The sequence below is a fragment of the Lutjanus erythropterus genome, chromosome 5 (genome assembly GCF_056507025.1).
Source record: "Lutjanus erythropterus isolate fLutEry1 chromosome 5, fLutEry1.hap2, whole genome shotgun sequence".
In the NCBI taxonomy this organism is placed as follows: Eukaryota; Metazoa; Chordata; class Actinopteri; order Lutjaniformes; family Lutjanidae; genus Lutjanus; species Lutjanus erythropterus.
The window spans coordinates 6,183,173-6,252,468 of NC_139321.1; the positions used below are offsets into that span (position 1 = coordinate 6,183,173).

Consider the following 69,296-nt stretch of genomic DNA (forward strand, 5'->3'; position numbering starts at 1 on the left):
CAAACCCTAATAAATTCACCACTTTAAAAATGAGAAATGTGTCAAAGACAAACAACATTTATGAGCAGATCAGCTCAGATAACTGTAATAAGCAGATAACAGTCCTGGATCAGGGCGAGAGAGCAGCAGCTTGTATTTCCGTCTGTAGCCCATTTGGTAATTTGAATTCTTATTGTACATTCAATTCTTGACATTTAGATAGTTAGATTTGTAGACAAGATATCGCACTATTGCCATCTGCTTCAGTTTCAGCTCACTTCTCCTAATCTTCATTCCCAAATGTTAAACTCAAACCAGTCATCTTCTCAGTCGTGTTCTGGCTTGTGTACAGGAAGTGCAGATCAGGTCAGTGCTGCTGTATACATATACAACATTTTTGCACTAAATCACCAAGCACAGGAACCTGTGCTGTACTCAGGGTCACAGAGAAAAATGCTTCATAAAGAGATTAATGTAGCTTCCATACTGTCTCCTGTAGAGACAAACACAGTAGAACCATGTAGCTATTATTCCTTGTTTATTTTGTTGTACCATGCTGTATCTAATAACCTTGTTTATGTGACCTTTTCTGGAAACACTGCTGAGCAGCGACGCTGTTGATTTTTGTCTGACTCCTCACTGTGCACTCTGTAAGAAACAGGGCGAAGAGTATGATTTTCCTAAAAGCCTTCATGAGACTATAGTCCACATTATCGATCCGTAAGTCATGTGGGAAATGCACAAAACATTCTTTCAACACAGACCTCTATATTTATTTTTATTATTTCACAGTGCATGTAGATCAGATATACAGGCTTCGCTTTGCAACTGCATGCTTAGTCGAGGCGAGGCCCGGAGGATGGTATTTATCAGTACAAGGCTGATCATTATTTCTGACTGAACGGAGGGGATGGCTAATGCTTTCAAGTTTCTGAGCCAAGTTCAATGCACAAAGTGCTTCCAGTGTGGATCATTGATACACACAATTAACCACATACCAGCAGCTTTGTCAGTTTCCTCCTCTAATCTCACAATAATGTTTTCTATCAACGACATCGATCACACGTTGTTTCTCTGAGGGCGTTTTTAATTTAGGACACCATGAAAGAGGTTTTTATCTCTTTAATGGTCACACTTTGCCTTTGAGCCTGTTATAACACAGAAAAAGACGTTTATGAGACATCTTTAGTGCAAAGAATAGAAGGAAGGAACAGCTTTGACATAAGCCTAGCGGCCTATGCTCTCTTTATTTTCCTGCTTTCATGTTGTTGTCATACTGTCTCTGCAGTGACAGAGTGACCAATTCACATTCAAGTGTATTTAATTTAACAATTATTGTTGACTCGGTCAGTGATTGATTATTATTGATTCATTCAGTTAATAGAAATAAATGGTTTTATACTTGACCTTTCCTAAGTCCTTCCTGCGCCTTTTTTCTCAGTGCTTCAACTGTGCTGAAGGATTGATCCCTAAAAACCTTTAAATGAATTAGTATATTAGCACTTTCAGTTCTTTTTCGTGAATAGAGTTTTTATTTGCCTGAACTTAGATCACAAGCTTGAAAGATTTTAACAATTTGTTCTGCAACATAACACGTCACATGAATTTTTAAGTTGTTGCATGTCTTTAAAAAAAAGGCTATTGCTAACAAGTGGCTAAATAACACGACAAAGGTTCTCAGGGACATTAAACAACATCATGCTGAACTCTAGTCAATTTGTGGAACCGTGTTGTGGTGTTCATTTGTCCAGATTATCTTGGTAAAAAAATGTGTCAGTATTATAAACTTTTATTAGCCACAGAGCGTTTAAAATTTCTCCTTTCCTGTGCTTAGATATGCTATGTGCTAGGCTTTTGAAGATGTCCTGTAATTTTTGAAGATGTCCTGTAAAAGCAACATAATATATGGTCACATCTTAAGTTAGCAAAATGATAGCTAACTAGGCAGTTTAGCTAATGATTACCTAGCTAGTTGCCTAGCGCAGTGGTTCCCAAACTTTTTCATGTCAGGACCCTTTAGATCCACCTTAGAGTTTTAAAACCACTGACCTAGTGTTTTGCTAACATGACCTAACTTAAAGGGATCGTTCAACCAAAACTGAAAATTCAGCCATTATCTACTCACCTTCATGCCGATTGAGGGTTTATTTTTTTAGTTTTCAATTGTTAAAAACAAACAACAGAATAAAAACATAAAATCCCTCTGTGCTGCGTGTCTGGTGTAATCCAAGTCTTTTAAAGCCCCAACATATCAAGTTGACTAAAGAATGTTATTTACACCATGTTTTTAGCCTGAATCTTCACTGTAGATGCTTAGCTTGGCGCCACGTTCATGTGCACATGCACACTGTCTGACCTGGGTGTGCGTGTTGTGACAGTGTGCAAACATGTCAGGGCTGCAGGAGACTTGGAAATGCCACATGAGCAGTTTTCAGTTATTTTTTTTACATTTGAAAACAGGTTGCCATTCATTTCCATTGTTTGGGAGAGTCTGCAACACTGTTTTCCTTTGAAACTCCAGCAGTGTTGAGCAGGCTAACAAAATAAATCCAACCTTCAGTTGGCATGAGGGTGAGTAGATAATGACTGGATTTTCATTTATAGGTGAACTATCCCTTTAAGATGTGACTGTTATATATGCTTTTTATGATGCTTTCACAAGCCCCCCGCAACATCTTTTAACCATCTCAAAAATGTGATTTTCTTTGCAACATAGTCGAGCCTAGCATGTGGCATATCTAAGTGCAGGAAACAGGACAGGAGAAAGCTGACCGAGGTTATGGGTGGGGGTGGGGGCTAAGAAAGGTCAATATGTGTTAGCTTGTGTGTTACTGTTGTGCTCCTCTGTCATGTTGTCTGCTTGGATCTGTCTGTTTCCATCCATCACTGTGCACAGGCAACCAAACTAGTTTCACGTCAGAGGATTGATTGAGTTTTCTAATCTAATCAAACGAGTACATCCAAAAAGAAGAACAAAGGTAAGAGGCTGAGGAAAAGCAAAGCAGAAAATTGGAGATTGTAGGTTAGCAAAGTACATCAGAGCCATGTTGTTCTCCCGAGCGCCAAAAAATCATCTTAGTACCACATGCTACGTTTTTAAGAGGGCTCTGTATGACACTGTTGAGTGATTTTTTTTACAAACCTTTATGAGCTGGAACAGCATCTGCACCCAGGAGACAAAGTGATACAAAGCCAGCTGACTAAAGAACTCCCTGCACCTTTTAGTGTAGTGAAAGATAGATTTAATGGAAGAACAGCATTTTCCAAATCAGTGACAAAGCAATGAAAAGAAAACCAAACAGACCAAATGGACCAAAGAAAACATAAAACTTTATCTGCTGGAAAAAATGTCTTTTGTAAAGAAGAAAAAATAATTTGAACCTTAGTTAATGGTTAATGCAAAAGTGTTTACGACCTACAGTCAGTGATGGAAGTGCAGGAGAAGGATGTTTAACATATTCAGGGTTGGTGACTTGCAAAGTATTATCTCCCAGATCGACCAAAGATAAGCGCCACTCTGTTCTGCAGAGGCAGACCTAAAATATTGCTGCAGAGGACTTGTTTTCCCAGCAAGACAAAAGGCTAAACAAGCATCAGAGTGATCCATTAGCTCTATTTGAAGTCCAAAGAGCAACAACAAGTGTTCAGTCACTTTCCGTCTGCAGTCACAAGACCTCAACCCCAATGAACATCTTTGGGAATGTTTGAGAAGGAAAAACAGTCAGGCATCACAAGACAGTCTCTGGGATGCTCTAAAAGAGAGCTGGAATGTGGGCTTTCAACCTCTGAAGAATTGGTAGAAAAACAGTGTGAGGTCTGATAGTGATACTGCAAGCTTTAACAATCCAGCATGGCTGTGGCAGAGGAGAAAACTGATTAATGACCAACTGTATGTAAAGCTCTTTTTGTGATATTGGACTGTGTAACGAAAGCTGACTTGTGTTCTTATGTAATCTGTGGTTTAAGGCCGTGTCCGCACTGGTGGAGAGCCTGAAAGCATCTCTTTCTGTCCTTGTTGGCCTATGTCCGCATCAAACTGCTGATTTACATGCTTTAATATCAAGCATTTTAAAAATACTCACCACAATGAATTCAACATCTCTCACTGCAGTCTGGATGGGAAAAACAGGGAAAAACAACTCCTTTTTGAAAACATGGTTGCATGTTAACATTTGCAGACGTGGAGGGTAGTTTTGTGTCGCAGCAACAGGTCTGTCTGTCATTTTTTATTGCATAATATAATGTTTAGTCTGGTACACCTACGTGCTTATGAAGCAGTGATTTGACTGAGGAGCTCAATGCAGCAGCTCAGGAATTACCGATGGCCCTGGTGAGGCAGCACTATGTCACCACTTTACAGCTCAGCGGTTGTGTAACAACAAAACCATAAAGATGTGTTAAAGGGAAACAGCTGTAGTGTCTGTTTGGCTCTGCTGAACACAAAGAAATAGGCGATGACAGAGAGCTGGAGCTGACATAACGCATATTGTGTCTTGAATTGTTTGTCAAAATTGTCTATTGATTTGAACTCCACTTCATACCAGGTGATGGCTGCAAGGTACAATTCTGTTGTTTGGCGACCGAAAGAGGCGGAAGCGGGAGACGTCTCATCATTTCTCTGTTTTTTATGCCTCTGTGCCCGTTGTCCATCTGTCTGTGCACCTAAATATCTCAACAATGCATTGACATAATTTCTTCAAACTTGGCACAAATGACCACTTGGACTCAAGGATGAAGTGATTAGACTTTGATGGTCAAAGGTCAAAAATCAACATCACTTTGACTTTATGTCCATCTCATTCGTGTGAACATGATATCTCAAAAACAGCACGAGGGAAATTCCTTGCATCACAAAGGTCCCCTTCAACTCAGAGATGAACTGATTATAATTTGCTGGTCAAAGATCAAAGTCACTGTGATCTCACTGTGGACATAACTCAAGAATCCAAATGATAGTTATGGCAAAATTTCATGCAAATGTCTGTTAGTTACTTGAAATTTGTCATGACTTCATTTTTTCCTGAGTCATTACACTTGCATGTAGAAACAAGATATACTGTCGGCCGTTCGAGGCCATTTTAACATTTTTATAGCAGCAGTGTAACATTAATACTGTATGTCTAACCCTCGGTTTCTATTACACTACTAAAAATACTTTTTTCATTGCAGTTTGATTGTAGAAGAAATTATAGGTTTTATGCTTACTTGTCATTAAACAAAGCAGAATTAATAATAAAGAGCTGTAAAGGAGATGTTGCATTTTTCATTCCTGTTATTGGCCTGCAGCAGGCACAGTGTCAGGATTTTAATTACAAAAGTTAACACTGTTTCCAACTGGTGATCTCACTTTAACAAAAATGACTGGTATCATGCTGTGGAGGGAGACTAACATGTCGAGTGGATTATGACACTTTTTAAAAAACAACTATTTCAATGCTGAGGTAGCTTGTTATTTCACTGTGTGTTCACAGTTTGTATTTACTGCAACTGGCACATGCGGGGTATCTTGTCATCTATATTTTTGCTGTGGATCAAGTAGATCAATACATCAATTCATTAATAAATTTATTTACTTTAATGCGTTTTCGTTTGGCTGGATTACTCTTTAAATTGATTGCAGGGAGAGGGAGAAACAAAGCGATCAGAATAGTGGGTGAGCTATAATGACTTTTAACAGGCGAGAGAGTGAAGTGCGCTGCACTGTTCATTCATGAACTTATCTGTCTCTGCTGTGAAGGTGATCAAGTCAGGCAGGAATATTTAGCTCTAACTCACGTATCGTCTACATTTTATAGAAGTTCTAGTTTCAGTAATTGGGAAATGCATTTGCAGGATTGAAATATAGCACTGATAAGCTTTCCTCAGTGCACCAGTCATCATTTTCTGCTGAACAATTGCAATATTGTGACGTGCATGAGCGAGCGTAACATGTCTGGGGCGACGAATAATGGCCCATGATTGGTCCAGACCTTACATGTGATAACAGCTGAATAAATGTTGTCTTTTTGTCATGTAATAAAATGCTGATTTTAATAATTAAAAATAAAAGTTAAAAAAAAAAAAATGCTCTCCCAGTCATTTAAGGTGGGCCAGGTGTACAAGTGGGTGGGTCCAGGCCTGTTAGGCCCACCCACAACGCCACACCTGGCCTGCAGAGTTACACATCAGGCTGTAGACCAGGCCATTTCATGACAGTAGAGTCAATCAATTTAGAGGCAGACACCTGGACGATATAACCAACATGCACCAGGACACACAAAAGTACTCGCTGCAGCGTAACAAGTTCCTGGAAGTCTTTAATGTCAGAAAACTTGTAATATAATATAGAAGAAACGTTCACTACATATATTTTATGGGTCTGAACAGACATGGATGTAAACTGAAACTTGACTGATTGGTGGAGACATACGACTGCAAGGTGGTAATTCTAGTTTAAATATGAAAAGTAAACTTGTAAACAGTATGAAAATGTTAGGATGGCATTTGAGATGTAAAGAGCATTGACTGATACATAGTGACTTCATGCAATAACCTGATTTTCTGTGTGCATACAAATAAACATAGTAGCCAGCTGGTCTTGACAACACCAGCAATGATTGTTTTCAGTGGCTCAGTCTTCAATCAATCACAGCTTGCCTCCGTGTGTTATTAGTCTGTTGGGTCATTACACTTCAGCGGCGTGTGGTGCTTAAGGGCATTACATCCGTGCTCTAAAGGCCTCCAAGTGTCCTCATGTTTAATTTGTGTTTGAGTGGAAACAGTTGTTGAAGATCAGCATTAAGTCACACCAGGGCAGCTGTCCTTTCCACCTACAGATCATTTTAAATTTGCAGCTGCGGCCACAGACGCTCAGTGAAAAGATAAAGCTGGTGTCTCTCCATCCCTCACTACTTTCTGATTTACATGCCAATGCAATCAGACCTTAGCCTATTGTTTCCTATTGAAGACTTAACTGTTTAAAAATAGGTCGCAAATTTATAGCTTTACTTTTCACAAAAAAGGCTCAGATATTTGCAAAAACAGCTCGGTGCTGTGATTCTAGCAAATATTACTCAAACAGAAGTGACTGGGTCATTTTTAACATGATAGTCACTGAGTTTTATTTATGTATTAAGACCCTTATTGGACTTTAACCCCCTTTATTACTGTGATGCTGTCTTTAAATACAGGCTCTTATCAAACACACTCAAACAAACTCTGCAGGTCGTTGCTGAGTTTGGGAAATCCATGCAAACCAATCCAAGGCTTCCCTCATTTTATTCATCAGGGAATTTAAATTAACTATATCATATTTTACCTCCAGATGTTGCTGTTTTAGCTGATTCATTTTCTTTAAAATTTAATGGCCAACTTAACATCTGGCCAAGGCACAACAGTTGAAAAGTAGCCTTTTGGCAAACACTGGCACATTTACAGTGATGTTGATCAATGTTCATCATCGCTGTGAATAAATAACTAATGGTAAAAATTATGTTGTTCTTATTTATTCTTAAGATTTTATGATGACTTTTATTGCTTTTACTTTTTATTGCCACTTTATCTTAAGTTTCTCATTGGTGTTTTGTTTGGTGCATGGGTTTTTATTTATTTCTTACCCAGCTACACTGTAAATGAGGTCTCTCCCTTAATGTATTTCCAAATTAAAATAAAAGCTGAATGAACTGAAAGTGAGTGACAAATTCTGGCTGTGGATTCATACACATTTGGTGCTGCAGTGAGTATTTATAGCAGCAGGATGGCATGTGTGGGATTGACTCAAAATAAACTACAAAGTCTATTTTTATTGCACTACAGGAACATGTCGCTGGTGTGGCTCATTGACGTGTTTTTAATAGTTTTTTGGACAACAGTGGAGCAGTGAAAACATCAGACAGTTCTCGCTATTAGGATCAGTTCGCTGTTGGTCTTTTTGTGAGATTTGTTGGCAACAAGAAGAAGTGTAGAATATAGCCAGCATTATCTTTTAATTAAGTTTGTTAACAAAACTCATTCTATAACGATTATTATAGCCAGTGAGTCATCTTTGGCAACAGAGTGTGACACCATAGAAATAGCAGCGTTGCGAGGGAGTGTGTGCGATATTTGGATGAATTTTGGGTGTGGAAGAGCAGCTCTCCAAAATTTAATGGAGGCCACCCTACTTCTGCTTCCACAGGGTAATATTTTCCAGTGTAATATCAGTGTCATTGCGACAGCACGGTGCTACCACAGCATTTTAGTGTTAACAAGTGAAGTTTTTATAGTCAGCGTCGGTTCACCAGCCATAACTCTCCACCTGAGCACCTGAGATGTGCCGTAAAACCAGCCCACTTACTTTACATGCAGTGATCTTCTTTAATGTTTCAGCAGCAGAGTGGAGAATTTGTCAGATCTGCATCTTTTATAATCTCATGATGATAGCTCTTCCTGTAATGCGGGGGGTGAAAAAAGTATAGCTTTTTTTTTCTATGGGCCTGAGACTTGAGTGTAAAGACTCCATAATTTGATTTATGTTGTCTCCAGCGGGACTCGCAGGGATCTGCTTCACTGAGATAGGAAAGAGAAGTCAGACCAAAGAGGAGGTGAGGAGAAAAAAACATGTGATTTATGTGTTTGCTCAGATTATAAAAGGACTGCTGTCCAGCCTTTTATTGAATCAGGACTGGAATGTGTTTTTGGAGCAGAACAGGTGCTGCTTGTACCAGTGAAGACGACATGTTCAACCTTTAATAATGAACTGTCATGACACAAGCTATAAGATCTCACTGTGAACAGAGAGGTGAAACGCACCTTTAAAAGGTTGATAGAAGTCAATTCTAACACACAAAGTACACAAGTACGCCTGTTTTCTTTCCCAGTTGCTATTTTCTTACATTTGTTCATGTGTTTGTTGTTATGATTTAATGTGGAGATTCCAAATAAGTTCAACCAGAAACACCGAAAATCAGATTTGACCATTAATCTTAATTATTTTACATGTGTTTAGCTTTTCTGACTGGTGATTGTCCTCAATTTGCCATTTATATCAGAAATTATGTTCTGGCAAGACATAAAAAAAAGAGTTTGACATTTTGGGATATGCACTAATTCACTTTTCGTGCTGAGAGTTAGAGAAGATTGATAACACTTTCATGGTCGTACAGCTGCAGCTAGGAGCCAGTTAGCTTAGCTGCAAAGACTTGAAACAGCTGGAAACAGGCTCTGTCCAAAGTTGAACAAATCCGTCTGGGTTAACATTAAAGTCCAGATGAAACGGTCTTTCATCTGAAGTATCTAGCCACCTTATTGTGACACATATCCACATGAAACATGACAGGCAGGCAGGATATAATGTTGGGAGCAATTTGATTTGAACATTGAAAAGTGGGCCTGTAGAGATCTGATGTACCATACTGCTGCTGCAAGCTAGAAAGCCGATGAATCTTCTCTGGGGTGCTAAAAGTTGAACATTAATTGATGGGTGGATGTCGTGATATTATTGGTTGAATTCGTTTGGGTCAAGACTACGTAAGCACAAGTCATATTTTGTTTTTGTTAAATATGCACAATATGGCCAGGAGTGTGATCTAAAAGAGTTTTCATTTCACCTCAACTTCCCTAAACAAACACAAAGTGGTGTTTTTACCTGATGCTAGTGCTCTAACTAGCCTCTTTCTGAGCAAATACAGCACTGGTTTAGCGACTTCCTAGAGTCTCTGCTCGTCGCCTGGCAACCTCATGGTGATGGCAAGACTACCAGTAAAATAAATACTGTGAATTGGTGAGCTTTGGAGATGCTGAGGGGAATATTTTTAAACTTTTCACTCTTTATGCTAAGCTAAGCTAACCGACAGCTCCCCGTTAGCTCCACGTTTACCAGACACACATTAGAGTAATAGTTCTTCTTTCTTCATCTGATTTCAAAGAGAATCCAACCTGCTAAGATACATTAAGAATAACTATACCGAAATAACCAGTCTTTTGCAGAATGGTCTCGTTAACTTATGTAGGTCATACAGAGACACCAGTATTAAACTGAGACTGTTTTTTAACCAGTTTAAAACTCCTTGTGGCAGCTTTAACTGCTTTAGTTACCGTGCTGATCTGTTTTGCTCATTGAGCTGTGTAGTTTACTGTTTTAAATTATATTTGTTTCAATGGGAATAAATCAACAGAATTATTACCTACTTGCAGAATTAAGTTTATTGTTATTTTATTATCACTTACAGCACTTAAGCTATTATTTTAATTATACACGTGCATGTCTAAATTTTAAGTGGCTGTTTGCATGTTCTCTTGCATGACGGTTAATAAGTTCCTACCTGCCTTTGTTTAGGAAGGACAGATATGAATGTAACAGCAGAGTGACGGCTGTGAACCCAGAGATAGTGAAGTTGGGTCTTGCCGCTTTAATGTTAATTAAAGGACCAGTGTGTAGGATTTAGTGATGTGAGCTTGCAGACTGCAAACACCTCGTCTCACTCTCCCCTTCCTAGCGTGTAGGAGAACCTACGCTGGTCACGAAACTCATGAAAAGCATAAAAGGCCTCATGGAAGATGACCCTTGCCCTCTGTAGATACAAACGTCTCATTTTCAAGTGACAAAAAACACAATAATTCTTCATTTCAGGTGATTATACAATAAATGAAAACAACAAATCCCCATAAATCTTACACACTGGTCCTTTAAAAGAAGAATAAACAAAAGTATTAAAAGTAATCCCTGTAATTCAGGGATGTTCAGTATTTATATGTGCGTGTGTTTTCCACATTGGCATCACTTATATGCTGTGTCAGCCTCGTCCAGTCTGAAGAGTAAGGATTGTCAAGGGTTTATTCAGGGCAATTTCATTAAACAGGGGAAAAAATGTGACGATACAGTTTGTGCTACCATGTTAATTTTGTTCAACTGTGTCCATAACTTTTAAATCAGGTTACACAGTCGATCCATAATTTCCAAGGCACTTTGGCCTCATGACAGGAAAAAAAAATCTATCATTGATAAATCTGCTGTGACGACACATTGATAGGCTACTTCAGAGGAAATTTAATACGGTTTTATGAAGTTTCTCTGCAGTCTGAATCTGCAGTCACTAACATGAGGACCAAACAGGAACCGTGGTCGAGGCTCGGGTCTCCTCCGGGGTCACTAAAGTGGATGATTGTTTGTTGTTTGTTTGGAACCGTTTCTGCTGTCAACCCTTCTGCTTCCAAGAGGTCACAGTAGTCACAGTTATGTCTCACAACATCTCACGGACCTCAGGCTAGTAGACTCCCACCGCACCATAAATGACAGTACATCTTATTTTCATGCAGTCCCTTCTACTGCTTCACTTGGCATCCTCCGGCAGCCCGCCACGGCCATAAATAACTTAAGAGCTTATGAAAAACACTGTAAAAAGCAAAGTCAAGTGTTTTTGTTTGATGTGGGTGAAGGCAATCGAACATAAATCTCGAATATTACCGCTGCGCCAATCAATGATTAAACGCCTGAATTGCATCCAGGTATTCTTTATGGTTGTTAAAATATGAAACAAGAGCACTGATGAATTAAATAAAAATGAAAGTAGTCTCTGAACAACAGTTTGTGTGACAAAGCCTAAATTACTGACTATCAAAGTACAGGCTGCCGTTTCCCAATTGACACAATTTGGGAAACAACTGAAAATGTACAAGTATACAGCACAATATCTGTCTGAATCTTTACAAACAATTATAACTCATATACTGGTTAATTATAAGTTATGGCATGTGAGTTTTAACATAGATTACAACAACCGCATACGCTTTAAAGGATTTCATTAGCCAGTGGATACAGTAACCATCACTGTGACATCAAAAAATGGTGACAGCCACCGAACAATACCAAACACTGAAAAGGGCTAAATATCAAAGTCAGGGCTGGATTAAACCACTGAGGCAAAAATAAGCTGTGACGCTACTCACAAGCTTGTCCCAAAGTTAGCTTGTGATGATACGATTACTCAACTTTATTTCTGAATATGCTCATTGAATATGATTGTATAATGTGTTTTGTGGCTCTGGAGAAAAACAGGACTCCCTAAAAACTTGATATTCCAACCAGATGGATGTGGTTTTGCAGGAAAGAGCTGTGCACGCTTCTGCAAGCTCCATCACTGTCTCTACCCGAACACACATACAATACGAGATCTATTTTTTATGCATGTCAAGTATGAAGACTTAGACAATAGACTATTCATGTTTTCCAAGAATTTGCATATTTGGTTTCACACCTGTGTGTGAGAAATTGATAAGTAAGTCAGCCTGTTTGGGCTGCAAGATACTGATTTACACTGATATCAGAATACAGACTGTAGATTTTTTGTTGTTAGACATAATTTAGTCCATCTAAATGTCAATATATTTTAGCACTATTTAGTTGTACATATTTTCAGAATAACATTGTGATGTTCAATTTCAGAATTTATTAACAGTCAGGTAAAAGTCATTTAAATATCTGCAGGGAAGTCTAGTCACAGTTGCAGCTGTGCCAGCAGCGCAAGGAGTAAACATCTAAGTGTGTCTATGTAAATCAATGATCACAATTTAAAATAATCTGTTTGAAGTTACAATTCAGCTTGAGGTCTCTTCTATGTTTAATCTTTGGTTTAAGGCAGAGATTAGGTTAATAAGCAACTTTTTAGTTTAGTGTTGTTCAGAAAGTGACAAGGTGACGCAGGGCATTAGGCCCCGCCCACAGGTGAAGCTTTTAGGGAGTCCTCTGAGAAAAAAAAAACCTGATGATGTTATGGTTGTGTCATCATGGGGGTGATCTGGGCTTGGGCTTGACCAGAAGAATAGAAGTTTGAAAGGCATTTACTAAACATGCAGAGTCTAAAAAATGCCACTGTAGTTTTATGTGAAATGTAGGATCCAGGGTTTTTGAGCTTGACCAATACTAAGGATTATAGTCAGGATATTTCAACCACTGCTGCATCAACTTTTGACCATTCTTTTGTCTGTTGTGAGTCTTTTGAATCACTGGAGTACCCATTAAAACCCAAGCCCATTTCAAATACAGGATCAGCCTCAAGATCAGATAAAAATGCAGGAGCCATCTGCACCAGTTCAGTTTGTTCTGGGCATTAGTGGTAAAAAAAATACCAAAGAATTTTGTTTTTAAAAAATTATCATGAATTAATTATTACATAGTGAATCTGTACAGCCTCAGGGCCCGTTTGCCCATTTTGCCCAGCAGGTAATCCAGCCTTGATCAGAGTAAAACAATGCCTCTGATCTCTGCACACAGCACAGTGTGAACCATACATCATGACAGCGTGCTGCACCTTTGCTTGAACATATGGAGAAGTGATTTGTGCACAGAACACACAGTACATCACATTTAGTGCTCCAGTGCCATTGTAAACATACTTAATAACTCTGATGACAAAAGATAATGCAAATATAATTGTCCTGTACATTGTGTCTCATTTTTCATTATGCAAATGTACAATCAGGCAAATTACATGATATGGATGCGACAGCATCACCTGTCCTTCATGCTGTCTTTGTTGCCTCTGCAGTATCACTGTAAATGTCAGTCCATTACGGAAAAAGCTCCTGTCACAAAAGATACACGTCAAAGCCTAAACATAAAAGCAGCTCCTGAGCAGTTTGAGTGAATACAGATTGGTTTGGCATTGAAAATACAACAGTCACAATGTGAGGGACATTGTACAGCGAATATAAGAGAACACCACCACAGACGTCTGCAAATTAAGACAACCAACACCATCTAAATCAATATGTAATATCAATATATATTATCAACTTTATTAACTCAGTTTCACCACCCAGGAAACAAACCTGTCAATATTTAACTGTTGATTGCTGTGTTCATGCTTTTACAAGCTTTCTGCTCATTGACCCCCACATGACAACAGGTGGTGAGTTTCTAAAATTATACTAACTGTCGCTCAGGAGGCTTAAAGACTTTGATAAATAAACAACAAAAGAGAGGGGATTATAAAACCAATCCATAGATATTGTAATACATCCACAGAGATCAACTGCCTCACCGTGAACCCATCCTGACGCTCTGAAAGCGTCTTTATTTTGGTGAGACATTGGCTGCCAATCAGCCACTGGTGTTTTACAGCAATTAGAGTCTAAAACAGAAACAGGCTGTTCTGCCGAGACTGGAAACAGCAAAATAACAGCCTTTGAATCCGTGATAATGACAATCAGGCATTATTTCTGTTTAAATACAGTATTTATGACAAAAATGTGTCATTATCAGGTACGGCGTGTCTCTGCTCTGTAGCTATTAGACAGCATTCATGAGATACAGTACTTTGACTGGCAGCAGTCAGCAGTATGTAGTTATGTTAGTGACAGACTTTTAACAGACCGACTGAGCTGTCAGAACCCTTAAAACATGTGAAACTGACACATTTGCTTTAGTTTGGATCAACTGTGAAATGTTTCTGATGTACTGATGTTTAAAAATAAAACTTCACCTACCAAACAATGACTTACTTATAACTGGGACAGTTGAAACATTTTATAAGTTGCAATGTAGAACTTAATAAACAGTTAATAAATAATTTACTGATGATTTATTTATCAGTTATGAGCCATTAATAAGAACAAACCACCTCTGACTAGTTTAAAGGACAATCAAATGTACAAAGATAGATTTGACTATTAAACCCCCTAATTAATAACTTGTTTTATCATTAATAACTGCAGACTTATTGGCGAATTAGGGAGTGAGAAAGAAACCCTTTGTTCCCAGTAATGGCTTACAACTTAAGTATAAGGCAATAGAACATTTTATTTTTATTCATCATTAATAAATCCATTGGTTGGAGTTTAAGACCTTAACACAGTTCCTTATTCTAAACTACCCCAAAAAACTGTGAAGTGGAATTAAACTTTATCACAAGTCCTCTGGAAGCTGACTAAAAAATAAGACAGCATCACATTTCCTACTTATATATGCTACCGTTGTCCGTGGCGTTGGATGTAGCCGGTGGTTGATTGAGGTTGAAGAAAGTTTTCGGTCCAAAAGAAAAACAAAGCTACATCTGAGTCGCTCCATAGTGTCCCTTCTCATCTGTGCATCTTTGACAGTCAGTGTTGATATTCCCTCTAGTTTTGGCTCAGAGACCGTTTCTCTCGCCTCTTTAGCCTGCTCACCTCCCTCTGAGCAGTAGATCTTTGTCTTTTTCCTTCGATTTTCTGTTGAAAACCTTTCTTTTGTCTTGTTGTTCGGTGCAAAGGGACGGTGCATAAGCACAGACAGAGGTAGAGACATAAAAAACCACAGATATAGATGGAGGAAAGAGGTTTACAAGCAACATGTACCAAAATGTGCACATTCAAACGTGACAAAACCTGACAAAACAAAGAAATATAGTAAATAAAATAAAAAAAATAAATATGATGATGATGGTAATGACAACACAACAGCATGTCAGTTATTGTTGCCAGGTGTGGTTACGTGTGTGACAGTGTGCGTATTTATATCAAACGAGAAGACACAAAGATAGATGAAGGGGAAGACTGAGCAAATGAAGTTTAAGGTGAAAAAGACAAAAGAAAAAAATAAATGTTTTAAAGCAACACAGGACGTGGTTCCCCAGGGTGTCTAAACTGATTTGCAAGATTTGTACTAGTTTCACTCTAATATCCTGGGATTGGCTACTACTACTGTACTGTGACTGGCTAGTACTTGTTGCCTTGACAACACATTCTTTTGATTGCCAGAAAGCCTTTCTACAGTTGTGACCAGAAGCTATGATCTTTTCTTAAATCTACACAAGTAGTTTTTGTTCCCACACCTAACCAAACTGTGACTGAAAACTGAAAATAGTAAATCAATTCTGTCTAGAAAAGTGACACTAAGCACTACTTTTCTAAATCAAAGGCACATCTGTGTTCACAAATCTAGGGTTCCCTTCTAGATACAACTGCCTCCTGGCACCATCCACCAGGCTCTACTCTATGTGATTACCTGCTTACGGCTGCACCTACACATTTGGAAGGGTGCTGACGTTTTGCAGATACCTATAACACCTTTCAGAATCTGCCAACAGGACAGGGAGGTATTTTTACGTGTATTTTTTTAATCCAGGAGACCCGGTCCTTGTCCTCACACTACCCTGCAAACACCTCACGAGACTCCCAAAACCCCTCCCCGTGGAATCCACGTCCGGGCTGAATGAAGTTCCTGAAACTTCATTAACCTTAGCTGGTAGGGGGAGAGAATAACTCTGGGGGGAAAAAATAATTATTAAATAAAAGGATACAACGATAAAATAGGCAATTTTGTCACTAAATGAGGACAGGAGAAAATAGGATGGGTGAATAAAAATATGAAGAAGCAGGCGTGAAAGCAGAAATTCTGTGAGGAAAGGAATGAACAAATGAAAGAGTGAGCATGTGGGTGTGTGGTACCTACAACTAAGGTGTATTGGCCAAGTTGTAGGAGGAGGAAGAAGATCATTGTCATCTCATCATAATAAAAATAACAAAAATAACAATAAAAAAAAAAAACAGGTGGCAGTGCTGGACAGATAATCACATGATATAATATATTAATAATAATTACAATTACATGGAATAATATGTAATTATCAGTATCACAACAAGCGCAGATCATCAGATGAAGGTAAATATATGAAATGGAGGTTGATCCTGCGAGGATAAGTGAAGGTTTAAGGGGAAAAGCAGCGAGTCCTGTAGGGCAGACAGTTGGACGGAGACACGGACTTCATCAGCAAAGGGAGGTGGTTGTTATGTGTTGGGTATGATTATATGTGACTATGAGTGAGTGAGTAAATGAGTATTGCACCATATATGTTGAAAACCTTTCACGCCTCCTGCATTTTACTTTTTTTTTCAGTCACGGCTGATCAAGCTTCACACAGTTTTTTTTTGTGTGGGTCAATATCCAAATTATTTATTTTAAAAAGCTACTTCCTGTTGAGGCCAGCAGCAGAACATTTACATGTTTATGTACAAAAAGACACTTCTGAGATCAGATGACAGTACAACGGTAGTTGGGATCATTGGTGGTGCTGGAGCCATCCGTTTTCACCACCGTGATCTTGGACGAGTGCTGGGAGCTGTGCAGCACGTTCCTGTGGCAGAGGCGCTCGCGGTAATTCTGGGCGAAGATGAGGAGCATGAGCGGGTTGATGCAGCTGTGCGAGTAGCTGAGGCAGATGCTGATGTTGTAAGCGTAGACGAAGGCGACAGTGGGGGTGTTGTTGGTCAGGTTGATCACCTGGATGACGTGGTAGGGCGACCAGCAGATCAGGAACAGCGCGATGACCATCAGGACCATCTTGGTGGCTCTTTTAGCCCAGACGGACTGCTTGCGTTTGACACGGCGGATGGAGCTGAAGACGTGGTAGAGGGTGAGGGAGTAGAAGGTGCTGATGATGATGAGAGGGATGATGAAGCCCAGGATGGACTGGTAGAGAGTGTACCAGTACATGTCCTCGGGCCCGTCCAGGTACATCATGCACACCTCCAGGTGCTGTCTGCGGACCACCTTGGCGTACATCATGACTGGGACGGTGAGAAGGAAGCTGCCCAGCCACACCAGCATGTTGATGATGACGGTCCACTGGATGGTCCTCTTCTCTGAGGTGGGGTGGACAATAGCGATGTACCTAGGAGGAAGAAGTCACTGGTTTAGAGACAGACTGCGATCTGAGACACAAATGATAACTGGTGTTCAAAACTCCTACATCAGCTTACATGAGTATTTTTCACCAGTAGCCTGTTGTTTCCTCTGGACAAGTTTCAGCCGTGAGGCATTTTGCCCCCCATTATTTTTGCTTGCTAAGATTTTGTTGATTTGGTCTTCTTTCCTTGATTTTTTGTGCTTCTACTATGGAGAGTTTCTTTTTTTGTCTGTTTTTGTGATAAGAAGTTTGCACAGAGTTATTTATTTTGAAAATTGACCACAGTCTCTGCTGTTTCTGTGTCTGGAGTCTGTTTTTGATGGCATCCATCAAGAACAGACTCCAGCATCATCTGCCCGTAATTCACAGCGTGATTTATTTCAGCCAAACCAGAGTTGCTGTTTGTTGGAACAATGGAGAGATGAACCCCCATTTTTTTTTATGTTTCTGTCGAGTTTGAATGAGACTGTCAACATGCTAAAGTTACAGTTTTACAAAGGAAGTCTGGTGTGTTTGAACAGAGCAATAAAGTATCTGTTTCTGGTTAAACAAAGCGCATCTTACTCTTTAACAAAAGGTCCCTCTCCGTAGCAATCCATCCCCTAATGTTGTCAGAATAATAATCTGAGCCTGTCAGAGCCAAACAAGCAAGCGTCATCTGCCCTATGCGCTCTGCTGAGGTGCACGTCACCTGCAATGCGTTTCTATCACTGTTCTCGGCTTCCATCACAGTTTGTTTTGTGGTTTGTGGTTTGTGGACTTGTGATGTTCACAGCCTGACATGTCGTTGCATTGCTGAGTACAAAGATGCAGCTAAAGAAACAAGAGCTGAAACTTTTCGTTGACCAGCAATCATTGAAATATTATCCCCGTGTATTGGAAGCTTCAATCTGTTTTTTTTCTGTTTTTGTTGAGCACAGAGAAAGAAACAACAGCTGAACTGGAAGTATCTCAGTCCACTGAGGAGTCTCCGACTGATTATTCAAACCCTCGACTGTTAAAATCTGCGTTAGGGAACACCTCTCCTTTGCCAAGATAATCCATCCACTTGACAGGTGTGGCATAAACAAATGAAAGGTCACTCTAAAATGTGCAGTTTTATCTTGAAAAAATATATTAGTCACTGAACCACTTTTTTTTTTCCCAGGAGGGCAAAGTCCCATCCTGCTCTGCCTCTGACCTGCTTGTACTCGCTTCCTTCATTAGATGGGTTGGTTAGGTTTAGGCATGAGGAGTGATTGGTTAGGGTTAGAATAAGAGTATCAGGTTAAGCCAATCAGAGGCAGAGTAAGGCCACTGATATGCCACACCTGTCAGGTGGACAACATGCTGGCTGTAGCATTGTTGTTAGACAAGCCAGTATTTTAACTTTATATTTTTCCTTAATCTCTGATGACGTATCACAGTCATCTTACAAGTTAGTACAGTCAATATATTACATATTTGTCCTTTAAGTAAGAGTGAAAATACCCCCTGAAAAATGTCCTGATGACAGTAACATGAGTAGTTATAATTTGTTACTTCCACCTCTGAGTGCAACTTTGCTGAAGTGCATAAGAACATTAGTTTTGCTTTGAGAGGTCATTTTCATCCTTGACAGGCTCGGAGAATCAAATCAGGTGGGGCGGTGGGTGGGGGGTGATGAAACCAAGTACCATGTCAGATATACACTCTCAATATAATACGTGCTCAGTAAAGTGATGAATGCAGTGACAAATTAGTATAAGTTAGACAGGGTGACTTAGCAGCAGAAAATGAACACATTTCCATTTGGATTTTGCATTTGATTGTGTTTCAATTTGAGAAGCTGCTCGGCCCGTTTAGGCAAAATTGACCTCCGTCTATGGGACATTTGCGGGAAATAAGTGACCACTTTGTCAGTACTTAACACCAAGTGTCACTTAAATGGAGCAAATTACACATTTCCAGTTGCTGTCCAGATGTCACTCCGTGGTCGTGCCCGGTGAGGTTCAACAGGCATGCCATTCTACTATGGCAAAATTCCTGCGATTTTCCCCAAGATATCTTGCTACATTGCAATTATCTTAGACTATAAATCAATGGTCTAGCACTCTAGCTGGTTTCCTCTGTTGAACTTAAATAAATATACTTTTAGTGTGACGGTTGAATCAATAAGTGCAGATCGATGCCCTGTTTCTGGCCTACCGACATGTTTACTGATGTGACGCCTCGGATCAGGCAAGAGAGATACGGACATGATCAAAAAACTTCAGACTTCAGACTGCCAGAAACACCAGCACGCTGAGTGTTTTATGGCCTGTATGCAGTGGTTACATCACTTAAAGTTTACACAAGGAAATACTCAGTTGCAATAAAAGGCATAAACTTTATCAACCATGTAAATTTAGATTATTGATCTTGCTAGAGGGAAGGAAAAACCGCATTAGAACAAAGAGACTTCCTTTGACAGCTTCTGCGCTTAAAGTTTCTCTCTCTAATGTTTAAATGTTTCATGTGACCCTGCCTGTGTGAACCTTATATTTAGTTCACCAAATGTTCTGTACTTGTGTGTAATTCTGCTGTCTGTGATTTGGAAACAGGAACACGTTGAGATCTGCAAAAAAATGGCATGATATTGAATTACACAGCGTCCTGAGATGAAGTGAAACAAGCAGACTGAACTTTTTTCAATGTTGAAGACAACAACTCTGTCTTTGTTGGCACCGCCAGAGGAATACCGGCAGTAGACGAGACTTAGTAGTTTGGGATGTGTCTAATAGCTGATAAGAGTAAATAGATTGAGTTGTAGATGACTGGAGATACATACTTCTAACAGATATAACCTAATAATGATATTAAAAGTAAATTTTTCGAGTGTGATTACACTGTGTGCCCAAATTCAGATAAACAACTACAAAGAAATGTGATTTTGATTATGCTGAACGAGCGCTGAGGGGTATCATTGGAGCTGTCTAAACACAATAGTTTCATTGAATTAGAATGACAAATAACATGTTTAATCATGCTTCTTTTAAGCACTTAAATTGTGCCTCTTTTTGTGTTTTTCCTCACCTATTGAGGTGTCACACAAGCTGGCTTTTTGTGTTCTTGTTTGAAACATGTTATCATTAATTTCTCTCCCTCTAACATGAGTGTACACCCTGTAATTACTTGTTTTGAAGGTTCTGATTCAAAGTGCTGTTTGATCTTTTTTTTTCAATATTTACTGCAGCGAGCTTCTGTAACTTTTAAATATATATATATATATATATATATAAATTTGAAAGGACAGAGTTGAATTGTCGTGATATCAAGGCTACATATTCCAGACAGCACTGATTAAATAAAAACTGACAAAAGCAAAACCAATAACTTGCAAGTTGATGATATTTTACAGTACAGGTGGTGCTGCTCCTGTGAACATAATTAGCTGGTCTGGTGGCACTACAGAAACGCAGTATGTATATTAAACCAAAGATGTCTGACAATTATATATCTGAGAGCAACTCCTGCTCCGGTGATTACCTTCAAATGGAGATGTTTATTGGTTTGACACTGGGCATAGAGACTAATTTAAATGTCATCAGTGTGTTCAGATCATAAACACGACATACACATCATTTATGCAGGGAACATTGTGTCTTCATGGGCTGTTGCACAGATGATCACCCACCACTCCTTTGGTGTATTTTTAGATGCAGTGTTGAGTGATTACTTCTTTTAAACTGATGGCCCCTGAACTGACTCTGGGAAACACTTTTAGCATTATTCTCAGACACATTAGCATTATTCAATTATGCATTGATAAATATTCTGTTTGAGTGTGGTACTGTGGTGTTTTAAAGGCATAATATATGCAACTTTCCTGCATAATATTGTATAGACTCATATAAACATTGCCCCTTTCAATCATCACTTTATGACTCACTAGAAGTGTGTTGTTCATCAGCAGAGACCTTCCCCTTATTATTTTGTTTTTCTCAGGACGCTTTACCAACACAGAACATCAGTATCTGATGACTCAACAATCATCTGTCTTTATGGTGCATTTATGAACAGCTCGAACAAATCCTACTGATTCTACCTTTTTGCTCAGGGGCCTTTAGATCAGGGACCCCCTTATCTTAAAGAGAGATGGAGGGGGCACCTCCAGCTATGTTACACTGCACTGAATATTTTTGGGTCATTTCAGCCGCTGGGTTAGGAGCGGAGCTTGGCTAATGTTAGCTTCACCCGCTGCACTTTCAGCTGTGTTTTTTGTTGTGATGGATCTGTCAGTGTCTTTTGCTTGTGAAGTTACAAAACCATCCATTGTGGCTGAAAACACTTAATAATACAGCTAAGTGGCCAATATGTTTGAATAATACTTAACTGACGAGTACACTGTTATGGATAGGTGTGGCACAGTGATTTTGATATGATCGCTAGCTCACATGATCGCTGACTAATCTTTGCTGTGTTGGATTCATGTTAACATGTATTTTCAGACACATCTTAATTTTAATTTAAAACTTAATAAAGGCTCCCTTCAGTAACTCGGACTTACTTTTCACCCCCAAAAGAATAAGAAAACAATCACAAGAACTGGCTTCAAATCTGAGACATGGACACTGGTTGTGTAGTAACGGATAACATGTAATCAAGATTACATCAAATTATAATACTGTAACTCTAATTAAATTATAGTTACTTTACAAGGACTACTTGTTTACATGTTTGATTAGATCTTTAAAAATATGACATTCTAATATCATGAAACTTTTTATTTGTAACTGATTGAGATATAACCGACAATTGCACTATTCACATCGGGAAAGCTGCAATTTTTCGATTAAAGAAAAATGTGTGACAAAACAGGTTTATAATGAAGTACTGTCTGCTGCAGAGATCCCCCCTCCCCATGTGAATCTTCTTTCCCAAGATGAAGGAAAACATGTTTGTTGTACAGACCCCAACAAGTATCACAGCTTCATGATTTAATTTTTTTTTTCAGTGAAAATGAAAATTGTGATCATTTCCCCTTATGTTAAGCAATATTTGTCAAAATAGCCGCAAAATGTTTTTTTTTTTCTTTGCTCTGTTGTGCAGACCTACTTCTTTCATAGTAAACTATGTTCTATTATTACATATTAGACAACTGCTCCACAAAAAAGAACTATGTGCAAAAATTGCACTATATTTGCATTTAAAATGTTTTGGGATGTTTAAAAAGAAAATAAAAGAGTATTGTGGAAGTGCGCATTATTTTTTTCTAATTAACTGAATACATTTCAAAGTTTAGTGGCCAGTAAGCATTTATAACTTACCTGTCAATGCACAACACAGTAACAATTCCCACTGTGGTGAACTGGTTGCTGACGTCCACCACCACCACCGCCTTACACATAAAGTTTCCGAACACCCACTGTCTGTCTCTGACCAGCTGGTGGATGTTGAAGGGCATCACCAGCAGGAACAGCATGTCGGCTATCGCCAAGTTCAACACGTAGATGTCTGACACCATCTTCTTCTTGCACGCTTTCACCGCGTAGATGACCAGTCCGTTGGCTATAACTCCCACCGAGCACAGGATGCCGTAGATCGAAGGGAAAATGTGCATGAAAGTGGTGATGTCGATGTGGCTGTAAGACGGAGGGGTTGAGTTCAGACATGACGGGTCTGTCGAGTTCTCCGTTTGGTTGTTTTTGCAGAAAATGTCAGTATCATTCATCTTCAGATCCTCTTAATAAAAGTCGCTTGGGTGTAATTAAGGCGCGCACTGGGCGCTCTCCAGCCGCCGTCCTGCTCTCCAAACTTGGCCAGCAAACTCTCTCCGAGCGCGTCTCCTCTGCTGCTGGAGCGTGGATTCCTGTGACAACGATGATGTGATTTGAGGCAGGAAAACGCAGAATCTAATCAAGTCTATCTACATGAGCAATCGAGGTCCCTGCTGGCACATGTTTATCTCTGGAAGCAAACTATGATCTGGCCATTTACCGCGCGCATCCGCTGTGCCAAACGCAGCGTGCGCCTCCGGGGACACTAGTTCCCTCCCTTCAAACATCATTCGCTCTGTCGTGCAATTACACGAGCAAATGAAAAGAGCGAAACTGAACCCGAATGCCAGAAATCTTGGCCTGCCTTACAGCTGGGTTAGACATTTAAATTAAGGAGGAATCTCTTTAGTGATGCATTCGAGGCATCCGCATACATTCACTCTCTGCTACATGTTTATGGTGTAGGGGAGACCTGGGATGGTAGTAACACTTTTGGTTTGAGCATCATTAACTCAGTGATTGTTCTAGACTCATTACATTACAAGACTGATGCAATTAAAAGTAACTTGTTAAATTTAAAGTGATTCCTACTGAGAAAAATAACTAATTAAAGTACTTTTGTGTTACCAAAAATGAAAAATACTTTGGTTATATTGTCCTGATGATGAAAACAATACACGTGCGCTTGCACAGCCTACAGTATGTCTGGTTTCACCATGCAGCAAATGAACCAGTAAGTGTCTCAAACCATGTGTCTCAAAGTGCACAGGCTTTTTGAAATCATGCACACTCACCCTGCCAGTGTCCTCTCCCATCTGCTATTTTCTTACACAGGATAAGTTTTTCAAAACACGAGTTGGATAGTTGGTTCCTCTGACTTCTGAAGCTAAAAAGCTTCTCTGCAGGCACACAAGTGTGGGTGGTGCTGGAGCACTGGCTTAAAAGAAAGTTTTGATCATGTGGAATTTGTTATACATACATCTGAAGACCTGATACTTGGTGATTTCAGTGTCCGCTGAGACCACAGGCTGTGTCTGTCCTCTCTGTAAAATGAAAGTTCTCCTCTGATGTAGGCAGCGGTCCATCTTGCAGTGGTGAAAATGCAGTAAAATTGTAACAGTAACAAACTGCCTATTTGAAAATGTAACTAAATAACTGAGTAGTTTAATTGCAATACTAATGCATTACATTGCTTATTACAATGAAAAAGTAATCTAAGTACTCTTAGTACTCCCAACACTGGCACTAGGTCTGCCAAACTTTCATGCTACAAGTAAAACTCACTTGGAGATTTATTACACACAGTGAATTTATCTGAAACAAAGAGTTGTATTGTTACAACCTACCCCACCACTGGGGTGAGTTGTACCACCAGCCGGGGAAAAATTAACAGTGAGAAGTAATTTGCAGAAATAAGATCCACACTATCCACTTTAAGAAAGAATTAAAGTAAAGAATTATGAATCATCAGGTTTGAATCAAGTGAACAATTTAAAATGACACTTTGTGTGTGTGTGTGTGTGTGTGTGTGTGTGTGTGTGTGTGTGTGTGTGTGTGCGTGTGTGTGTGTGTGGACTATATTCTTTATTTATGCGTGTGTTACATAAGCATCCAACCACCGGCACAGTGTTTTTGAAAAGACGTCTCCCGAGGAGCGAGAATTAAAGTTTTCATGAAGTATTTTGCTGACGTCTTCTGAACGTCCAGTATCAGGATGATTAGCAATAATTAAGCACATAAAAAGCTCTTCTAATGAAAAAAAGAGTTTGGTGCACACAGTTCAAAGAGAAACTAAGGTATCCAATAGACAGAAGGCTGAAGCAGAGTCAAGTCTGCTAAAATCAGGTCAAATCCAAAAGAACACACAAGGGAATACGGCTAGAACTTAACACTCAAGTAACTGAGACAAACTGGCGACAGGCAAAGGGCAGCACAAGGACTCAATACACAAGGGAGGAGGGATGATGAGGGACAAGTGAAACCAATTAGAGTGGGGCAGGTAATCACAAAGGAGGGGAAAACACACAGGGGCAGGAAGTGAAGCTCCTGAAATGAGAGACAAATCTGAGTATCAAAATAAAACAGGAAACAAGGAAAACATCACCTTAAGTGGGACATCAGCATGTAACAACTACCTAAGAGCAGCTAACTGTTTTAGCACGTGGGCTTGAAGGTAGCATGAATGCAAAGTATTAAATTAAACTGGAGAAACTGCTACTTTAGCTCATGTAAGTAAACTACTGCATCTACAATACAAAGAACAGGCAAAAGAAAAAAATCTGAATAAAAAAATGTACTTTCTTACCTGAAAATTTGATTGATTTTTTTTTTTTTTTTTTTTTTTCTTTGGTTCACAAAGATGCCAATTCTCCTTACAGCTCAAAAAAGAACCATCAACGCAGCACTTTTCTGATTAAAACTAACCCAGTGTTACAACAGTCTGGTCTCCCTTTCTTTAAAGCTACTACAAGGAGCCTCATGTTTCGTTGATTTTTGAGGCCTCAGTGGACAAAAGTAACAGTGTTTCCACTGTAATTGGCACAAAATAAACAGTCATAAATAAAACGATTCACATAAAAAACTTCACCTGCTTCTTTTTACATTGCTAACACTCTACTAATGTGACTTTGGCTGAGAAAATGTAAAAACAGGCTCCTTTCTTCTGATTTCAGTGAGGGTCTGACCCTGCGGCAGGCATTAAGAATAGAAAGAAATAGCCGCTTATGTAGCTCACAGAGGCGTCAAAATTTAATTGAGACACTTTCAAAAATGCTTTAAAATTCCTTCTAGTATCTTTAATAAGTGTAAAGTGAAATCCAGTCTTTAGTGTGATAAATATATAAATGACAAAGGCTTTCATGTTTAAGCTTAAAGATGGAAAAATGGAAGAATCAATAAGACTAAAGATGACAATAATCTCTTTGTGGTTACTTTAAAAGGCGTAAAACACTGGAAGGATGAAGCAGGGAAAAATCTAAAAGACTTTTACAACAGGATTTATCTGTGCAATTAAGCTGCATGGTTCAATTACTTTTACATAAAAAAAAGGGGATTTGTGTTCCTTTCTGCTTTTCAATTAAAACACTCATTTCCAAAGGGCTTTTAAACACCCCAATTTTTGTTTTTTCCAAATTATGATTAGTTTCAGCTTGAAGAAATTTAACTGATTCCGGCTATCACTGGCAATTAAGTTTTTTTAATGGCGAATATGCCCCGAAGGCTGCTGCCTACCCTCGTACCAAATATGTGTGATTTTCTTCGCGGCTTTGTTCTGACATCACTGGCAATCAGCTCAAGAGGACAGAAGCTGGTCCAGAGTTTGAAGGCGCTCAGCAGAGAAAGCTCTGCAGGGATATGACCACAGGTCAGCCGGAATATACTGTGGGCTTTCTTCACGCTGGCTTCAGGTACCTATTGTTCATTCCCTGTGATGCTTCCTCTCTGTTCAAAGCGAGCTATAATATAATTATTTTCACACTGGCCATCATATAAAATACACTTTTGTCCGTCCTCGCTGGTCCAGAGCACAAAGATGACCTGCTTCAATGAGCTCTTTAAGCTCAGCTCTGTGTGCAACTGACAGCAACAGATAAGTCCATCCAGAGCAAAATACACATCATCCATTTATATTTTATCATCTTGATCTCTTCATTTTTGATGAGTGTAACCCCTCTTTACCACAGATAGAGGAGTTTTCGAGTGTGGCTGTGAAGACTGTATCTACAAGTCAAAACGCGGTGAACATCTGCAAATATTAAAGTGGCGAGTCCAGTCGGGTTCAAGGACGAGAGAGGAATGAAGTGACCGTCTTTCAAATCGAGGACCTGCAGCCCCACATGATGGAAGTCATCTAAGTGTTCTCAAGCAAAACCTTGTGGACGAGGGCTAATCCATTTTTTTGTATGCAGTGGTTGACTCAGGCTGCCTGAGGGGCAGGGGCAGGGCACCAGCTGCCTGTGGTGGGAGACCAGTGCACCGAAAGTCGTGATGCACTTTATCATCTTTTTTAGGGGGCATTTTTGCATATTGTTGTGGACATTTTGCCACTCTAGAGGGCATTTAATATGCTTTATCTGCCACAGGGGCATCCAAAAGAAGAAAAAGTCCAACAGTGTTTGCATGTACTTGTTAGGCTAATTGTTGCATGTTAGATGGATTGCCAACTTTGATTAGACATTCAAGCTTTCAGTTGTTCTGTAAAGTATCTACACATCTATACTAGATGGATGGATGCAGCACTGAGTGCAGACATTCATGGTTCCCAGACTGCACTGCAAAAAAAAATGCCTTAAAATCTTAAGTTGCCTCTGAAATTACAAGTTGAGGTAACTTTGTTATTATTCAAAACAAATGAACTTTACTTTTTCTCAGTTTGAAGACTCAGTTCTTCATTTCACACAACTTACAGCTGCAGCTGCTCCTGTCGGAGACATTTTGTTTCAGCACTGGTACAAAGACGATATGTGAAACTGCTCCCAGTGAACGAATCAAATACTAAGTCTATGAGGGGGTTGGGACTGAATTCAATGCTAACCATCATTATGGTTTTCTGTGTTTTCATTATGGTGAAAACAAACCAAGACTTGGGGATTAGAGACAAAGGAAATTTTCGTCATATATGTTTTCTTCAAACTCAGGGGAGTTTTAACTCCCAAACAATGCATGCTGGGAAGTCTGCTAATATGCTGATCACGTTTTTTTAGAAACTTAATTTGAAGAGTTGATTGAAGTTTTTACAGTACGATCATTCAATTCATCTTTTCAAGTCAGAAGACTGCAACTTCAAATTACTACTGATAATTGTTTATAAATTCTGAAGTATTCTGAAAATAATGAATAATGAATAATATTAATGAAATAATGTTTATTCTAACTTTTTATGATCCCTGACTTTTTTGCTAGCGCCATCATGAGCTTGCCGTTTGGATGGGTTGCAATGAATTTTGGTGCATGCATTCATCTCTCTCTCAGGTTTAACTGAAATAATTTTGATGACCCTCCGACTCAACTCACCTCACACCATCATCAGATCCAAAAATACTTTGGTTTATGATCAAATAGCTGCAAAACGAATGATATCCCCATCAGTGACTGCTATATTTTGTGGTCAGTGTGTCAGTGTCTGTGTGTGTGCTAATGATAGCATGCTAATATGCTAAATTAAAATGATGGACACTGTACACATTATATATGCTAAACGTCACAATGTTAGCATTGTCACTGTGAGTATATTAGCAAGTATGTTAGCATTTAGCTCAAGCACAAGCACAGCCTCACAGCATGTCTGCAGACTTGTCATCTCATTACTGTGATTTGTGATATCAATACTTAATACATTATTTCTGTTGATATTTCTCACACAAAACAAATGTATTATTCATCAGCTGCTGCTTGAAGCTGGCACCATCATCAGACTATTGTGAGTGAGGTTTAGATGATGTGTGTGAAAAGAGAAGCAGATTTTGATGAATAGATTACGGAAAAAAGCTGAATTATTTTCCAAATCAGCATTTTTTTTTCAGTTTAAAAGTCAGGACCAATGACAGCGAGTGGTGTGTTCATCCAGTCGTGTTCGGGAAAGGCTCATGCTGATTCCTCACTGAAGTATAGCGATGAGGGTTGTGGAATAATGATGCAGACGTCTAAAGGGACTCAGAGTCATGAAATGTTAAATTCCACTGACAGTTGATTAAAGCGTCTTTGGTGCGTGTTACCTTCAGACTGTCAGATGCACACATATTAAAAGTTTATATCCCCAGCAGCCAGTTGTCTGCAAAATGTGCATAATTGCAGTAGGATGCAAAAGTTCAGGTTTAGCTCATGATGAGAGAGTGATGAGACATTTTGTGCACAAAATGTATTTCTATCTGCTTTCAATAATTATCTTAAAAGGTTCCCTTTTCCTGCCTTTTTCTAACATCATAATTTTGTATAAATATCTTATGTTTTTTTTTATTTTAATAGTTTCTTCCTCTTCAGTGAATTTAAGTGCTCCAGATGTGTCCATCATGCATCATGTCTTAACTGTTTCTTAAAGGGCACATATTGGTTTTTCAAAGCTGTAGTGAGTTTGGTTTGTAGTTTGGTTTTATGTAGCCTGCTGCCACAAAGGCAACACTGAAATTTCTTCATACAACAGTATACTGTTTGCATTAGTATGAACCATAGTGCAGAGGTGTGGACTCTAGACTCATTTTTACAAAATCAAAAAAGACTCGCAACTCAGCTGCGACTTTAACACCAGTGACTCATGACTTTAACTGGACTTGAGCCTTTTGAGTTGATAATATTTGATGGTTCCTTAAACCAAGTCCAGCAAGTCACCACTTAAATCCCCAGATCCTCTTTGTTTTGAACTATTCTGACAACATCCAGTGTAGTTGCAGGAGAGAACCATGAAGAACTAATGTTACGTTATTGAGCTCCTGTGGAAAAAATATGATACCAAAGATAATTGTGTTCTATGCAGTGGTAAAAAAAAAAAAAAAAAAAAAAAAAGAAAGAAAGAATTGCAATACACAAAACATGTGGGTCAAAAATTACAGATGGAGAAACAACATTGTCCAACTTTGTATGACCAATAAGTTGAGGCTATGTTGTAAAAATGGCATTACATTTGATGAAGAGCACATTATGACTTGATATTCAAGGTTTAGGACTCAGGAATTGACCTGGGCAGCCCATCCTCATCAGAAAAATGAGTCTGTAGGTCATCATGCAAGCTGCAAATTACAACCAGTACTTCTGTTTATTGTTAGCCAGCAACTTTTAGAAACACAGGACTTTCACCACCTTCCTGTGTGAAACACAAAGTCAGCGTGGAGTAATTTAAAGTTTTAAGTTACTTAAGCTTTGTTCTATACTTGACTTCTGTCATATGACATATGCAACATACTTATTTCAACTCCAACCACGATCTTTTCCTAAACCTGCCCCAGTTGTTTTTAATCAAACTTGCATTATCTAGTTAAGGCCCAGTAAGCCTGTCGCTGTCAGTGCTCTCCGCTGGTCATAAATCTCATTTTGAGAGTCTGGCAATCGACCTGTTCTGTTGTGTAGGTATGAGGACGCGTTGGATTTGGGACTTAACTCTGTACTTGCCTGTCTTGCCTTGGGACTTGAGTGCAAGGACTTCAGACTTACTTGTGACTTCCTGATGAAGATTTATCTCACATGACTCCGGCAGGAATGATTTTCACAGACCAGGAAATAATGAAGTTTAATTCACTTTACATCTAGTCGCTGACTTCCTCCCTCACCCTCTTATGTATAATGTGATGCCAGTGACAGGTGACCAAATGAAACACGACATTGTCTCGAATAAAATGACAAATTTCTCTGGGTTGGAGCACAGTTGGAAATATTTGGGATAATGTAAGTGCATTTTGCAGAAATATTACATACTATACCTTTAACAACAGGGCCTGTGGCTGCCACAGATCTCTGAACCTGAGCAGTGAATCTTTTCTTTCCTTCAACAACTGCCACTGAGAGTAGTGGTGCAGGACGAGGTTAGTAGGGTCGTACCTCCCATCTGCTCAGTGGCCGACACTGGAGGACGGTGCTTGGCCCGGTCGGCTCCTGAGTGTGAGGGTGTGCACCTGTGCGACTGTGAAGCTGAAAAAGAGCACGAGCGCTCGATAAAACTCCAACCTGGATCAACAGAGTAAATGACAGCTTGTTAAAGCGTTCAGATATTTATGGCCAGTTTGAGGGCATAAATCAAACCAAAAGTAGGTCCTAATTGAGAATAGTTAATCCTGGCTTTAAAATCCCGGTTTTTTAAAAGACACTTTTACATCTGGATTAGTTACTTCTTTATAATGGAGTCCTGGACTACTTAATCGTAACCACCTACAATATGTTAGTCCTCATTAATGAGATAATATACACACCGCGGTGGCCTGAGGCGGCTCATAAAAACTGGAACAGATCACATAAAGCCCACAATACGGTTGCGTCAGAAGACAGACACAACAACAGAGGCAGTAACAAGAACACGGTCACAAACACAAAACACTCAAAGTGATCAGCACACACAGAGGGAATAGTTTTCTTTATTTTTGTGATAATAATGTACTGTATGGTTAGATTGGAGCAGCGAATTGATGTGTACCACATGTGAAAATAGAGCCAGAAAATCATTTCAGTAAAATGATTGCTTGTGTTGTTCTTGTCAATAACAACCTATCTGGCTTGTAGACTAAAATAGACCCAGAAGGCATCCATGTGACAAACTGCATTTTGCCGGAGTTAAAGCAGCTTTAGTTTAAGACTTAATTTTCATTACAGAAAGAAAATTAGTTTATTCCAGGCTAGTCTAAATGTAGTTTTGTTTTCTTCTTTTCAAACAAAGTCTGAGAGAGGCAGTTTGAAATGCCACTTGAGTCTGGCACCAGATCTATTACTGGACAAGCAGCTTTCAGTCCACTCACTGCTGCTCCTGCACTTGAACGTTTAAAAGACTTCACATAGGTGGCACTCTGTCTTCTATTTCTGGGAGGACGGTATGGATTAAATTAGAAATTATGTGGGGTTTTTTTCTGAAGTCAGAGGAATCTTTTTAAGTACATAAACTGGGTGTAAGTATAGGCAGAGATGCACAGACTTATAATTAAAAGAAATAATTTGCACATGAAAGATAATGTTTTTTGTTTGTTTTGAATTGTGCATATCCTCAAATACATGCTTTTCTTACAGCTCTCCTGTCCGGGTACTGCCCTCCCACTCCTTGCAGCTGCAGTGGCTGATTGGTGGCAGCTGTTATCAATCATGAATCAGGGCCTGGAGCTGAACTGTAGGGAGAGCGCTGTAAGACAGGGCCAGTGGGCCACTCAACAGGCGTGAGTCTGCATGTTGGCAGCTCCGTCTGCTGATGCTGGTGTGGCCCAGGTTTCAGTCATTTTACTCCCTTTTCAGAGGGAGGGCACCAGTACCCATACAACATACTATTTAGTATGTCAGAAAATGATTTAGTATTACTCACCTGGAGAGTAGATGAGACCAGGTGGCCGCAGCAGGAGGCAGTGACAAAAACCTGCAGACAAGGGGTGCCCCTATAGCTCAGCTGGTAGTGCGTGAGCTCCATGTACTGAAGCTGTCAGTCCTCTGCAGCGGCCGCCGGCTAGACTCCCGCCTGCGGCCCATTTGCTGCGTGTCATGCCCTTTCTCTCTGCCCCCTTTCCTGTCATCTCTTCAGCTGTCACTATCGAAATGAAGGCAAAAGCCAGAAAAATTATCTTAAAAAAACAAATGAATGAATTTAAAAACAAAACCTGCAGACAAGTTGGACAGTTTGCAACAGCCTTCACAGAATACTGTTTTATTCAGTCACAGTTGAAGAAATAAAGCATGATCGCCGATGAAGCTGAAGCAGAGACCCCTGCTGCTGTTGCATGGTCCTTTGTTCTTTGTCTGTCTGCCTTGTAAAGCACTTTGGTAGCTTCTTTTGTTAAGTGATATATAAAAAGAACTTTATTATTATTAACCATTGTTAAGCCATCATTACACACCATAAGAATAATTTACCATTATACCAGTCAGGTAATCAATCAGGTGACAGACAGGCTCTTGCAGTTTGTGGACAGCAGCTGCGGTGCCTGGCTCTAAAAACTGCGGCCTCCTTGATCTCGTGAGGTCATCATTGCCAACGTGTGCATGATGTCAGAGCAAGTCATGATCGAGTCGGACACTGATCTAAGCAGCATGCATTGTGCAGCGATCACTGCTGATCAATTCTACGGAGGCTTGGCTCAAGCCTATTATGTCCCAATCCATAGTGTGTCAAATACATTGTATGTCCCACTGCATCCAGTTGCATTTTGCAGCACACAAGCCAGCATGCTTTTCAGGCTATTCTGACCCACAGTCCTGTGCGTAGTGGAAGATTTGTCAGCTCAAATGATCAATCACAGGTCATTGATAGATGACAGAAGCCTCAATGACAGCACATTCAAGTCAAAGTTCAAGGTGGAATGTAATGAAGACGTAGTAGTCATAGTCCCCATTGTATGTATAATGTAACAGCATGTACTGTGTAAGAGCAGCTGCAGTAAGTAGTACTAAAAGTAAAAAGGAAAAGTATGAAATTAGGAATGCTTGTTCACTCTTTTGCAGAGTAGTAGGTACAATAGATGAGAGGATTGATACCACACTCTTGTCAGTAAAATAAATATGTAGTTGGAGTGCATTATTAATGGAAAGAGGGGTAAATAGTTAACCTGGCTTTATAATTTACAGCTTTAAGGGGGGTTATGTGTACCTGACTGTTTGTTATCCAGGATCAGTAACTTCCCGGACTCACAGCTGTTTGCCAACTGCTCCCTCATGGACATACACTCGTAGATGCAGCGTTGGTCTTTGGATCGTACATCAACGCCGTTTTTGCTGGGTCAAAACTGACCTGTGATCAAATGCATGTAAACAGGGGCGCTGCACTTTTTCCGCATAAAAATCATTATTACGTTTATTTCTCGACTGAGGTCAACGAGCTGTGTTTTATTTCAAGAATTGATAAAGTTATTTTTAAAGAACGCTTTTTTAAATTCCCCCATGTAGATCATAAAGTCATGACTGTAACACTAATCATTAAGGTTGGTTGAGAAATAAGTCCCCTGTTTCCATGGACAGGTTCACAGGTTAGTCTTGACATAACGCAACAACAGGCCAAAGCCTTCAGTGTTACACTAGTAGCATTATTATTTCATGTAGCATAACATTAGCTGCTGCTAATGCTATGCTACTCAGTGGGAACAACAAATGTCTATGTGCTTCCCACTAAGAAATAGTCTGACACGTATTCCTATATAAAACTACAACACTTTTATTTTTTGGTTTTTGCATGGATTAAAGCAAATAAGGTATAATACATTAAGTTTTGAGCTTTTGAGTTGCTGGTAGGTGTTGCTACTTTTGGACGGAATTATAGCCATTTCTTTTTGGTTCAATTTTATAAACTAAGCCAAGCTAACCAGCTGCTGGCTTGAGCTTTTTATCTACCATCTATAGAGGAGAGTTGACCTTCTCATCTGTCTCTCAGCCAGAAACTGAATAGCTTTATTCCTCAAAATGTCGAACTGTTCCTTTAAATTACTACAATCCAATTTCCCCCTGACCCAAAAGGTAACGCCTGCTTTTCCCAGTAAGTAATCCAGCGTTGATTCAATAGAGCATAAATGTCAAAAAATGTAGAAAAAGGGTATTTCTTCAGAGGCTTGCAGACTCTCTGCCGCGGGTAGAAATGCTTGATGTCACTGTGGCCGCTGAACAACCTGCTCGTCTCACATTTCTCCCCTTCAGTCCTGATGAGCACTCATTATTGTGAAGAGTGTAATTGCCTGTGACATTAAGTTATTTGTCAGGAGTTTGCACTGATTTCTAGAGGGATCATCAGTCCTTTCTGTGTGAGAGAATCAACCTGCTGCTGCTCAGCTCAGGTAGAGAGGGAGAGGGTAGCTTAGAGCTGTTTCATGAATTATATGTGCACGAGTTCTCTCTGCAGAGGTAGAATGTGGTTAAAAGCGTTTCACGGGGATGCTGTCACTGGGTATCAAAGGTGCATGTAAACAAGATTAAACAACACCCATGTGTGTGTGTTCTTCGTGATCACGTGCGCGCATGAGCAAGTGCATGCATAAGTGTGTGTGTGTGTGTGTGTGTGTGTGTGTGTGTGTGTGTGTGTGTGTGTGTGTGCGTGCGTGATTAATGGACCTGCATCTTGTCTGGAGTTAATCTCAAACACTACTGGACCGATGAGGCTAATATTTTTTATGCACTTCCATGACTGTGTGCTTAAGGACCTCTGTGATTCAGAATCTTTGAAAATCCTTTTTCATTTCTGTAATTACGGCCCGGAGGCATTATGTTTTCAGGCCATCCCATTTGCGTGGACGTGATATCTCAAGAACGCCTGGAGAGAATTTCTGCAAACTTGGATTCAAAGAAGAACTGATTTGATTTTGATGGTCAGAGGTCAAAGGTCAAAGGTCAAGGTCACACTGACCTCACTAAACACATTTTTGGCCATAACTTCATTATGAATTCATATGTGAATTATGATAGAATTACACTCAAATATCTAATGAAATAAAATAATGAGGTGATGATATTCTATATTCAAAATGTCAAAGGTCAGCTTCACTGTTACCTCATGAAGTTGCTTCTCTATCAGTCCTCCTCCGTATACAGAGCCTCTAAGTGAATTGTCATCACACTTGTATAGTGTGAACGTCCATTTTGCCAAAAAAACACACTTGGCATCTTATCAAATTCCTTCAAAGTCTTCACTACATACATAATATGAGTCTGGGCAGACAAGGATGTGTTTTTTGGCAGCTCAGTTTTATATATCTGTTGACAGCTGACTTCTAACTCTTCTAAACTGGCTGCTTCAGCTTGAAATCTTGTTTCAGCTCAGGGAAACTTACGTGAGGTTTTTCATGTGAATGCTGGCAGAACTTTACAAATCTGGCAGTCGTGGTGACATTGCAGTAGGTGCTTCACCTTCTGTTGCCAGGCGGTCACTTAACTCCAACTGCAGAGTGTGTATTTGCAGAGCCATCTATCCACAAACACACACACATGTAATTGCACTTTTTGTCTGCTTTTGTGCATTTATGATTACAGATTCTGTCTAAATCTCCCTAAACTTGTTTTTAGAAAAGACACACAGCATAAAGTTAAAGATAAATCTGAGTGATGCATACAGAGAACTATACATCTACAGTATGAGAATATAGAATAATACACACATATATGCACATATTTATTGGGCCACATTGCATTTCATTCTGATGATTTTAAAAACTCATCATATAATCAGTTACCTGTGTCTTAAAAGACACCGGTGACTTGTCATTTTCTATCACATCAAGGAACAGTGACCTGAGAACATCCAGAACTCTGCGCTCCATAAATATACTCTATAGACATGGGAGTGAAACCGTGAGTGATTAGTGCTGCCTACAAATGAGACAGGGCTTAACTAACTTTTCTAAGAGCATCTTTAATTGAATAGATGCTGGTATGCCTGAGGCCTGTAATTAAATTATGAAAATGTGAACTGAAATGCCACAGTTGCCACAGCGTCTATACACTAATTCTATTTTATACACGTTAGAGAAAGGGACTTTAATAAAATTAGTAGGTCTATATAATGCTCATTTGTCTGATTTCCCACAGATGTCAGAGCAGACATATGCTGATATGTCTGTGCAGCATGTTCAGCTGAGCCAGTCTGAGAACTGTGTTGTTAAAGCTCTGCACAATGCCAGAGAGAAAACATGAGGCAGAAAAAAAAACTGAAACAGAAACAGTGGTCTGCCCTGTCTGGTTCACAGTTAATAGTATCACATGCCTTAGATGTCATATGATTTTTTTGTCAAGATAAGATAAACATCTCAATAAATCCTCAGAGTCTTTGCTAATGTTAATTGCATGCCCTGGTCAGTGTTTAGTTCATATTCAAAAATAGGAAGGACAATGCAAAATACTGTGTTCTGAAGTGTTAGTGTGTTGGCAAGGCATGTGATGAACACACAAAGGATCAAGCTCAGCAATGTCATGATACAGTTCTGCAGTGTCTTTATATTTTTCTGGGGGAGTCCCCTCGCTGTGCAGTCTCATTTACATATCTCCTCTGCCTGTGAATGCCAGTATGGAGTCTCTTTCTTTTCATCTTATAATTCACATCTTCACATGTACAGTTCAGTGTTGCCATATTACTCTCTCAGTATCCTTCCTGTGCTTTGTCTGTCAAAACACTTCATAGACTTTGCTTTTAAAAGTACTTTGAGAGATTAATCTGTGATATTTTTGTTGTAAAAAAAAACATTAAATAATCATGATATGTCATCTGAGGTTACATAAGCAAGCCAAGTTGAATTACTCACTTCTCTGACAGCAACAATACAGCATGTTCTCCCTTGAAATTTCTATTGCCGAATGTCTCTGTTTATGAGTTGTAAGAAATCAGCAATTTTAGAAAGAGTAGGTGTTTGAACTGAGCAAAATGTTAATGGAGTTTGGCAGTCACTGAACTCCAACTCCAGCGTGAGTATTTTCAGAGCAGTGGGCTTTTTTTTTTTCGGGATAACAGATTTAGCTTTACATTAACAGACAACCGACAGTTATAAACAGCTGATCAACTGACAGTAAAGGGCTCATCGTCGCTTGTTTTCGTCAAATTATAATGTTGCGCTCATACCTGAGCTTCCTCGAGTTCTGGGAGGACGAGGTGGGTGGAAGGAATTCACTTCAACCACAGATTGTCTGTTAAATGGGATTTAAACCTGTTTAAGATTCCAACTCGGTATTAGCACTGCAGGATGTAATCGCTGCATATTGCTCCTTTAAATGTTAAAGGTAATTGTTAGTAATATATAACTATCTATCATTTGTTGTTGTTGTGAGTTTTGACACATCAAATTTACAATAATATTTTATTACATCATAAGGGGTGTGAGAGATGCTGATAAGGGACAATAAATATATTCTGATTACACTCATAAACAATTTAGAGTTTATTGTTGTACACATTACATTTTATACACTATATTAATCATTTATTAATGATTACCAAATGGTATGGCTGTCCACATAATGTTTATGCATGTGTTACACGGAATTATGAAGGTCACAACATTACAATAATATCCAGATAATATTTAAAGATTGTTAACAAACCAAATATAAACCATTCACAAAGTATTGAATATAAATTATAGCAATAAAAAACTAGTAAACATAATTATCATTTCATTGTTGGTTAATGTAAAAATAATTAGCAGCTGAAGAATTAACTGAGAATTTATCATTTATTAATGATGGTTAGTGAAGTGTTCCATCATTATCATTATTATTATCATTATTATTATCACATGGTATGAATTGAGTAACACTATGACATTATAATAGGACTCTGAGATTGACTGGTTGATCAGATTATGACTCACTCCCAGCAGGGCAGCTCTGTCGATATGAACTTGTCAACACATGTCAGAAAAACTCTTCATCCAAATCACGTATATTATCAGACTGACAGTTGCGCAGCCCACGCTCGTGGCCCAAGTTTGATTATTTTATGTTTGTTTGAATCAAAAACCAAACGAGCTGTGACAGCCGCTCCCCTGAAATGAGCCTGATGGTAGCATTTGTCCTGACATGCTTGTTTTGTTCTCCAGCGGCTGCTGGATGACACAGATCTTGTGGAGGATCTGTGGACAATCATATGATCTCCTTCTGCAGCTCCTCCAGGGCAACTGAGCAAGACGAATTCACAGAATGTGGCAAAGCTAACCACACATCCACTCTGATGTTACAAATACCACACTTTACTACAGGCCCATTTTCTAAGAATTAACTGTCATAACAACTTTATATTCTTTAACAGGGTCTGGACAAAGTTACTGTCTTTTTATCTAAGTTTTCTGTTTGTTACGTAAGCAACCTGTTGATTCAGAGTACTGCATGTTCTTAGACGGCAAGAAGAATATTGTTATCAGACTACTGTAAAAAACAAAAAAAAAAGTAAGGCCTCTGTGTTTCATTACATAAAACAAGATTTGTGCAGACAAGTTGGATTAAAAGCTCAAAGATTGTAGCAGACTGGTGTCTGCCTCGAGCTGCTTTGACTCATAAAATACCGTCAACAAAAATTTAAACCCAACAATTTGGTTTTTATTCCCACATTTCATGACTTCTTCTATTCACACAAAAAGTTTATTGCTTTCAAATTTTTCTCACAAATTTGTTAAAGTCTGCGAGCACTTTTTCTTTGCCAACATCATCCATCCACCTGACAGCCGTGGCATGTAGAGAAGCTGGTTAACAGCGGGATTATTGTGCTTTTGTGTCACTGCAAATGTGCATCTCAAAAAAGGACTGAGCCGTGGCTGTTTCACACAGAGCTACAGACACCAAATTTAATTCCCAGGAGGGCGAAGTCATGACCTGCCCTACTCTGCCTCGTCCTCATTGCCTTCGTTGGTCGCGTTTATTAGATTTAGGCACAGAGAGTAATTGGTTAGGGTTAGGGTAAGAATATCAGGCTAAGCCAATCAGATTCAGAGTAGGGCAGGTGATGATTTTGTCCTCATGAGGGAAGAAAATGGTATCTGTAGCCCTGTGTTAGATAGCCATGGTTCAGTGCCCAGTAAATGTCTCTTTTTTTTTCAGGATAAAACTGCATATTTTAGAGTGACCTTTTATTGTGGCCAGTCCAAGAGACACCAGTGTAATAATCCTGCTGTTTAATCAGCATCTCTATATGCCACACCTGTCAGGTGGATGGATTATCTTGGCAATGGAGAAGTGCTCACTAACAGATTTTAGCAATTTTGTGAACAAAATTTGAGAGAAATGAAGCCTCTGTTTGCACAGAAGCAGTCTTATATCTTCTACTTTAACACATGAAAAATGGGAGCAAAAACAAAAGTGTTGCATTTATATTTGTGTTGAGTTTGTTCTTGCATGCCAAAAATGGTCAATAATAGAGATATTTTGTGCCTCTGTTTATCTTTAAGGTGCACAGATATGACGGCAGACTGATGCTGATCTTGTTTGATGTGTGATGATTTTTAAAAATTGGTTTAGTCAGATGAAAGCTCTGTCTCTCAGGCTTATCTAATCATATGTTTAATAAAGAACAACAATTAATTATATTTGCACAATTATGACTCATGAAAAATCAGTGCCTCGGCATTTCTCAGACTGACGATTTCTAATCTTTTATAGCAACGTTTCACATCATTAGATGTATTTCTGATACAAGGATATAAGTGTCGTATGTGATGACGACATTGCAAAGGAAATGTTCTTCAACCTCATATTCTTCATTACACAACAAATAACACACACTATAACTTGTATAAGCCTAAGAACCTGTTTTGTTGCAAGGAAAACATCAATTGTGGGCTTTTTTTTTTTTTTTTACCGCAAGGACACTTTGAGTTAAGCGGAGTGGAAAGTGTTGCATTTAAAAAAAAGAAACTGGAAAATTGCCAGACATTTGTATTTGTCTCGTGTCAGCAGTTATTCTAACTGTAACAGACTTGATTATAAGGTGTCTCTGTGACAAAAATAACCCTTAAGTTCAGTCTTCTTTTATTTCATTTTCTTTTATTTAACATATGAGATTCCATGATGTTGCATTTTATGAACTTTCTTATATTACAGTAATTGACAGGAAGAACAGGAACATTATACACTTAATCAAATGAGTCTGTAATGAAATCCTCCTTGAGCTGTTTTTGACTCTTATCAATGACATATCAGATGATTTATGTTTTGTCTCGATTTGTTTAAAGAATCTTATCAGATGGTTTTGTGTTTTCCTAGACCAAGGTTACCAAAATACTGATAGGAGAACAATGTTCTTGTGTCCCATGCAGCTATTTCTGTACCGACCCTGAAACTCGCTCTAAAAGCATGAGGAACAGATTTCAGTTAGATGTGCTTTGTGTAGCATTTTCAAAAATCAAAGCGTCAGTATTAAATTATTTGTGATGCTTTTAGTGCAATTATTGTGGACAAATTTGACATTTTTTGGGATGATTGTTGACCTCTAAAGGAGATACAGAAAATAATGTGAATGTGCTTTGTGAAAAGGGACTATGAAAGACCACAAAAAGCAGAACTAGCAGGCATCACTTTAATAACTATTCGTTTTTCTTTGTTTGTTTCTTTTTAATATATCCAGCCAACCATTAGCTGTACAAATGTATCCTTAAGGGTCTCAGGAGGACTGGAGCCATGAGACTGGGCCAGGGGCATCTTTCCCGTCCCCTGTGGCAAATTTTGCAAGGAATCGCCTTCCACTAGCCTCACCCAGTTTTAAGCAGTTTCCCGGTTTTCAGTGTAGCTGTGTTTCCTTTTCTTTGTGGTAATTTCCATCATCTGCACAGCTTGTGACTTTGTGGTGACTCATAATATTTCCCGTTCATGTGGCTTTGCGTAGGCAGCAAAGAGACAGAGACAGGTTAACCTGCACTTGACCCACGTGTGCACAGTTTGATTGACACTGAATACAGCCTTCCCTGTTTTCTGCACTGCCACTGAATAAAAGACAGATTTCAGAAAAGCGTCCATGTTGCACCGGTTTGACTTTTGGAAACGCTCAAAATATGGGGCATCATTTCAATATGTGGGATGTCGGACAAGAGATAAAAATGCTGTGCAGTCCATCGTAACGTGGAGACACCTGGTCACCACGCCAGTCAATCACACGGCTAACAGCGAGGCAAGCCACGTTCTGTTTCATGGCGTAGAAAAACAGCACTCCCTACCCCCTGTTCCCGGTTCAGGAAATCTCAGTGAAGGAAACTTCACGTCTGCAGCGTCACACATTTCTCTGGTCATTAACGTGGTAAAATAAACCACCAGGATACCTTTTGCTGCAAGTGTGGCAATTTTGCATGACTGAAATACAATACTGAATGAAAAAAAACATCTTTTTCATGTGAATAAATGTGATTTGACTAATTTACAAGATGTGTAGTACCTCAAGAGACATATTATGCAGATTTACAGATCATTATGACATACTATATGTAGATTATTTACATATACATATTTATATTATGTCATCCTTGATAATTCCTGAAGTTAGTGACAACGACAGAACTTAACAGATCCTCTGTTAGCTCCATTATGGATCATCTTTCTTGTCAGTTTCCAGCGAAGTGATGAACCGTTGCTCAGTTCTTCCTGATACAGTTCATAGTTCCCTTTGAACAGGGCTGAATACCCTGTCCAGTCCACTTCACAGGGAACTACAAGGCGATCAGACAGACCCAAAGACAAACATTTGATCTCACGTTCACACCTACAGACAATTAAGAGCTACCAAGCAACCTAACCTGCATGTTTTTGAACTTTGGTAGGAAAATCAGCTGATGATTTATGTGCAAAATGTACCAGGCTCTTCAAGTTAATGTGGTAATGATCAATAACTAACGTCCTGATGAAAGCTTAGTTTATCCCTCAGTAACAAATGTGGTACCCGAAGGGATGTTTGAAAATACAGACAGGCAGCTGTCCTCTATAGATGCTGGAACTGATTGCTGACGCCTCACTGTCATGCCGGTTTTGGCTTACTGGGACACTTAAATAGAGCAAATCTACCATTAATTATATTAGTAAAAGCTGTACTTTTCTTGCTAGGACAAGTCAAAATACCTGCTGTGAAAAAGGCCTATGACAAACACTTTGTACTGTCCATCTTTCTGCTTTGTGGAAGAGGTCACTGTGGTATTTTAGATCCAACTCTTCCTCAGAATCATAGATCTGCAAAGGCTCTTTCTTGTCCAAAATTCAAAAAAGCACATGTCTGTACAATTTTAAGATGATCTGGAAAAACAAAATAATAATTGGAAGCACTCCACAGAGATCGCTCTTTGTAATGGCACAAACAACATTCTGATGTGAGTGATCTCCAGCTGATGTTCTCGGCTTCTCTTCCCTGATATTACTGCGGCTTTTGACACTGTGGACCTTTTTGTCAGAGCAAACATTTTGACTTGTCATTGCAGGAAAATCCCAGGTGTTACTAACATCATTAACAATTACTGCGCTCTATTCAAGTGTCACAGTGAGCCATGACAGTGTGACAATGAGCCAGCATGAATATCACCAGGACACTGAAACTGAAACAGCTAAATTCATTCCCTCATCATTATCATCGTTTTATCATTTATGTCTGTGCTTTTCCTGCTGTGACGTGTCAAAATATCTCGCTGTGAAAAAGGCCTATTGATCAACTGATGGACTCGGGAGGTGGTAAGGGATATTAGGAAAATGATATGAGTGGGCAGTGGTTCAACGGGCGTTTGGTGTCTCCATAAACTATCAGATTTTATCATCAAGCCTTCTAATATGTGCTTCTTTTTTTCCAATCTTACACATGCTGCTCCATAGCTGAATTATTGATCAGATTGCTCTTTCTTTTTTTGCTGATGACACACAGCTGTACCTCTCTGTGAATGTTTGTATGAACCTAGACATAATCCAACACAGCCTAGCTGCAATGAAAGAACCAATGTCTTAGCAAATCAGCAATTATTTATATTGGCGCAGATCATATAGACCACAGATGTCAAACTCAAGGCCCGCAAGCCACATCCGGCCTGCGATACAATTGTATACGGCCTGCAAGATAATTTCTCTTATTAATGGCACTCCCACCACTCATACTACAAATCCCAAAATGCACTGCAACAGCTGCCATGCAAGTCAAGACCTGTGCAGCAACCCCTCCTCCTGTCCCAACCCCCCCCTGCTTTAATGACACACTGATCAGTGGTCAGCAGATTAATGCATCAGTCAGTGCTTTTACAGTGACACTGAAGCTAACCCGCAAAATAAATGGCCAAACGAGAAGTGGACTTTGAAAACAGGGACTTTCAAAGCAGGTGGGAGGCAGAGTACCTGTTTGTCGACATCAGAGGTAAACCTGCGTGCCTTGTTTGTGGAGCTGATGTGGCCGTAATGAAAGAACATAACACAAGACAACACTATGAGACACAACATCAGGACAAGTACAAAAACCTGGACACACAGCAGAAGCTACAGAAAGCAGAAGAGTTTGAAAAGAGTCTGGTGTCACAGCAGGTTCATGTTCACAAAAGCAAGCGAGCCCAGCCATTTATGGAGGGAGAGTTTTTGAAGCGCTGCATGATTTAAGTGTGCAACGTCTTGTGTCCAGACAAAAAGAAAGCACTTTCAAATGTAAGCCTCAGCAGAAATACTGATCGGATATGTGAGCTTAAATATTCTCAGCTGAAATATTCTCATTTTGCTTTATGTTATCGTTTAAGAAAAACATTATTTTACATTTTAACTTAGAGTGTGTTTTAAATTTTGGCCCCTTCTTTGATCGAGTTCGCCACCCCTGATATAGACTGTATAAAAACATGAACGTAGCCTCTGTGACATGAGGCATAAGTTTCTGAAAAGCGATTGTGAAGCTCACAGTGTGGTGGCTCCAGCCCTCGCCATCAACTGTGCTAACTTCTGCTAATCCAAAAACTGGGCAAAGAGGTAGAGCATGGGTCAAGCTGAGGCAGCTGTGAATGAAGCAGCTATCCAGCGGCTAGACATGTGTGACCGTACCCACCCGTCACTCAAAGCAACCACGCCCTTAATTATGCAGAACTTTAGGCCTTATTGTAATTTAAACAGGTAAATTATATATAAATTCACCCCCCTGTAAAGGTGTCTTTAATGGGGAAATCAGCTATAGAGACAGAAACCATTTTTGCACCAAGCTGTAAAGATGTTTATGTCTGCTGTAAAGCCATAGAGGCTGCTGCTTGACGGAGACTGCCATGCACAGTTACTAAAATTTAATCATCTCAGTTGCCAAAAATGTTAAACCCCCACATTTGGCATGTAATATGAAAAGCACAGGTGTAATTGATAACATTTCCAGCGACCTGCATTTCATGTAGGTAAGCCAGTTTCAGGGTCCTGGTATTGTGCTTGCAGGAAATCCTAATGGAGCTGAGCCATTGTTAATAAAATTTGTTTCATCTGTGCTTTTCCTCCTGTGACAAATCAGAATGTCTGCTGTGAAAAAGACCTTTTGGCTCCCTGTCAATTACAGGACTGATTTTAAAATTTTACTCTTGACATGGAAAGAATAAAACAGTCGCTTAAAGGAGACTTTTGCCCTCAGACGACCGGGAGGAGCTTTGAATATTAAAACTTCTGGTTGATTTAAAGTCACAGCTGAAAACTAAAGGTTATCATGCTTCCATTGTTCTTGCTCCTCAACACTGGACCAGATTCCTGCAAAGAAACCAAATCAGTCCACCTTTTTAAAAGCATCTTAAAGCTTAAATTTGTTCTCTTTAGCTGTAATAATGTATTGATACAGGGACGCCAAGTATTGATCTTTTATTATATATTTATCAATACTGCAAATGAAAATTAAATGTTTTGGTACTAGAACAATTCTCTTTTTGTTTTGTTTTTTCAGTCCATTATATGGTGCTGAGTTTTATTCTGATGAGGTCACAGTGAGCAGGATTATTGCTGACAGTGGTGAACAATCCAGTTTTATTGCAGAAGGACTGAAGTGAGATGAACTTTCAATAAAAGAGATGTTGACAGAGTTTTGCTTTGGGGACATAATTTGCAGTGGGACAAGGGTAATAAATCACAATATATCACAATATGTGATGGCAATACTCATCATATCACAAAATGTGTAAAATCTAAATATTATCATATTGTGGCTCAAAGGCGTACTATGCAGGATTTTTGTAAAAAAACAAAAAATAATCCCCCTAAGTCATCAGTTATGACCCACCAGACGTGTGTGGTGGTGTCTGTATCTGCAGAGACCCTGTCCTCTGCCTGTATTTTCTTATTTTCTCATGTTTTGCTGTGTTCAAGACGTTGGGAACTTACCGTACAACAGTTGCATCACTGTCCCTGTCCCTCTTCTCTGCTCTCTGTCTGTGAGAGCTGCAGAACAGACCGAGGATCATCACAATGAGCAGTACTTCTTGTAATGCAGAGTGTAACTATGTAGTGAAACAGTTCTACCAACAACCAGTTGCCCTTTGTGGATTAGATTCAACAGGAGATACAGAGGCCTCTGGATATTGTTGGGTTGTCATAGAAAATACGGCTTTTCAGTTTCACATGGAGATCACAGACTGTTCTTGTGGACTGGAGTGGCTCCCAACAAGGTGTCCTCCAATTACCAGTGCGCAGTTACTCACTTGGGGGAGTCCCGAGTGAAGGAGTTCAATCCACTCTGGGTTTTGTTCACAAGAGAGGCTAAGATGGAGCATGACATTGACAGGTAAATTGGCGAGGTATCTGCAGAGATGTGGGTGTTTTACCTGTCGTGTTGAGTTGGGAACTTCTTTCATCTGCTGCCTGAGGGGTTGAGATACACAGCATGTAAGGAGCTCAGAGTAGGACCGCTGCTCCTCTGCGCCAGCTGAAGTATGATTGGGATGCCTCCTTGATGCCCCTTAGTAGATATATTTTGGACACTCCTAACAAGAAAGAGTCTTTGTCCTGTCTTTGAACAGTTTTCGAACACACTGGAGGGATTATGACGCAGGAGCACCCCGGGAAGGCTCAGGAAGGGCTGGAGAATAAACTGTAGCCAGAATACGGGGAAGAAACAACCTGTCTGTTTAAGCCTTTACACATTAGCATGGACTGACACATCTCCATTATGCTGCTCTTTCTTATCTGCGAAATTCTTTTTGTTCCACTTCCCACTGCACAAACTGGAAATCCACAAAGAATCCTCAGTCATAACCAACCAGTTTTAATGCAGTTAGGCACAAAAAATTGTGTGGTCTTATGCTGTGCACTTGCGACTTAATAAAGGAGCTACAGTGGATGTGGCATGCATAATCAAGCTTTGATAATGTGCATCACTGAAATCAGAACACAAACCCTCCATCCTTATATGCTTGTGTAGCAAGTTCATCAGCTGAGGGGGTAGGCCTTCATACAGCATGTAAGAACCTGATGGTATATCTTGTGGATATGTTATATTTCCCCAGGTGAGACACTTTTCCTGCCTGGCAAGACTTTGGAGTTTATTCTGTCACACTTTATTTTACAGTGAACTAGCATGACAAACTGTACTTTGTATTAAATTAGAAACAAACTTGAACTAATATGTTCTGTATCAGTTAAGTCCACAAACACAGCTACACTCTAGTTAGATACCATACACCGTATAGTACACTAATAAAACATAACAAGCTGCACTTGTTACAGAAAAATATGTTCTTTATCAGACAGTATTAGATCCTTATCAGGCTTTCTTAGTGGGTAATTAGGGACATATTACAACAGAGCTGTGTTGCAAACTGAAGTGTGTTATTTCCCAGGGTGATACCCTCATGTAGGGTGATTAGGGACACACATTACAACAGAACTAAACTAAAGCGAAATCACTTATCTGACACTTGAGACACACCTTCTTTGGCTGGTCCCAAACAATTTGCAGAGTAGCCAAGACTGATGCCTACTTCTCTTCTATTACATTAACTCCGTGCACCCGTAGACAAAATATTGCTCTTTCTCCTCTTGGTCTTGACCCTGTCGATCTGGTTCACGTGTTGTTTTTAAATAGGAAAAGAGTAGATATATGATTTAACTTAAGCTAACATGATATGTCCCTATTTACCCTCTTATAAAGTCTAATAAGGGTGTAACAGTGAGAAATAATACACTTTCATTTACAGTGCAGTTCTGTTATAATGTGTCCCAAAGAGTCTAATACTGTCCAGTAAAGATATTGGACAGTATTAGCATATTATTTCTATTTTTCATCTAATTTGATATAAAGTATGGCTTGTTAAGTCTTGTTGGTGTTCTGTAAAATTAAATACAACTGTTTATTCTATTGTATTCTATTCTGTGCTGAATTAGATGTTTATCTGTGCCGTGCATTGTTGGTATTACGGCTTCAACAATCAAACATTTTTGCTGTTTGTCAAATGTATGATGTAAGATTTAAACAAACAAAATACATGTAATTTTCTGCAATTGAATTGATGAAAATAGCAGAGAATAAGAGCGTGGATGAGAGTGTGCAGTGCACCATTATTGACCTGGTTTGAGGAGGCAGATGTTTCATTCTTGGATGCATGAAAGGACGTTTCCAGTTTGAAAGAAATGTATTTTTTTCTCTTTTCTGCCATTCACACTGTCCACACAAAAAAATCACATGGTCGACTGAATCGTCCACATAGTAGCTGCCCTACGTTTACGCGTGCTTTGTGCTCATCCCTGCACCCATTCATACAGTCCAACTGTTATTTAATAGATAATATTATGCCAGACAATGAATGAGGAAAACACTACATGGACACAATAAAACAAAACAACAAAAGAGACGGGAGCAAGCGGTGCTTTACAGAGGCAGCACATCACATGCAAAAGACAACCAACAGAGGAGATTTAATACAGCTGTACACACGTCCTTTAAATTAATAATAACCACAAAATATAATGTCAGAAATAAAATAATCTAAAGAAATATCTGCTTCTTTAGCTAATATACTACTCACTATACCTGTTCTGGTCTGCATGTCAGTACAGTGGCAGCTATATATAACATGTTTAATCTTGTTTTTGTAGGTCATATAGAGGCATCAGTATTAAATTGAGGCAGTTTCATAACCAGTTATGAACACACACGTTTTTTCTGATCTGATGCCCCCAGTCAGCAAGAAGACACTATAAACCAGGTTATTTTATGGCCCAAATTTACAGATGGTCCCTAAATGCCTCACAAGCAGGCTATTGGTAGGCATTTCATAGGCTTCTGTTCCCATTCTCACCCCAGTGAAACCTTTAATTCCTTCACTAGTTTTCAGTGGATCTAAGACTGACTCTAACTGACATCTTAAAGAAACTCAAGGTTGACTGACAACTTCAGAAAAACAGTCAAAGCAAAGAAACTCAAGGATGAGTCAACCTGTAACCAGACTGAACTGTAAGATCTTTAGTCTGAGAGATTTTTCAGATATTGATATCTTACATGCTACACCCTGGATCAGCGGCGTTGATTCCCCACCTGGAGAAAGGTCACATGTCAGACATGTCACAACATCATTTCTCTTCGCCTTTCCTAATAAACTGTTGTTGGAAAAACACATCAGTTTTACTGTGTGCCAGGGTTTGGTTTAGGAACAAAAAGACACGTTTAGGTTAAGGAAAAGATACTGGTTTGGGTCAAAATTACAACTTAATTAACATTAGCAAATTATTTTGCTGTAATATGCACCACAAAAACTGCAGGGCGCTCCTCGACTTCAGTGATGACACTCCTGCTGCTGCCCTTTTCCTCACAAACTAATAAATACCACAGATGAAAACGAAAAAACAAGCAGCATTTTGCTACATGCAGAAACATAGAACCCATGGAATTTCTGTCCTGTTTAGCACATTATGACCATTTACAACCAGTCACAGTGCAGTAAAGGCCACAGTAAACATTATTATGCATAATTAGATTTAAATAAGAATATATCTTTATATGTAGATCCACTGGTGTGTGTTAGTGTGTGTCCCAGCTGCCTGAGTAGAAGGAAAAGAGAATCAGCTGAACTTGCGTTAAAAAAGATTATCACTGTAATAATAATACGTCCCTATCATGATTTAACTCTTGTCTGGGTCTTTTTAACTGCACTCTGTAGTGACGTTTGTGCCAATAAGCCCACTGATGGCGAGATCTGATCGTGTTAAATCACTGAAGCTTCTGAACAAGCCTCTTTCATCTCTTTATTTTTATCCTCCTGTCTGGGCTCCTGTTAACGTCCTGGCTCCTGAAGACCCACTGATGCACCAGGCAGTGACTGATTGCGCTCCCGTAATTTCAAAAACTATATCTGTTAATACGTCTGCCAAATGTGCTGGATGTCGAAAATCTATCAGTTATACTGAACAGTAGCGGGTGTAACATTTGGTTACTGATTTTCAAAATAGATTTCTCTTTTTCGAGTTTTCAAATTTACACAAATTGTCTTCCTGCCATGCCGGTTGCTGTTGGAGTGCCAGACGCAGCAGCATTGTTGAACTGACACATTTCTAGTGCTATTCTTTTTATGTCATTTTGAGTTTTTAATGGCATAATTACTGTATTCCTCCAGCCCCAGGGAGAGCACCAATGTTTTTTTTTTCCTGTCAGTCATCAAAGTGTTTTTATTTGAAAGTATAAAATGCCTCCGTGCATGCAATTTATCCTTAAAAGAACTTTTGATGGTTGTGTGAATACTATAAGTGCACATCAATCAGATTTCCAGAAATAAACAAAACTCAAACAAGCTTATTTTCACCTCAAACATGTAAAAAATAAAAATCTGTATGCTGTATTGATCCTGCTGGACCCAGTGGGCTTTATGAATTAGTACTCAGCATCTCCTGAGTGAGAGCTCTCACCTCTCTGCAGCATCTGAGGATTCATTCAGTGTCTGTGGGGTTTCAGTACTATCAGTATGCAGCACACATGCCTGCAGGTCTGCAAATAACTCTGTGGCATGCCCCCCAACCCACCCACCCCGCCCATTTGTTGATCTATACTTTATTGCCATATTTATGAGTAATACACAGGCTCCAATGCAGTCGTTCCAATCAACCAGGGGTTGTGCAAATTTTTTCCCCACCAGCTATAAAATTTAATGAATAATTTGAATAGGTGCTGATGCAGATGGAGCCGGTGGTCAAGCGGGTTTCTCTGATTAGTTTTTAACAGACACACTTGAATATTATGAACAAGGGATAAACATTTTGTTCATCCGCAACAGCCCAGCTTACCTGAAGATCAAAGATGAACATATCAAACAGAATGGGATACATGATAACATCTCCTCTCCGCCTTTCTTTACAGAAGCAGACACTGCGTCAGTGCAAATGGTCACAAGAGAATCGACCTGCAGCCAACCTTAAACATAATCCTCTGTGGACTTCAGTGATTTCACCATGGAGATACAGTCAAGCACTAAGCCCACAGAACAGTGGAAATCAATAACAGAATCTGTGCACCACAGGCGGACGGGTTATACTGAACGAATGACAATCTTTGTTCTGTTTGACATTCATCCACCTCAAAGTGTGACTCAGGACAAATTTGACTCATTTAAGGCATATCAGCTGTATAGCAGGAGGAGGAATAAGTGTTTTTTTTTTCCTCCGGTATCAAGTCCAGCGGATATAACGATTACAGCATGGTCCTGTGGATCAAAAATCCATCAGATTAGTTGTGTTTTATCATTCTGAAGGTGAAGGCCTCCTGTTCAAGGTTGCCTTTCAAGTATTCTTGGAACAAAGTGCAGCACTTTTCATCCTTGAAGTCTCTGCATCAGGTAAATTTATCCAAAATATATACAAATTAATTAAAAAATGTGCACATGGTAACACAAAAACAAGTAAAGATGGATAGAAACAATAAAGTTAGGTGGGAGCTGCACAACTTAATTAAAGTAGGGGAGCACAGGGAGTTTTGTAACCCTGGGTTAGTTGTGACATAGTTCAGAAAACAGGTATTAGGTATTTTTTATCAAAATTATTTTTGTTTAGCGTTCATTGTATTGTAGATGTAGTAGTTTGACTTGAGATTAATTTGATGCTCTGCAGTGATTCTACCTTCAAGCCCACATGCTATAACAGCTGGCTGTGTAATGGCTGTTTGAGGTGGGGGCAGTTGTAAGAGTTCAGTAAAAAGATGAGGATTTCTGCATTGTGTGCTGGGAACACTTTGCCAACTCAAGGCCAAAAGAAGAGAAGCTCAAATGTGCATATTGTCAGTTCTGGGCCCACAAAGCCTGCAGCCCAGGAGCAGCTGTCTACATCTGCCACCACTGTGACAGCGATCGAACCGTTATGTGACACACGCGCATTGAAGGATACAATCCACACGCACAGTGTGTTTTGTTGCTGTTGTTGGTGTTGTTACTTCAAATTACTTCAAAACTTTTTATTCTCAATTCTTCGATAATGTTCTTTCATAAGTTGAATAGTGTGGCTCTTAATTCAACATACTAGGTAGGTTATCACAACAGAACTCTTTGTATTTTATATTAATTCACATCATCTGGGATCGTGTAGTAGACGTCAAGTGAGTTTTATTCCTAGTAGACAAATATGAGTGCAAAGCATGAGGAATCTAGCACCGACAATCACTGACTTACTGATGCTCAGACAAAAACTGTCCCCTACCACTTAAAATAAAAACCAACACACACATTAAGAGGACTCTTTGATACGGAAGCGAAGGGACCTTGAATGGAGATTGTTTTGTCAACTGCTGCTGCCAAGGACGAGCTTATTTTTTGAGTCAACACGGATGAGATGCTTTACAGGTGCTTACATCATGGAAAGTTTCAACATTTACATTTCCATGGCAACTGAACAAAATCAGTCTACTGGTGAGACGGAACTTGTGACATGATGAAAGAAGAAGAAGAAGAAGGGGTTACTTTATTGTCAATGTACACAAAGTTAATCCTTTTTTTGCATATCCCTCTGAGTTACACATGCATTCAGTCCTCTATATGTACACTTTTCATCAGAGAGGTCAGAGTGTGGGGTCGCTGCAGCAGTATCGGGGTTCAGTGTGTGTGTGTGTGTGTGTGTGTGTGTGTGTGTGTGTGTGTGTGTGTGTGTGTGTGTTTGTGTTTTTGGGGGTCGGCTGAGCTATAATGAGATGTTAAACCATGAATAAAAATCTATACACAGCAAATGGATTGCTAAATAATAAATCAGAAAAATAAACCTGTTATTCATGGTGGGATTTAGGAGCCTGAGGAAAAGGGGGTTGGTTGAAGGTACAATTTCTTTTTGAAGACTTAAAGAATAAAATATAGAAGCTTTACAGTGTATTTGTATGGTGCCACTCAGTTGGACTATGTGTAAAAATTCTAAGCACAAGAATGTAAGAAATTGTTTGTAATTGTTAGTAATCAGAGTAGATAGGAGAAATGGTAAATTAACGTGCACAGACGTATGTATTTTATGCCACCTGTGCATACGTCAGTGCCCCACTTGGGCCACCGCAGTCAAAAAAAGTCTGTTCAGTGTCTTGCTCAAGGGCACAGATGGTGGACACTGCAGATGTGATGCCAGCCATCGAAGCTCAAGAGCTTGTGCATAAGTGAGGTTTGAGGTGAGATGGTTTTGTCCAATGTTAAAAGGACAGTTCACCCCCAAATCACAAATATATGTTTGTCCTCTTACCTGTGCAGCTATTTATCCATGTAGATAGTTTCGGAGACATCTGCAGGAGAGGCGTCTGCGTTCTCTCGAATAGATGGCACTTGGTTTGTAGTCCTCAAAGTGCCAAAAGAAAAAAAAAATGCATTTGAAAAACTCGAAAGGTAACCCATGGACCTTGTGAGCAGTTTGATGAGGCACTACTTTCTTTCTGTTGCTCACAGCAAAGGTCTGTAGGTTATATTGAGTAACCGCCTCATGATTTCTGGAAAGAGGCATTGCTGTTGAGTTTTTCTGTGTTTTTTGATGCTCTGAGCACCACAAGCACAGCGCCATCCAGTTCCAATATATCTGAGAGAAAGCAGACGTCTCTACAGCTGATACCTCTGAAAAGTCAGCTTCTCACACCAAAACAATCCGGATGGATAAATAATGCTACAAACCAGAAGGAAAATATGTCATTTGGATTTTGGGATGAACTGTCTCTTTAAGATTTATTTCATATTTCTTAAAAAAAAAGAAGAAGAAGAAGAAGAAGAAGAATGATAATTACCCAAAACTTCCTGCAAAATCCCTGAGTCATGTCTAGCAGAAACAACAGCTTTATTTATTTCCAGTGGCATGGTGAATATATTTTATTTATCAATAATAACACACATATATATTATACCATTTTAAAATCAATGTCTGTTCTGAATAATTGATATTGTTTATAGGAAAAAGCATCTGTCTGCCTTAAAACTTTAAAGGTTCTTCCTCCTGCTCCTGGCACTGCAGTAAAAGGTCTTTGGCACTGACTCAGCCACTTAATATGCATGTATTTCCACCTACTGGTCAAGTGATAACACTGCACATCATCCTCATCCCTTTTATTCTCCAGTTTTATGATACAAATCTAAATTACTGCTGCAAAATAGAGATTTGGAGAGATAGTAGACATGCATGTAAAATTTTAGCATATTTATATAATAGATTGCAGCCAGTAGAGCATATCACTGGCTGCAGCCTCTGGGGGGTTTATAGCTGTTATCAAACCCGGCTGGTCCAGGCCTGTGTTGATTTGTGTCTCTGTTCTCAGGTATCCCTGCATCTAATTTGTCTGCGGCGTCCATTCTTGATCCATGCTGCAAATATCCCTCTCTCAAACAGGACGACGCAGAACACAAAGCATTCTCATGGTGCATTTTACATTAAGCCTGTCATCTAAACCTGCTCTGATCTTCAGCTACTGGGAATAAAATAGGTGGTGCCTCCCCCTCTTGTGGTTTGATGCAATATTGCATTGGTTTGCAGTTGTAGCTCTTAACTATGCTTGGTCATTATGAGAGCGTTTGATAGTGAGGCTGAAACTGAGCTCAGGCTATGCTTCAGAATCTGCAATTCATGAGGAGAAATGTAAGCGCATGGACGGCACCGCATGTTCCGCCCGAGCAAAATATCAGACACTCAATTTCCGTGAGTATAATGTGGAGTTATGTGACTGTCTGTGATCATGAAGACAATGTTTGAGAGGAAAGAGAAAGAAATCAATGTCAGGATTGAAGTGGTTGCCTTATTTCCTTTGGAGTGCAGTATATTGCTGATTGAGCGTTCAGACCCATTCAGAACCAAGATTGCCTCTCCTCTTTATAGGCAGCTCCAGCTTGGATTGACTCTCAGTCTCATGATGCTGGTAAAAATAGCTTTATTCTCAACAGGCTGGATTTAATTTAGCAGGCCCGTGTCTCCACAGTGATAGCTGATGGGAAGATGTGTATCCATAACGGAGGAGATCTGACTTCTACAGAAAACTGCAAGTTTTGTATTATTTTTCATTTTAAAACACAGCAGCTTGCAGTGCCTCACTGAACACTACAGCAGAAAACAACACTCTTAGAAATGAGGGTTCCAACATGGGCTGTGGTTCTAAGCAGAATCATCTGCTTTTGGAGAACCCTTTTCTGAAGAAAGGGTTCATCAAGCGTTCTTTGTAAGACTAAGGGTTCCATTAAGAACCTGTTTTGAAAGAAAGAGTTCTCAAGCAAGTGTTGAAGGCATGGATATTAAACAATCTTCAGTCTTAAATATTCAGTTTTTTATCCATGTTTCAAAATGCATTTTAGTGTAAATTGTCTGGAATCCTCTCAATCAATTAATTTTACTTGTGCTTTTGTGTTTTTGCATCATCCTTAGAATATAATTTGGTTCTTTGGAGAACCCTCCCTGGACAACAGGATTATAGGTGAAACCTTTTTTTGACCCCTTTGTGGGTTCTTGCTTGAAGTTCTAAATGGAATATAAAGGTTTCTTGGCAGAACCCCCAAGGTGGGTTCCATGTGAGACCCTTTGAATATACGAGGGTTCTCAGCAGAAGCCCCTGGGCTGTTGTTGTTAGCACCCAGAAGGTGGGAAAGTTCTGGATAGAACTCTCTGAGAGGGTTCTCGGTATAACTAGTCACAGATGGTTCTAGGTAAGTTACTGAAAATAAGTAATTGGTTACAATTACCGCTCTCAACATTTTACTGAATTACTTACTTTACCAATTACCACATCATAAAAGTAACTAGTTACGAAGAAAAGTAACTTTTCGGTTACTTTCAAATGTCTGCTTTAACTCTCTTGTTCATGCACACATACTGTAGGTATATAAGTTTAGTTATATTTGTTTAGTTATCACTTAAGTTATTAATACTCCTGACCATCAGAGTGCAGCAGTGAGTGACATCTACCTGTCAGCTACATTATCATTGCCTATGGTTTTAACAGTGGCCCACAGGAAGCTGGACATGTTAACCAAGCATTGTTACAGTAGTAAATAAATAATTCTATGATGAATAGTTTATATTATACTATGATAAAGACAAGCTCAAACCGCCTGGACTGTCTCACCACACTGTAAGGTCATGTGACATTAGATCATAGATGTTGTCTGCTGCCTCTGCTTTCTTCTACAGTTTCAGGTAAGACAAAGTAAGGAGTAACAAGCCCATTAAAAAACTGCATCATTAATTTGAGGAAGCTAACAAGTTACATATCTAGTTACTGCCAAAAGTAGTGGAATTACTCCCAGCACTGGTATGCTGGGTTCTACGTAGAACCCTCTGAACAGGCTCCAGGTGGTTTCTCCTACGGGGACAAGCCAACGAACCCTCTATGGTTTTAGTTAGCGCCTTTATTTCTAAGAGTGAACATATATTTGCTTTGTTTGCATTTGTGTACCTGTGAACAATCCAGTCTACCTTCACATGTTTCTTGTGCATGTCTTTTCCTTTGACAGTGTTCACAGTATGTTTCTCCATGCATTCAGAATTTTTCTCTTTAATCTCCTCAGAGGAAGCTCCTGGGCTTGGCTGCAAAGCACGGGTGACTGTGTGAGTTATGGCATGCGAGCTCTTCTAAGGGGTTTAGAAGAACCGGTGAAAGAGAGGATTTCACCCAAGAACACGCTAATAGCGAAAACTTATCACATCGCTGTGCTGTCCTCCCGGATACTTAACAGATATGAAAAAGCTATAATATAGGACAGATGGTATTGGACACAAGGGAGCACTAGTTGGTCCCAGGGGGTGACAGTAAAAAAGTGTCTTCGCTGGCAGTGGAGTGGTGAGCAAGGAAGCCTGGATTCATTCTTCTTCCTAAAGGCGCTGAATTCCCTTTTCATGTGTGTTTACGTGGTCGTGCATGCTATACTCTGTGTGTTTGTGTGTGCCGGGGCATCACTGGGTTGAAGCTATGCGGAATGAAATTTATCAGAGTCAGTCGAGCATTGTGATGAGAGCTTTGTGAGGGAGTTTCAACCATGACTACAGCCAGCGCCCATGCAAAGTGGTTAGTTTTCTCTTGCTTTTTAATGAAAACTCTCCCCAGCTATTTTGGTTCACGGGGTCTCAATATAGCTTTAACCTTTGCTGTTTGTACTGTCAGCTGAATTCGGCTGGCGCATCCGTTGGGCGGGTTTTTGCCAGAATTAAAATCGTCCAAAAGTTGTTTTGCATGCTGAGAATTTGACCAGACATCTATCTATCTGCGCCGTCCCCGCAGACAGATTCTGCATATTCAATTTGTATTTGTTCCATCCATTTTCCATTTGGAGACTGATTGACTCAGTGCTTCCTCATCCACCATAATCACCAAATAATTTACCTTGTTGTTATCAAGAGGCAGATAATGGAAAAGAAAATAAATCCCAATCTCAAGTTTATTAGGCCAGAACATTACAATCAAATGCTTGAGTTGTTTGTTAGAGAAAAAGAAAGGAAAATGGAAGAAAATACTTTATATGCAATACATGTTCATGTGATTCCTTTTATGGTTTGTTACCTGTTTTCTGTGTCTTTGTGTCCACATGGATATACACCTCAGGCCAGTCATTTATTTATGATAACCCAGCACATTACTGTAAATAGCATGGCTGAGACCAGCTATGATGTCCTCTGCTGCTTGCAGAATGGACACAGCCCAGTGCCTATGCATTTACAACCCCCAGGTAGAGGACATGATATATGCAATTGACATTAACTCACCACCACTGTAAATGGACCACGGGAAACACGCTTATGATTGCAGCACAATAGCCTTGCGTCAGAGCATGATGGATGTCTTGCCATCAGAATTGGTTCTGATGACAGATTTGCTCTTACAGTTTTTATGCTGTAGGTTTGACAGTGTTGGGAGGCAGAGGGCAGGTAAAAAATACATATGTATTAGGACTATGAGCAGTCATGTGTCAGTTAACATCATTTAGATTATTTTTTTAGGCAGTGTTCAATCTGCCACTGATACATTACTTCTCAGGGGTAGAGGAATGCACTCGAATCCAAATATGATACTCAAGAAATCAAAAATAATGCGATGGAAACAGATATTCCTTCTATCTGAAGATGCTCATTATTACTTAGAAAAGGTCGGCTCCATGATTACCTCTGCAGAGTTAAAGAAAGGTTGCATCTTCCTTAATCAATTAATGATTTAATGCACCAAGATTATACCCCTCAACTGAAGCACATTTTTATATACTTGTGTATCTTTACTAGAGTTTCTGTCTCAATGCAAAATAGATTCTTTCAATTAATAAAATGTTTTTTGCATTTTCTGATTTTTCTATATCCCCCAGTTAATGGTGAGATGGTGGAGAATTCCAGCCAATCCATAAGACTTAATTTAAAGACATAAAGAGAGGTGTATGTATGTACTATATGAGGATTGGAAATATTTATTTAAATGCCAATATTAAATCATTGACGCTTTGGAGGCAAAACAGTTATACTGTCATTGAATATAAGGTTGGAAAAGAAAACAATTTCCCCATTTAAGGTGTAAAGAGCCGTCCACACAAAGAACTATAACGGTATATATATTTCAAAAATAATTTTGGGGGGGTTTTATGTCTTTATTCAGATAGGACAGCTAAAGTGAGGATAGGAAAGTAGGGAGGGAGAGTGGAAGGATGACATGCAGTGAAGGGACATATAGGCAGAAATCAAACCCATGGCTGCTCGCAGAGGAATCGCTGCCTCGGTACTCAGCACAAATGCTCTACTGACTGAGCAACCAGGCCACCTTTAAATTATATTTTTACAGTTATAGTTACACTTATAACTCTTGGTGTGGACATCCAGGTGGTCTTCTAACCAAATACAGATACAGGTGCTGGATGAACAGATACAGATACAGGTGCCACCTCGATAAGGGTGGTGATAGACCGATTAATATGGCATTTAGAGATAATCTGTGTCGACCGATATCTGTGCTCACGAGGCAAATAAACAAAAAAATGTTTGCAGGGACATCTGCAGGCAGCCTCGTCAGTGCGGCTGCTGTGGATCAATGCCAGCGCTCCAACGTGTGAGTTTTGGGAAGATGGTAAAAAACTTAGTTTGGTGACCTGAGTGGGTTTTAGGGGGTCTGCAGTAAAAGGAGGGAGACAATATGTTAACTTTTTTTATACTTAGGTTATATTCATTTTTTTTAAAGAACAAAAACAAACAAACAAAACAAATATACAGTACAACAACAAAAGTCACCAGGGGAATATTTATACAGTCATTTCATAATTTGTATCTAATTCTGCAGGATTGGTGAAGTACAGTGAAGGAGGAGGGTAAATGACATTAAAATGACATTAAAAAAAATCATGACGAGGGTCTGGGGGAGTCACCAACCACATTCCTTATTACAACAAAGTATTTTATCCATTTTTGTCCATCTTGCAATGTTTTCACAGTCTCAGAAGGAAAGTCAGTCTTTCCATCTCATGAATCTCCTTAATAATTTCCACCAAATTAACTACTGTACGTGGGTTTGTATCCATTTACAAGTGTTTGCTTTTTTTGCTGCAACAGTTAATATTTTCAGGAGGTATTTGTCATTTCCTGTTATTCCTTCTGGCAGATCACCCAAATGAAGTGACACGCATGTCATCAGGATCCACTGACCAAGAATATGCTGCATGATTCTTCAAATGCTTTCCTGAAATATTTGTATCTTGGGTCAGCTCCAAAAGATTTGATGATTTTTCCTAATTTCTTTTAAGAAATGCTGTCGCAGGTGTAAATATCTATAAAAGTCATGCTCTATCTATCTATCTATCTATCTATCTATCTATCTATCTATCTATCTATCTATCTATCTATCTATCTATCGCATTAATTAATAAAAAATCCATCTACAGCAGTATGTTATTTGTAACCATGTATATTAGATTGTAAGTGCATGATATAATGGATTAATACATGACATTTTAGCTGATTTGCTCTCTTAATATCGGCATTGGCAGAAGGTGATTTCTTAAATTTTAACAGATGACAGAATGACTTGTCTAAATCCAAGATGAAACTGACAGAAGGGCAGGACTGAGAAGGGAAAAAAAGCACAATTACAAATCCATCTGCTGCTCCAGCACCACAGATATATCAATACACAGCACAGTTAGGCTTCTGATAGTTCAAAGCCTTGGTTGGGGACGTAGAGACGTGCACAAACAGTCAGATACAGGATCAATGAGAAAGGCAGAGCAGACTGACATATTCAACTAAACGGATGGAGATGAAGCGGGGAGTGGCAGGTTAACAAGGGGGATGAATCTCGGTCATTTTGCTCAAATCGTCTTCTGGGCATCAGCCATTAAAAATCCTGTATCTGTAATAGCTGGCCCATTGTTTAAGGGCATTATTTTTGTTTTGGATATGCTGATGTAGACTTTCATTTTCAACAGTCTGTAATTATTTTCAGATCGTATAATGAAAATCAACCCCACCACTGCAGACACAAAAAAGATTTGGTGCATTATAACTGCAGTTTCATCTGGTGTGCAGGTGAGCATGTGGAGACAGAAAAACAGCTTTAAGTTAGTCCAGAAATCCTCCTTTTTTTTCCTTCAGCACACACCAGACACACAAACAAATCAGAACTGCAGCATTTTTCTCTTGCCACATTCTTAGGTTTAATATAGCACACTCATAGCAGGCTCCAGACACATTTCACATCACGTCATTGACTGTTGACTGAAAACGTGGTGATATGTTTCCACATTTATATAAGACTTGCACAACGTGACGGATTATTAAAAAAATAAAAAAATGTGCAAATCACTTACCAATCGCCTCATACATAGCCATCGACTTGCTCCCACACATTTGAATCTAACAGATTTTTTCAGTCCATTAGCAGAATTACGTTGTTCTAACACCATTAACTAACAAACCCTGACAATAGTATTTCTTTCTCCCACTCACGCTTCTGGCTATCGTATCTGTATTTGAACTCTGGTCCTCTGCTGCTCAACATTCCCGACCACTCTGCCATTCACAACGCTGTGTTTCAGTGCAGTATAAGGAGGAAGGTCAGAGCAAGAACATAACTGTAAGCCTATCAATGAGCAAACCAGTGTCAAAAAATGTCTCTGCCGCTACTAATGCTCATCTGTCTCATAATTTTGAAGGATTTGGCCCAGTTTTTTTTGCAAAAGTAAAAACTGCAGGATTCGCTTATAATGTGGTGCTTACATGCAGTACATGTTTCACAATTCCAAACAGCAAGCATAACATTTTACACTGTTAGAGTACATAAATATAATATTCTGAGGCTTATTGCAAGCCTGAATGCTTATTACTTCAGTTTACTCAATCATTACAACATGTATTTTTAATCATGCCTTGTTTCCATCCTCCCTGGCCAAATTAATACCGTAGCAGTGCAACATAATTAATACCTGATGAGTTTGTAGACAGCCACACACACACACACAGGGCACATTTAGCCTCATTTACACTCATTCACCCTAAAATACATGTATAAATTTTAATCAACAGAAAAACACAGGACTGGAAAACGGGAAAGGCAAAATCAATTCCAATCAGCAGGAACCTGACCCGATGCTAACTATGAGGTACTGAGTCACTTTCACTAACTGTGTAAAAAGCTGAGGCTCACCACATTGGACAGGAAAATAAATAAAGTTTTCAGCGCGGCTTTAAAGAGAACTACGGGGGTTCACGTCCCCAGGCTCAACACACTGATCATTCTAATGCAACGGAGTATCGTTAAGGCTGCTTGGCGGTATTGATTGATAGTAATCACCTCGCATAGCAGTGAATATCAACAAGATCTAACAAACAGGATAATATCCATAGTAATATATCATATCATATATATATATTATATAGTTGCACCTAAATGTCTCCCAGCAAGGATTGGACATAAGAACCCTGGACCAAATAAAAGCATCTCGAGGTAAAGTGTAGCAGAGCCTTTCCAGTTAGTATCACTGGTATCACCTGTGTTTACTCTGGTATATCATGTCAAAATGGTTGCTGTGGGAGAACATGCAAGAAAGGACCAGTTCCAAATTTTAAACTTTCCTGAGACATTCTTGCCATGAAATGCTAATGCTAACAGCTGAGAGGCTATAGCTTATTGTCAAAATTCGTCAATGGACAAAATTAGCAGCGCATTTAAAGACATCTGTATGTGTGGGTTGGATTCAGTACACCTCAAAGGTTAGAAGTTGCACAGCAGGCGTTGTGTCTAATGTTTCAAATACATCTGAGCGTCATCAGCATAGAAATGTAAAAAAGTGAAAGCTCAGTTCAGGACAGAGGCTTACTGTTAAATACAAACAGATTTATTAAGTGTTTTGTATGAGAGATGTAGGAGAACTTGCCAGACCCACCAATTTTCTCATATTTTGAATTTTATTTTAGGCATGAACGCAATTTATGAGTGGTCCAGACCTTTCATCACACAGTTATTCTGCTCTTATCCAAACTTAAGTCATTCATTTGAAGCAAGTTTGAGTTTGATAATCCTATAGCCTTTAAATTACACTTCATAATTATCTTGACATTATTCTGTTTGACTCTGAAATTTGAATTATAATACAGCTCTAAATAATAATATATTACTCATATAGCCTAATGATCTCATCATTAATTTAAACAGGCTGTTACTGTTGGCTCTTTATACAAATCACTGTCCAAGCTTTTTTTTGTTTGTTTGTTTGTTTGTAATGTTTTGTTCTTTTGGGGTGGGGAAGTTGGGGCATTTTGAGAAAATTTTGAGAAAATGTGAGAATAAAGTTGAAATACCATTTTGAGAATGAAGTTAAAATCATATCTTGTCTTAATTCACAATATTTCAACATTATTTTCAACATTTCAAGCTTTTTCTTATTATTAGTTTAAAAATGTTCCTTCTTCATCCTTCATCCTTTTTTATCCTTCTTCTTCTCAGTGAATTTATTTTTTCGTAAGCCTGACAATACTAAAAGTTCGACCAGACGGGTAGAAGTACTAGAAATAATAATACCTTCCCTTACTGCGAGAATTGGCCCTATAGTTCACAGCTGCCCTTTAGTTTTATTGTTCAAAGATTAAAAAATAATTGCAAAAGGGGAAGGAGTAGGTAAGTGCGGGAAACTTTTTAGGAGTTAAGAGTAAGTTTTTGCATTTTTCATCTTAAAGTTTATAAATTCTTGAGCAATACAGCTAAAGCAGTAATTCTGTGTGATATGTAGAGTAAAATATGGTACACAGGGTGTTAAGGACAAGAGTTTGCGACAGTTGAGGGTGATATATGAATCTAGTGTTTTATGATATGTTTAAAAGTTTAGACATTGCAGAAGGACAAAACTTGTGAAATAATTAAATAACTCTGGAATCTGTCAAGAGTATTAACTGTCGTTCTACTTTTTTCATTAAGAGATTAGGAAGTGGCTCATCTTTCTATACAGAATGGCATCTGCTGACGAGTGAAGGGCACTTATTATGAAAAATGTGTTGACTCAATCTACCAGCTCATAAGACCCACATATACACCCACACACACCCACACATACACACACACACACACACACACACACACACACACACACACACACACACACACACACACAAACTACCAGCGCCATCATTGAAGCGGGTCATCTTTTTTTAACAGTAAGTGAGGAAATGTCAATTTTGTACGCATACTCGATATGGAATGTCACAATATGCAACCCGCAAATTAAATTAAAGGTTCAGTGTGTAAGATTTGCGGGGATTTATTGACAGAATATGGCAGAAATAGAATATAATATTAAGTATATTTTCATTATGATTTCAATGTAATCATGTGAAAATAAGAATCGTAGTGCTTTCATTAACTTAGAATAAGCCGTATATATATCTCTTTTCCATGAAAGCCACCATATTGCACCACCATGTTTCTACAGTAACCTAGAATTAAACTTAACATTGGCTCTAGATATGCCATTTCATGTTGTGTGCGAGTTTCACAGCCACTGTAGATTCTCCTGCATGCTTGGAAAATGAGATGAGAAACACTGTGTCTTTTGTGTGCAGGGGCCTCCAGAATTTAGAGAACCTTGTAGGTTTAAGCAGACATTCAATGTTAAATTTCCTTCATCAGCTCGTTGCTAACCCTGCACCGTTTTTAATGACAGAGGCTCCAAATGAATTTTGCAGTAAATATGTAGGCTTGAATAAATTATTTATTTCTCTATGTTTGACCAACACTGAAACATTTGGGATTCTGTAACTTAAACTATATAAATTATGTCTGGTGCTTTTGGACATTTTAACATGGGGAAATGCTGCATATTATGGCTTTAAAGTGGCCATATCATGCTTTTTGGGGTTTTCTCTTTTCTTTGATTTATTATGCAGCTTTTTCTTCATGTGACAGGTCTACAAAGTCACAAAGACCAACCAAAGATGTCCATGTCAAAGGGAGTTAATCAGTCCTCCTAAACTGCCTGAAATGCCTCATTTGTAACCCAGCCTTTGTTACATGGTGACATCACTATGTAGCACATTTGCATTATGCACAGCTGGTGTGGAACTGAATTTGGGGTTGGTTTGGGGCTTTAAAACAAGAGCTATAACAGAATGTTTCAAATAGAAGATAAATAGAGGTGCAGTACCCAATATGAGAAAAAAAAAAAGTGTTTTGAATGACATTTAAACCTAAATAAATAAAAATATAAAACTGTGGGCTTGCAAATGAGCATAATATGGCCACTTTGATATCAGAAACACTGAGGAGAATCAGGAAATTGTAGATATCTCCATTCTACAATATTCAAAATGGCATATATGCATTATTCCTGCCCAATTTGTAATTTTGCGACTTAGGGGCTCAGTACCTTTGATATGAATGACTTGTAATTATCTCAGTGTTTCATTCTCCAAATGCAATTCAATGCAAGGCAGCATTTGAAGAATTGCAGTGAGTATAGATAGCTTTCTAATCAATCCTCGGTTGACTTGGATGAGCGTTACTTGGCAGCGAAGGCAGACCGAGACATCTGTCGGGATACATTTTTTATAAGGAAGCCCTCCTTGTGGGAATACCCTCTCCAATAGTGTATGAAACATTTACCACAATCAGTGAAACGAAGCTGAGCAATCAGCAAGAAATGAGTTGAAGATGCAGACTGTGGTCCTACATGTGAGAAAAAGAGCCAACCAAAGCCCTCTGACACACATGCAATGGGAGACCTGATGCTGCAACATGCTGGCTGACTGCAGATTTCTTACATATTCCTGCGCTTTGATCACTGCGTCTTCCTAACTAGGTCCATTCCTCACTTTGTGTTTTCCTTTTATTCTGCCCCTCCAAACTCATTTCTCTCTCTCTCTGATTCTGTAAAAACACAGCTGGGTCGGTCCTCTCTTTCTACTTGTTATTCTCATCTTTCATGCTTCATGCTTAATGGTTTCATTATACTTAAGAGAAGACACATTTTTGGATAAGCTGCATTATATTTGTCACAGTCTTGTTGTATTTTTCAGGCCTGTCTTCTGTCACTAGATAACCTTGGTATGTTAAATGGAGCAACAATAGTTCTTTCCCCCGATGAAATTGCAATGTGACAGTGTCTTCTATTATCACTTTGTCTTGTCTTTGTCTGTCTTCAAAGACATGTCAGCGCCACAGTCAACTGGAGTTTAACCCTGGGATTAGTTTTCACTGCCATGTACTTTATCCCACTGTGGATGTTCTGCAACGGAGTGGATGTCAGCTCTGTCACACAAAATGTAAACTGACAGGGTGTGATCAGGTTTTTTTTCTGGACATAAATCCTTGCCTTTCAGTTTAGGTCATTTATACACATCCCAGCGTAATTAGATGACTCTCTCAATGAAAGGTTGCTAAATAAAATGTCATTTTGCAACACCCCTCATTACTGAACAAATTATTGCTGTTTATCAGAGTTAGGACCTTGGTATTTAACCTATGCCAGACATCTAAATTGTGTTCAAATTTGCAAACCGAGTACAATGTTGTGTGTTTCATATATTTTATAACAAACCATGTAACACAGATGATTGTGAACACAACATAAACACATCATCAACTTTTAAAGCTACGTGTAACATTTCTGTGTTAAAATATCTTACATACAGTATTTTGTTGAGTTTAGGTCGTCCCAAATGTTTCCAACAATGTTAAAACTCAGAGAAATACATAATTCATTAAAGATGGTGTGTTTCATGCTAGCTGTTGCTAGCTAGTTGCTAGTAGCTCTAAGTTCCAGAAGAACATGGGATACATCAGATACGTCAGAGAATGAGGAAAGAAGTTGGTGCACGTGACTGTGTGTAATGTGAATAAAACTTCAAAATTACCTAATCCACGGACATGATTTCTGCCTGAGTCATGACAAATAGATTTTCATCGGCTTTGGTGGTTGTTCAAAAGTTATCGTTGGCAACTGGACTTTAATTTCGCCTTCAGTTCTAACTGAGTAGTGAGGAGTTCAGGTATTTAATCCTGATAACCCAAACAATAACCCTGGATGACTGAGACAGACATCTTTAAAAGTGAAGATTTCAACTCAACTCCCATGATCCCACACAACGTCTTTACACTATGGCTTCTGATATTGTTTTAATGTGAGAAACCCCTCGCAGCAGAATTTCCATATTGGTGTGTTAGGCTGGGATGGCAAACTCGTCAGCCAACAGTATTTACACATTCAGCAGTTGTGGATCAGTTATGGATTCATTTGGAGTCGTGTTTGTTACCATCTGGCAAATATAAGTGCAATATTCACTCTGTTTTAGCTCTGTTTTTGGCCTCCACCAACTTCTGAGGGAAGATTTCTTGCTCTTTACCTCCTAAATGCTCCACAAAGTCTGCCTGTCTGCTTTTTGGTGCTGAGCAGTGTATAGTGAGTTTTTTTCACTAAAAAAACTGTCGTCTGCTGTGTTCAGAATCAACACTATGAGAGAAGTGAGAGTGAGCCAAAACAGGAAAGTTGCAGATCGACTCGCTGAACAGCGATCTGAAACAGGTTGTGAAGCTCCAGAAAGCCGAGGAGAGCTGCAGATTTTGGTAATAATTCTCAGTAAGTTATAAGCAACTGCTTTCACAGTCACATTGTTTCCACATTGTGATTTGACAAATTGTTATTACAATAAATATCGTTTATAGCCACTTTAAAGTGTCTCAGTAAATTACTGCACCATTTGTGACCCCATAGCTGTGTCCTGGATGTAGTATACAGTGGTGCTAAATCAACTAGTCAACTGGAAAAAAAAAATCTGTAATTGTGATAACTGATAAATCACTGCAGTATTATTTTGGGTAAAAAAAAGCTGTTTTTTTCCCCTCTGATATTAAAACAAAACAAGGCCCCAACTCAGGCTCTGGGGACTTGTGATGGGCATTTTCTTCTTTTTGTTTCATAGACCGCAGGCTTAAACATTTAAATAAGAAAATAAATATTGCAGCACTTGTAGTGTCCAATTTACTTATTTGGTTGGACAAGACAATCTGCTGTTTAAAATCAGTGAATTAAAAACGTCCACTCTAAGAAATCTGTCCATTGATTTCATGCTACATCAGATTTATCCCCTCTTATGAAATATCATGAAATTTTGATAATACACGCTTGGGATTCCCTGTTATTGGCAACATTGACGTGTCAAAATAGAAATCCATAAACCTCTCTTGACAGTGCATTAAAGTGGACACATACCCATGATTGATTAGACATCCAGCTGACAGATACCCAGCGATTGTTTACTGTGGTGGACCCTGGCAACGACTGGGCGTTTATTGCTGTCTGGTCCTGCAGTATTTCAACATTGTATCTCACTCCTCCTCGGAGCCATCAGCAAGCAGGTTCACAGCAGCCACACAGTACTGGTTTTCTTACTGAACTGCAGCACAGCTCTGCTGTGTTTGCCTGCACTGACGCCTCTTCAAACGGATGTTTTCACTTGCAGGTATAGGGAGACAGTAAGGAATGTCACTCTGGATAATTTATGGGTAATTATCCATTCACAATAAACATTTTCAGTGAATTCCCTCCAGGTTTCTAAGTACTCTTAGAGGTATAAAACCTGCTGTTTACCATGTTGGTATTGGGAAATGGATAATCACTCCAGTTGCATTTGTAGTTAGTGTATTTTTTATTTCGTACCAGATTTTTGCATATCAGTGGATCAGCTTTTCTTCAATCTCTTATTCATTATTCAAAACACAGCTATTTTTGCAAGAAGTGCCTCTTGAATTTTAAAGCCCTGAAGGCGGGAAGATGCCTTTCGCTGCCATCAGGTGCGGCCAAAAACTTTTCGCTCACTTCTGCAGCTCATTATCCATTCAAATCACGGCGGCGCGTCAGGTGAAAATGACTGACAACAGCTCAAGATGGAAACCACAAATAAACGCTGATACTGGTGACATCCTCTCCCCACCAGGAGTCCTTACATCGGAAGGAATCAATGTCAGACCAACCGAGCATCGCTTTCCCTCGCCACAATTTCTGTGATGTGTGAGAATTTTATGCCTTCAATGACCCATGCTTTGCACTGTATCAAAAACAAGGCTTGGTCGAGTACACAGAAAGAACAACATTATTTCTCCCCTTTTTCAGCTCTTTTTTTTTTGTTTTTTTTTTGCTTGAAGAACACTTGTGTGGTCCTGTGATAGTGATGTTGGAGAAAACTTGATTTTCCAATATGTTGTGTGAGATATTTTTCTTAGCAGGCCACTAAACAGACACATGTTTGGTGGTATCAGTTCTGCTCGAGCTAGACAAAAGAAAAAAAACTGCATGTCAACGAGCCATCATCAGCTATGTGGAGAGTGGGAGGATGTGCTCATTGAATTACTACACTTCTGCTGCTGCATTCAATAAAGACCAACTGGAGCTCGGAGTGTGGAAGTTGGTTTGATAAATTTTTATTAAAGTAAATATGGTGTAAATGGTGCTGTGGTTGAGCTGGTGTTCTCATACAGTCACTTCTATTCATCTCCCACGGATCACATGGACCCAAACAGGTCCTGATGATGTCATGGCTCTCTGCATCATTAATATTGAAAGGTCATTTCCCCTACTTGGAAGTCGTGTCTATCACATGCTGGGTTCAATTTCCAATTTGCCACAAGACTGCCTGGGTCATTCTTACTATTTATCTGGGAAAACGCTACCTCACAGTGTTATAAAATTCCTCTTGAAATTAGCTGACTACTTCTTTTATTGTGTCCTATGGAGCCTTTGACTCGAGCGGGCAGCATAATGGGCCATCTACAGTTTGCCTAGTCAGACCATTTTCAGTGGGCAGAATGAAAACTGACCAAGAGAGATTTAATGCTCAAAATACTGACAATGTCACACACTTTATAAAAAATATAAATAATATTCTTTTACATTCCCTTAAAATCCTGCTTTGATTTAATGTGCAGTCATAGGTATAGTCCATACTCCATTATAAACGTTTAATTCCGGGTTTCAACTAAATCTGAGTCATCGACACAGGTTTAAATCTTAAAGGACCAGTGTGTGTGATTTAGTGCCATTTAACA

At 39.2% G+C, this 69,296-nt stretch overlaps 1 protein-coding gene across 1 annotated transcript; it reads right to left on the reverse strand.

Annotated features, from left to right (window-relative positions):
- Positions 1–15,571: 15,571 nt before the first annotated feature.
- On the reverse strand, positions 15,572–23,521 carry mchr2b (melanin concentrating hormone receptor 2b). The gene is made up of 2 exons (XM_084718333.1): positions 22,865–23,521; positions 15,572–17,582 (listed from the first exon to the last, which is right to left on the reverse strand). The coding sequence occupies exons 1-2, from the start codon at positions 23,266–23,268 to the stop codon at positions 16,943–16,945; spliced, it is 1,044 nt and encodes a 347-aa protein (XP_084574459.1). The 5' UTR covers positions 23,269–23,521; the 3' UTR covers positions 15,572–16,942.
- Positions 23,522–69,296: the final 45,775 nt, after the last annotated feature.

Excerpts from the sequence above, each read along its gene's own strand:
- mchr2b (XM_084718333.1), bottom strand. The coding sequence starts at position 23,268 with ATGAATGATACTGACATTTTCTGCAAAAACAACCAAACGGAGAACTCG. Across the intron at positions 17,583-22,864 it reads ACTGTGTTGTGCATTGACAG|GTACATCGCTATTGTCCACC; the intron begins GTAAGTTATAAA and ends TCTTCCTCCTAG.